The 70,226-nt window shown below is 41.2% G+C and overlaps 5 protein-coding genes and 1 non-coding gene across 10 annotated transcripts in view; 4 read left to right on the top strand and 2 right to left on the bottom strand.

The window, feature by feature from the left end:
* Positions 1-14,244: 14,244 nt before the first annotated feature.
* On the top strand, positions 14,245-33,559 carry tango2 (transport and golgi organization 2 homolog (Drosophila)). Of its 3 annotated transcripts, none has more exons than XM_030738207.1 (9): positions 14,245-14,399; positions 16,071-16,193; positions 22,433-22,521; positions 24,430-24,549; positions 24,696-24,813; positions 30,722-30,789; positions 30,972-31,122; positions 32,116-32,220; positions 32,543-33,559. In XM_030738207.1, the coding sequence occupies exons 2-9, from the start codon at positions 16,138-16,140 to the stop codon at positions 32,661-32,663; spliced, it is 828 nt and encodes a 275-aa protein (XP_030594067.1). In that variant the 5' UTR covers positions 14,245-14,399; positions 16,071-16,137; the 3' UTR covers positions 32,664-33,559. The 3 variants fall into 3 exon arrangements, with proteins under 3 accessions (XP_030594067.1, XP_030594066.1, XP_030594068.1); XM_030738206.1 differs by having other exon boundaries at positions 30,969-31,122; XM_030738208.1 differs by lacking the exon at positions 14,245-14,399 and adding an exon at positions 22,989-23,152 and having other exon boundaries at positions 16,143-16,193; positions 30,969-31,122.
* A 2,412-nt stretch (positions 33,560-35,971) lies between these two features.
* Positions 35,972-48,556, top strand: dgcr8 (DGCR8 microprocessor complex subunit). Its single transcript, XM_030737999.1, has 14 exons — positions 35,972-36,093; positions 36,417-37,380; positions 38,228-38,390; positions 42,809-42,951; positions 43,521-43,860; positions 43,943-44,140; positions 44,257-44,358; positions 44,814-44,912; positions 45,313-45,395; positions 45,587-45,687; positions 46,023-46,129; positions 46,305-46,432; positions 46,687-46,800; positions 47,053-48,556. Exons 2-14 carry the CDS (start codon positions 36,694-36,696, stop codon positions 47,134-47,136), a joined length of 2,349 nt encoding a protein of 782 aa, XP_030593859.1. The 5' UTR covers positions 35,972-36,093; positions 36,417-36,693; the 3' UTR covers positions 47,137-48,556.
* A 766-nt stretch (positions 48,557-49,322) lies between these two features.
* Positions 49,323-57,668, bottom strand: trmt2a (tRNA methyltransferase 2A). Of its 2 annotated transcripts, none has more exons than XM_030737658.1 (12): positions 57,587-57,668; positions 56,060-56,694; positions 55,842-55,950; positions 55,494-55,675; positions 55,118-55,232; positions 54,916-55,031; positions 54,703-54,814; positions 54,004-54,126; positions 50,365-50,440; positions 50,122-50,238; positions 49,943-50,039; positions 49,323-49,823 (listed from the first exon to the last, which is right to left on the bottom strand). In XM_030737658.1, the coding sequence occupies exons 2-12, from the start codon at positions 56,680-56,682 to the stop codon at positions 49,676-49,678; spliced, it is 1,818 nt and encodes a 605-aa protein (XP_030593518.1). In that variant the 5' UTR covers positions 56,683-56,694; positions 57,587-57,668; the 3' UTR covers positions 49,323-49,675. The 2 variants fall into 2 exon arrangements, with proteins under 2 accessions (XP_030593518.1, XP_030593519.1); XM_030737659.1 differs by lacking the exon at positions 57,587-57,668 and adding an exon at positions 56,812-57,278.
* A 1,398-nt stretch (positions 57,669-59,066) lies between these two features.
* Positions 59,067-64,609, top strand: ranbp1 (RAN binding protein 1). The gene is made up of 6 exons (XM_030737755.1): positions 59,067-59,222; positions 60,622-60,755; positions 60,841-60,998; positions 61,486-61,614; positions 61,704-61,772; positions 63,382-64,609. Exons 1-6 carry the CDS (start codon positions 59,208-59,210, stop codon positions 63,522-63,524), a joined length of 648 nt encoding a protein of 215 aa, XP_030593615.1. The 5' UTR covers positions 59,067-59,207; the 3' UTR covers positions 63,525-64,609.
* Positions 61,999-62,127, top strand: LOC115786385 (small nucleolar RNA SNORA77). Its single transcript, XR_004020414.1, has one exon. It is a non-coding gene; the product is annotated as a small nucleolar RNA SNORA77 (small nucleolar RNA).
* A 1,956-nt stretch (positions 64,610-66,565) lies between the features above and the next one.
* The window catches only part of zdhhc8b (zDHHC palmitoyltransferase 8b), a 66,768-nt gene continuing 63,107 nt past the window's right edge, over positions 66,566-70,226 (bottom strand). Inside the window, exons 10-12 of one of the 2 annotated variants that reach the window (XM_030738254.1) lie at positions 69,476-70,185; positions 69,119-69,442; positions 66,566-68,543 (exon numbers count right to left, since the gene is read on the bottom strand). In XM_030738254.1, coding sequence (XP_030594114.1) covers positions 68,411-68,543; positions 69,119-69,442; positions 69,476-70,185 — 1,167 coding nt within the window. In that variant the 3' untranslated portion in view covers positions 66,566-68,410. Of the gene's footprint in view, positions 68,544-69,118; positions 70,186-70,226 lie in introns of both variants that reach the window. The other variant, XM_030738253.1, reaches the window with a different exon arrangement.

Genomic DNA, 70,226 nt, shown 5'->3' with positions numbered 1-70,226 from the left:
TAATCCCACCTCTACCAAACTTTATACTTTATCACAATGCAGTCAGACAAGTACCGTTCTCCTGGCAACCACCAAACCCTGACTCATCCATCAGATTGCCAGACAGAGAAGTGTTACACCACTGCATCTGACGCTTTGCATTTCGCTTGGTGATGTAAGGCTCGGCTGCAGCTGCTCGGCCATGGAAACCCATTCCATAAAGCTCTATGCACTGTTCTTGAGCTAATCTGAAGGTCACGTGAACTTTGGAGGCCTGTAGCAATTGATTCTGCAGAAAGCTGGTGACCTCGGAGCACTATGCACCTCAGCATCTGCTGTCCCCGCTCTGTCATTTTAGGAAGTCTACCACTTTGTCTCACCAGAATCTCCTGCCTGCTTCTGTCAAGCTGGTCCACTTCTCTTGCAAGCTTCATTTGGAACATTCACCTCACCTACTCACCTGCCTGAGCACCCTCTGATGTCCTCTGCTCCTACAGAAAGACAAACCAGTGGCCTCTCCCTCAGGTAATCACCTACAGCCTTCCAAGTAAGCTCTTGCATATTTATTCACTCTCACTAACTGGACTCATGTTTTTGAAAACCTCTGTCTAGATCCCTTGGTCTCACTGTGCTCGCCTCTCTCCCAGAATCTCCTCTCCTGTGGTCAGACCTGCATTCAGCGACACCTCAGAATTCTCTCCTATTTTCATAAACCTTTTTAGTTCAATAAAGACTGTAAAAATCAATAATCCAGTCTCTGAGGTTTGCTTTTGCATATGCCAGTAATTATCGACCCACTTGGCCCATGAAACCTCTTGGGTTTCTCATGGTTGTGTACTGGTCCTATGTGCAGCTCTGCAAACTATTCTACATATTGTAGCTTTGTGCCATCACTAGGGCACAGTGTCAAACATGGGGAGCAACCGGTATGTGGGCTACTCTTGTTTGTGTTATTGTTGGTCCTTTCACTTAGCCCCTGCTACAGAGAACACAAAAGGCATAATATATAAACGGCATAATTGTGGTGAACTGCAGCTATGATGAGCTATACTTGTTATGCTGCTTTTCGGTCTTTGGTTATTTTTGGGCACCAAAATTTTGTAGCCCAAAACCAGTTCAAATGGACACAACTTCTCTACCATAAATTCCACTTCAGTCAGCTAACACCTTATCTACTCTCTTGCAAAACAGTGATTTCCACGTAACGATTCCACTGTTTGGCCTCCTGAGGGGTTCCCTTGCTGGTATCAAGTGATCTCCATCGCCATTGTGTCTCACTCACAAGCCTCCTGCCAGACCTCCGGAGGGGTTCTGCCTTGACTGCCAGTTTTCTACCAGGCCTTCAGTGGAGCTTCATCACTGCTGGTCTTGCCGGTTTGCTCATCCTCGGGGTCGTCCACATGAGTGGCTTTTCCTGTCTGCTTTGTCTGTGTGCTCTGTTAGACATACCTCCTGAGAAGCTCCACTTGCCTGCTTTTCTAGCAGTGCATCAGCATGAGTTCTCCAGTTTCATTGTGCTCCTGCCTCCAGGCCACCTCCAGAACAGTTGTTCCAGACTGTCTTGCCACGCTGCCCGGCCGATGTTCCCCTGTGCTCACACCAGGGTGTCCACAATGTCCTACATTTAGGAACTATACCTTAGTGAACAACTGCAATAAAGATTAAGGTTTAAGTACAACTGCAGACAAAGCAAATTTATTAAGTTTTTGTTATTTAGTGACAAGATATGAAGCTACATTAAAATAGATGTAATAACTAGCCATGCTGATTTTTAGAGAGTACTTCTGGAACTATTAATATTTACTCTAAAATGTCTTCATTATCTGGGGTACTGTTAATTACATTTGTTGCAGTCCTGTCACGTAAATTGCATTAATAATATGCTGACACTGTTATCTATTTTGTTTCTAACTGCTAAATACATTCAAGAATTATATGACTTTATATAATAAACAAATAGATGCATGCTTTAAAAAAAACACATCTATAACTGAAAGTGTGAAGGGCTCAGTGATTTATTAACAAGTGTCAAGGAGTTTATTTCAACTGACAACCAACACACTGTAAGAACTAACACACTGAGGTTTATGAGAAGGGATGCTGCTTTTCTGTCTTCTACTGTATATTTGGTTTCAGTGTGTGGTTTGAGCTGATCGGTGCTCCTGAGTGACAGCTTCAGTGATTACAATTAAGCAGCTCTTATCCCTGGACATAATCAAGGCAGGCCAGAATGCAGAGGGTAGATTTAATCCTCCTGTGGAACAGAGATCCAAGTTTGGGAGAGGAGCAGGGGGATGTGGCTGGTTTGCAGAGTAAGGATAGACAGAACGATGGGTAGACAGACTGATTTGGTCAGTGTCTGAATTGGCAGCCAACTGATAAACCCCACTTTAGGGAGGGAATATAAAGATGTACAGCTATTTCAATCCAGTGAGAGAGGGAGAGCAGGTGGAAAGGGGTGAGGGTTTTAGGAATATTGAAGAGAGGAATTTAATCAGCGCTCTAAGTTAATATAGTGCCTATGAAAAACAGGGAGGGCATAAGAAAGGGGACTGGATTATCAGCGAGTCAGCATGTTTGAGGACAGTCCTGTGGATAGTCCAATAACAACAACCTGAGGTCCCAACCAATTGGTTATATTCAAACAAAATCTCATTTAAAACCAATTTTTACACAAGTAACACCACGTGTCTGGTAGCAGAGAGCTGCCTGCACTCACTCCCGGCATTTAAGGACACAACACAGCATCAGTTTGAAAAAAATAAATAAAAAGATTCATACTTAAGAGTATGACTCATAATTTTAGCAACTGGGAGCAGAATGAAAATATTTTTACTGGTAAAAAGTAGAAAAACAAATTCTTGTTTGGCAGTTGGATTTTTGAAATTATTGGTGGTGGTTTGTGTTGAGCATACTAAGTAGTGGCATTTGGAGAACTGTTGTCTCTATGGCTGGTATCATTGTTTATAGTACAGATCTCGGTGACAGAGAGACTAAGGCTGTCATGATACTAGACTATCAGTGCTTATACCCAGGAAAATACTCAATGCAATACCCCATTTCTGATACCACAGGGAAAAAATTACAAAACAATACTGGTTCGTGCAAAGGTATTCAGCTGCAGCCCTGTTTAGTGCCTGTGCTTTTTGTGGCTTGGCATCATATTTTCGTTGCTGATCAAATAGAGTCAGTAAGGTTGACTGCCACTGTTTCTGTCTAGCTGCTGTTCGGCTTCTCAGCTGGGACTCTTAACAGAAACACAACACTTTTTAGACACAAATAACTGTGGTGTTCTGTTAAATTAACACTATCAATTAATGTTACAGATGGGCAGGACAGATAACACTTGCTGCCTAGCTCCAGCATTAATGTTATCATTTTATTATTAGCCATGTCCACGGCCTTAATGATAATTTAACAAATGTGGGTAATTGCTAATAGCTGAACAGCTAAGATTATGTGTGCACTGGCCAGCTTAACATTTACAATAACTGTTCAATACCGATACTAGTGATCTCACGAAATTGATCATAAAGATCGAGGTGGCAGTCTTTAAGATGCTTTTCCAAGTTTGTAACCCTTCTGGTCATGTGTTCGGCTGCTAGTGAGAGGGGAGGGGCTGTGTGTGTTGTGTCTGATAGTCATTTTTAGTATCAATTAGTATCCAAGTATCATTTTTTAAGAACCCTACTCAGTACATATGCTGTCTACAATATTAAAAAAAATTGTCACGTTTCATAATTTTAGTACCAGAAGTGTTGGGTCCTGGTGACATCCTTGAGAGAGACTGAATGCCAACCTATGTCATGTTTAGAACTGTTTTCATAATGATAACATACAATCAGTATTGAATATAACACTTATTAAGAGACACACCAACTTTCCAACATGTCTAGTTTCTATTTTCTCCAAAGTATAAAACAGAACAGTCTCTGGTGAGCGTTAACTCTCTTTCAGTACACCATGGGAAGTCTGCTAAGATGTACTGTACTGTAAGCATTGTTTCGTAATTTTATAAATTGTTGTTTAATAAATTATTCCTCATTTTAAGTCCAATTTCTTCAAATGAGCTTGTGGGGTTTTTTTAGACCATGACATTCTAAATTGACTAGTTAAGCGGAAATACAAAAAATGTATCATTGGTTTATATTAAGTAAACTTGAAAAGAAAAGTTGGTTCAATCAATTTCCTGTATGACTGGTTTCATTATTGATCTATGAACTTTTAGTTCAGCTAAAAACAGTGCAATCCCTTTAAATAATCATAACAAAAAATGCTAATGGTGTAGGTAATCCAACAGGCTGGAACTGACAAGATTGGGACTGGAAAGAACCAGCTGGCTGGTGCTGTTGGCCATATCCGACTATCATTCTCCCAACCACCCAAGGCACACAGACATAGACAAGGTGAGGAGCCTCTAAAAAGGCTTCAAAGAAATTCTGTCAGATATCACGGTGCTCCTTGACTCAGTACGACAGTCACTGCAATAAGACTCACCATATATAACTAGCCAATCTTTAAAAGCACATTAGCTGCTTAACAGCAGGAAGAACCTTATCCTATGTTTTTCACACCTTGCTAATATTAACATCTTCCCAAAGTCAAGTTATATGCCCCCGCATTACTTGAACGCTGAGCCTTCTGTGTGGTTTTCTTGAGAGATTATATTTTATTTAACTTACATCACATTTTTTACAAAAAGGTCAGAGTATTAAGCAATGAGAGGTTATATGAACCATTACCTGACTTTTGTGGAAGAAAAGGATCTGATCATATCTGGGGATTTGCTCTTTACGTTCATAATGTCACTTGACTAAAGGTCCCCGGACCTGATTTTTGCAGGTGTACTGTCTCACATCATTTAATAGAAAGCCACTAGAAGCAGAGTTATTTCAGACCAAACTCCTCCTAGAAGCAAGACCCACAACTGGCAGCCATCTTAGAATGACTCTTTGCGGCTCTTTTGAATCCCTACAAGAATACATTAGTAGAAATACCGGTCAAATGCAACAACAACAACAAAAAAATGCTTCAAAAGTTTTGCCACTTTGCATGAAAAACAAGGTTTACTAAACTATTTTTCCCCTGCAAGTTACACGCCCATTATGCATGCGCATTTTACAACATTACCGCTTCAATCCAGAGTGCTGACACAATCAATGCCTCTGCTCATCTCACGAGAGTACTGAACAAATGCCATGCCTGTTTATGTTGTGGATACAGTAAGCCAAAAATAAAATTACACTTACCTCCCTCTACTATTACTATCATGATAATGAAGAGAGAAATATGCCTGTCACTCACCACACAGCTGAAATGATTCATGTGTGCATGCTTTAGTAACTGATTGGCTGACGTTTCCCATTTGGTGTCTATTTCAGAATTCTCTGTTAGATTTCTATTCAGGATTCTTTAAATGCCACGTCTCCTCCCTCTGTAACATCTTTGTTCCCTTCAGAACAACCCGGTCTTTTCTAGACAGTCAAATTTGTTTTGCACAGATCCTGTTGAAACAAAGCTACACTTTATTACCTTTACAAAACTTCTAAATTTAATCCCCTGACAGAGGTAATCGATACAATCCTAACAGAATTCTGTAGTCACACTGTGTTGACTCAGCCCAGACAAAGACATGAGTTATAGCCTTCGCTGGATGGGTGATGTGGAGCAGGTGCCAAGTCAACAGACTAGTGCCAGGATGGGTGGCCGAGGGACTGTGGAGCTGCGAGGCCAGGGAGGTTGGAGGTGCATGTTAATCACTTCAGGAGCAGGAGGCAGTGCTCTGCAGGTGTCTGCCCCACAAAGGGCCATTCACTCCAAGTCCGGGCTGGCTTTCTTCTACCACTCGCTATTACAGACCACTTCAGTCAGCTAATAAAACACACCTCATGCACAATCCATCTCTGCAGGAGAAGTTATGAATCACAATCATCTCAGTTTCCATATGCAGCAAACACACTCAGGAATAAGCCTGTGTTCTCCTTGAAATTATTCATGTGTGCTGGGGTAGTGTCGCTGATAATTACCTCTCAGTGTGACTCAGTCAAGAAATACTGTGTACATTTTTAACATCGCTACTACTTTATGCATTAGGCACTCAAGGATGTGCATCATCTCTGCTCTATCTGAACAGACAAACAAACAATACCATTTCAATATAACTCTGCTGGTCTATAATTCCCATGCACAATCACTAATGAAATGCTACACTGACCATGAAACTATAATGAGACGGGTATAAGGATAATGTGATTAACATAGCATAGCCTCTTAATGTAGAACATGGCTGCAAATATGTTTACATTGATGAACAGGGTAATATCAATACATCATTTCTTTTCTGTTCTGCCAGTTTAACAAACACAAGATCAAAACTTCCACAAGTTTTCCCAGGAGGTTCAGGTGTTCATGTGCCTAATTAGTGATGATGTGTAATCTAGGATTGCCACAACCATCTAAATTCTTACATCAGAAAATAATTTGTGTCTGTGTGTGTGTGTGTGTGTGTGTGTGTGTGTGTGTGTGTGTGTGTGTGTGTGTGTGTGTGTGTGTGTGTGTGTGTGTGTGTGTGTGTGTGGTGTGAGGGGAGAATACTGGAAAGTAGATTTAAAAAAAAGGCATCCATGGTGCATCTCTGGATTGCATTTCACAACAGGAAAAGCCTAAGTCTAACTCGTATTGTGTTATAAATGCTGCACCCCACTTAGACCCTTTTTAGGGTGAGTTTTAAAATGTGTCCTGGCCTAAATTTAAATTAAGTGTAACTGTGCAACCTTAATGTATACTGATTGGTCCCCAGCAAGGGCGTGACAAGAAAATATGTCACCACTGCACAATGTAGTGTTTTTTCCTTGTTCTGCCCCCAATTCCATGAGTTACATATGACTTTGTCTTTGGTTACCGGAACATCTCATTTTGCTTGCTAGCCCCCACTTTAAAAAATTACTGTGCCCAGGACCATTAACCTTCTAGTGGAAGTGACTTAGGCCTCAGTCACACTGGCCTAGAGACCAGTGACCAGAATGTATATTGTATATTCCCCAACCAGTTTGCAAGTAGTTGCTGGAGGTTGCTGGCTGTTGCCATGTAATATCAGTCACATAGAGGGTGTTGCACAAAAAAAAAAAAAAAAACCCTGTGATTGCTTTTGTCACTGCAGTTTGCTGGGGTGACCAGTACCTTGCGTAGAAGACACCCACTTGTCTCCAGAAACTCACCAACTATTCACAAACTGTGCGACACAAACCAGAAACACAGAAAGTTCTTCAAAGTGTGACTGGGGCCTTACAGTGGATTTACACTTACGTGTTAATCACTGCAGCTATATCATAACCATAAACCCTTCTGAAACCCTACAACGTAACCTATGCCATATAATCCAGGTGTTAGACATGGCCTGCTGGGCACACAGGTAAAAACGATGATTTGTCTCAGATGTCTGGTTTTCATTTGATTGCCCAAGACACATTTAAAAAAACATTTTAAAAAAAGTTACAGTGGATCTGGAAATGATCAGGAGGAAAGATTAAAGTCAGCAAAACCTGCTTTACCTTTTTTTGAAGAAGACATTTTAACTCATCTTAGCAGGAGGTGAACAGGTGTACAAGTGAAACTAGTAACTAGGGTTGGCACTGTTCAATTAAGTAGCACAGAAAGCCTCTGCAGTAAACCCACACGTACGATACCAGCCCTGGAATATGTCAGCGAGTTATATGCATTCATATCACTGTAAACTGTTATGATAGTATCAGCTATCTCTCCACAAGAAAAGACAATATGGAGGGACGCTGATAAAAACACTTGATTAAATGTCAGAGTGAATCCTTTACTGAGAGGCAATGATAATTCCCTGATTTGATTTCACAATATGTTTTCCCTTTAAGAGACTACATCTCTGTTAAGAGTACTCACTGTCTTAGATGGACAAAATACAGGGAATCTCCTACTATAAAATACCCGCGCGTGTTCTATTGCAATACACTGCATTTGCTATTTCAGTGTATAGCAAAAGAAATGAATGCATGGAGACATCTTTTTCTGTTGTTTACTACACTCCTTTTGCAAGTGTTATGATGTCTTGCAATGATACAAAATATTGGCACAGAAATATTAATATCATCCATCAGAAATATCAGACTATGACTAAGCGCATATCACAAACCAACCTGCTCTGTTATGCGTGTGCCCCTATGACACAGCCAGGGAGCGAAGAAGGATAGATGGAAAGTATAACATTCAAACCATGGACTCTGATTCATACGGTGCCATGGAGAACTGAAACAAACACATGATCTGCCCAGCTTCCACATTAATGGCCAAATTGCAAAAACGCAGTAGGAATACTACGTTTTCAGGCAACGAACAACCTAATAAATTAGTGCCTTACTGCACATACTGCTTTCGAGATTAAAGCTGACCTCAGATCTTGTCAGGCTCATTAGAAAAATGTCATTTTAACCTTTATGATCTTTAAGTGCTGATTTAAAAAAAAATGCATGAAAAATTAAAAAGTTTATTTAAAAAACTTCAAGTGGTGTGAGCTCTATCAGCAGGATAAACAAGTGTTTGCCACAAAATGCAGTAACTGCATTAGTGTGTTTGTTAACTGGTGATAATGGTCAAACATTATTCCCCTCAGGAAAAATAGAATGCATGAATACAAGACAGTCAGCACACAGGGAAGTGTGTGATAACTTAAGTAGCAAAGGGAAAAAACAAAGATTTTTTTTAAACATTAGCATTCATGGGGAGTCGTCTTGTTTATCCCCAGTTATTGAGCATTTTTCAGTTTTCACCACAGTCCTAGGTGGTGTAGAGATTCTCATTCTGTCCAGAGACTGCTCTGTGTGTGTGCTTCAAATATTTTTGCTCAAAATTGGCTTCTTCCTGATTACCAATGAGTCTAAAATGTATTCTATCAAAGTGTAAATGTGCTGGCACAGAAGCATCTGAGGATATTTTACAAATATGACTGGCATGCTTTTTAAGCCAACCACAGCAACTGATGAAGTCTTTTACGAGCACAAGGTCCTAGGCACATGTAACTGTGGCTGTAAAGAAGCATTCTCTTTGTACTAACCGTGCTGCAAAGTGTATCGTGCACTGCGTGTACACTGATATGCAATTAATCAATCTTTCAGGAAGTTTCTGAATGCAGTAGTAATCTGCATATAACTATAACAAAGTCTGAAATGCATGAATGAGTCAGTGCAAAACTTTGGCAAAAATCTCAAAAGACTTAAGAGAGAAAGAAATCAGCTGGCTTTTTTTCTTTTCTGTCCCTTCCTTCTATAAATTACTGGTTTACATAGCACATACGTGCATGAGGCTAAAATTATCTTGTGTACATCGAAACATTAATTTTGATCTTCCAGGAATGGTCACACTATTTTCCACAGATACACAGGATACCTTTCCCTTATCTAGCTGCATTTACCCTAACATCAGCAATCCAGCTAAGCAGTCACATCGTTGTTATCAGCTCAATAAGTCAACCCAGGGTCTCCCAATCTAGCTACAAGCATGTTCACTTGAAGCATCTGACCAATCACAATCACAAACAGGTCTACTGGCAGCAGAGCAACTAACTTTACAAAGGAAGCTACAGAACAACACAGCTGCTGTGTGTGTGTGTGTGTGTGTGTGTGTGTGTGTGTGTGTGTGTGTGTGTGTGTGTGTGTGTGTGTGTGTGTGTGTGTGTGTGTGTGTGTGTGCGCGTACGTACGTCAGATTGTGATCTGCAGCCCCTTGAAAGCAAGTAAAGAATAGAAATAAAAACAGAATTCAAATGTAGACTTCATCTACCAGCAAATTTGACAAAAGCTCCACAAGTACAAACAGGTTCCCTGTTTCAGTATCAAATATTAATGGTTACAGAATAATAAAAATGATGAAATTGTGTGAAACCAGCAAGGAAAAATGAAGGACTAACATTGTTTCTAAGAATTTATATTTCTTACTGGTAGTTATTTAGGCCCCCCCAACTAACAATGCAAGGTCTGAGGGATCGTCCAGGAATTTTAACCCCTTAACTGGCAGCAAAAAAATCACCTGACAAAAACTACATAACACCCTCTGGTTATTATTGGCTCTGAACAACCCATTTCATAGCCTATTAATCGGCTGCGTCTGGTCCGCGGGCCGAATGAAGTGCATTTATATGGCAGGCTAGACCCGCCCATTTTGACTGACACCTCATTCGGCCAATAATGTTATGAAATGGGTTGTTCAGAGCCAATAATAACCAGAGGGCGTCACGTAGCTTTGTCAGGTGATTTGGTGCAGCCAGTTACATGATTGGCCGAATGACGTGTCAATAAAAATGGGAGGGTCTAGCCTGCCATATAAAAGGGACTACAAACGGCCCGTCACAGGGCCCTTGCCAGTTAAGGGGCTACCACTGTTTTCTGGAGATCTGACTGGTCAGTAGGCAGGGATTTCATACCTGCTAATCTTTTATCTTGAACTTAACCTGCTTCAGCACAGGTTACATCTGCATAATAAGATGCCATGGCAGTGGTTTAAACCTGAAGTTATGTCAATAGGCCCAAAATCCTACTTCATAGTGCAGACCTTTGGCCTCAGATCTCACTACTGAGTCATCACTATGGATCTGTCCGGTCTGCAACTACAACCATTTTCTGGTCCTGCTTAACTAGTCAATCCATACAGATTCCCTACACAAAACAGTGCACATATACACAGAAATACATTATGGTGGTTTAAACATTGGCTGTATATATCCACATTCCAGTTTGAAGATTCGTGATATATCTAGGTGACCACTCACACATGAACTCAAGCACTCTCGGGGTGTTAATGACACCTCAAAAGGGTTAAGAGGTGAGACTCCCCACCAGTCAATTTTATAAAAGGTTAACTGAACTTAGGAGACTCAAGGAAGTCCAGCTGCCTTCATTTAGAAATTGGATATACCTGCAGGTAGGGTTCTAACATAATTTAAATGGAAATAAGAAATATTACTATCAAACTGTCATGAAAAATCCCCATCAGGCAGTTTGTGAAATAGTCAAAAAATATAATTTTTAAGTTGTTTAATGGGCACTAATTTGCCACTATTTTGTGTTCTACGTGGGTATGAAATAATAGGATACTTAATTTGGTTTGGGAAAAGGTCATCCAAAATAAACAGCTGGGACAGCATGTACTGCTCTTTGGTCCTTGGAGCATTTCATTTTGCTTGCAAGCCCTGGCTTAATCACATTACTGTTCCTTTGTCTTTCTACTAGAAGTGACTTAGACAGTAACGAAATCAGAGTGAGATGTAAACACTGACGTGTCTCAGCTGCTCACCTGTGATCCGGTTGCCAAACACACACACTTTAAAACCAAGTGTAAACTCAGTCCTAGATGTTTTGCGTGTTGCTTCACTGACAAAGCCTACTGATCACAGTTTTGGTTTTTTTGTTGTTGATGTTTTTAAGTTTTAAGGTTATGCTTTCACTCCTGTTTGTTTGTCTGTCTTTTAGCAATATAGCTAAAAATAATTGAACCTGAACTTGATGAAACTTTGCAGAAATATTCCGGAGGAGCCCAAGAACATATGATTTCATTTTCAAGGTCAAAGGTCAAGTTCACCAAACATTTTCCAAGATGAAAAAAAAAATCCCTATCTCTCATCAGGGGCAAAAATTTTTAAATTCATACCGCAGTGAATTTTTCATGTGTCGCGATGAAATTTGGTACTCAGGTATAAACAGTTACTGTTGATTATTCATTGTCTTTTTCTATTTTTAACTAGAATAACAATAATGCAAAGTGAACTACAAACCCTACACAAAAATCACTGCGCTATTAGGGTAAATAAACTGAAACTATACCCATACTATATATGCCATTATGTGTTCATGTGGATCCCATTTTTAAATACAAATGCGAAATCGTATTTTTAAAGGTTTTAAGAGCCAATAAAATACATTTCTTTATGATCTAGTAATTTATGATGGAGTACGCCCACAATAAGTGGTATCTATTGCAGTGTATTATCAGAACATAGACAGTTTGGGGTGGGGGAGGTATTTGCTCTGCTGAGTGCCCTTATAGTTGTTTTTGTTTTGTTTGTTTGTTTGGGGGTGGGTGACAATGCGTTAAAATACAAATTAAAATACTTTTGTTTTAAAATAGTGTTGAGCGTCGCGAAAAAAATAAACAAGTAGGTGACAGGTTGCAAATTTCGATTTACCATGAGGCTGAGATGTAAGTTAATTGCACTGTTAATTGCTTTAACTGCACACCTCGAGGCCATCGGAGGCTATCGAGCGTAAACAGTCTGACCAGGATACATCAGCGTCCACTGAGAATAACTTGATGTGAGGCCTCGCTGTTTTAATGCATGCACTCAGTCTCGGGTTTGCACGGGACGTGCGTTTACGGCACTATTTTAACCCAACACCACCACCAGCACATTAGCCAGCCGCCCCATTCTCCAAATAAGGTAATTAGAGTAGAGAAACCGGAAGACTCTCCATGGTAACTCACTCACAAACAGCTCGAGCAAAACAATAGAGCAGTGAGGATGAGATGATTGACAGCTCGTGGCGGCTCGCGCTGCCCCTGACCGCATCCATGTGCTGGTCCAATGTTTACAACACGGGAGCACGCGCAGATTTACTCAATTTCACCCGCGCCTTCGATGTAATACATTTTACAGCAGCATTAAATGTTTGTTCAAACATTAACGTAATAAATAAAGCTAAAGCTTTAACCAAATATTCACCATACTCCACCCAAGCACCTGCTCGCTTCCCTGAAACACAGCCAGCGGCTTACCGTAAGCTTTCTCTGAGGTTAATTGACATTTCTGTCACAGCCGCCTCCCGCTGAGTTGTAAGAGCACCCAGGCTCAAACTTGCAAGATAATAACAGAGCTGCGTTTTGGTTACCTCAGTTTCTCCCGGTCATCCTCGTTCCCGCAGGCGGAGTGACTCCCCGGGGTGGTGAGTGGTACTCCGAGCCTCAGACGAACACCGTTATTTCGCCTGCAACTTAGCCTGGCTGCTGCAGGGAGAGCCCACTACTCTCACAGCCTGCCAAATCTCTCAAACTGTAGTTGGCTGGTTGCTGTCGGCGCGTCCGTTTACATGCAAAAAGATTGTTTTTAAAAAGAAAAAAAAAAGGAGGAACAGCAGGCCTAAACTAACAGACTGAGAAGTTACTGGATGTGCTCGAAGTGGCTGCGGTTAATAAAGAGGTAAATTAGTGAGCGCGAAGTTGTGTTGCAGGATATGAAAGGCAGAGCAGCCTTTATCCCTCTCATCCACAGCGGTGCTGGATGCTGTCGGTCACAGCCACTGTCCCCGCCCCGTGCTGATAGTAGAGGAAAATTATTAACAAATTATTCGAGCATTGATTTTATAAAAGAGCTATTACTTTTAATTCATTTACTCTTGTTATTACATTAAATTGTTCTCATATGTCAGTGTATTAAAAAAATATATATTTTGTTAAACCTTCTATTAAATTTCACAAAACTCTGAATATATCAATGATATATATATTTTATTTACTTTATTTTACTGCCGGCTCCAGCAGTAAATTATCAGTTTCGTCTTGTATTTCTCTGTAAGCTTCTCTTGTCTGTTGATACAATCATTTATTAGTACTGTGGCGTCGTGAAGTCAGCATGAATACAAAGAAGGCGCCTTGAGAATATTTTTCAAAGTAAAAGTTCTACTTATTCGGCACAATGCAGCAAACCTACGCTCATGTGTACATCCCCGAAGGAGAAGTCAACAAATAATACAACTGAATTTTTTTAGATTTTAAAACAGTTGTATAGATTGCTGTTTCTTAGTCGTCTTATAGGACTTGAATCAAGCGCCACTGAACCTTGTGCTATAGCCTGGGCATTAAAACACATGCCAGTATGGTTTTCAGTCGCGCGCTATATTGTATTGAGAGGCCTAATCAGGGTTAATAAAATAAAAGCTGCGTGCTGAGTGGTTTTCCTATGGTCCTATCCAAACCGAGTCTGTATTTTAAGTAATTAAATCAAAATAAAGTTCTGAAACCGATACTTTTACTTTGAATCTAACGTTAACTAAACCGGAAACTCGATTGATCCCTTTTGCGGTGAGTTTGGCAGGTCTTGCTTTGTAAAGCGACCAATCACTACGAACCCATGAGTGTGTGCGCTCGTTTTGAGTATCTAAAACGCAGAGGCGGGCGGGATTATTGTCAACACACGGATAATGACCCGTCACGTAAGATTTCTTAGGCCTGTGAAACGACTGAAGACACAAATCGAGGTCACTCTGTGTGAGTACTTCCTTTTAGTTGCCAACAGCGAGTGTTGAGGGGCAGTGAGTACAACTAGCTGATATAACAGCAGTAAACAGCGTAGGAGAAAAACGATTAGTCAGATATCAGCAGTATACTGTCTCGCACACAACTAAGTTTGGGTAGGTAGCTAAAGTTTGTTGGGTCTGCGTCTTCGATACGTTGTTAACTACTATTATGCTAACGTTAGCTAGTTACGCACGGGTTAAGTTATGCTGGAACAACTAACCAAGTTACTCGATTTGGTCTGTGGATATGCTGCTGAGCTACTTCGTTGGTCTTTAGCAAATATTAATGGCCTGCGACAGTGCCAGCTGCTAGGGTTAACTGTGGAAAGTTGTTAGAACCTTCCAGCTTTGTAATATCAGGTGATTAATGTGGTCGGCTTTGTGAGCCATTAACTAGTATTGTGATATATGGCTGAGTTTACTACTCTTACTCAGTTGCTACCTTTGCACTCATTACAGTTAGCAGAGTGATAATAATGAGTGTATCCCCAGTCATTCTGAATGTGGGTCATAACATGGTCACTGTAGTTTAAACAGCATATACAAATACATTGTAATTACTGAAAAAGACTCGTGAAATATGATCAGCACAATCTATAGGGACCACATATACACTAGATGCTGTAGGATCACAGACAGAGAAGAAAACCTTTAGTTTTCTCAGTCTGGAAACAACGGATTCAGAATGTTTTCGGACTAGCAAAAATTTAGGAAGTATGTTAATTAAAAAACCGGAAGTATCACATTCATCCTGTTATACTGGAGGACTGTCAGTTTGCACATATTTTCAGGTTTATACAGAGATGTTTGGGTTAAAATCACAGACTGTGGTTTAAATAGTCACTTTGGCTTGAGATCCCAGTAGCAGAGCCAGACGGTTTTTTATACAGGTGGCATGTCTTGTTAATTTTTTCCCCAGCTTTGCAAATTGCTGTAGCCTAAATAGTGTATTTTCTGGTCACTCACCTTTGTCATTCTCACACTATGAGAGTCCTTGGTTTCATCAGGTCAGAGATCTTTTTCCTCATAGTCTGATAGTCCTTTAGGTGCTTTCATGCATCTTTCACTAAGGACAAACTTCCTTCCTTCCTTCCTTCTTAAAGCTCATATCATTGGAGTGCTGCAGTGATAGGTGTCCCTTCTGAAGGTTTCTTGCATCTCCACACAGGATTTCAATGGGAATGACCACTGGGTCACTTCTACTAAAATCCCTTCTCTTCCAATTGTTTGGGCCTGGGAGCCACCTCTATCAAGAGTCCTGGTTATTCCAAGCTTCTTTCATGTAAGAAGTATAGAGACCACTGTGCTCTGTACTCTGGGAGCCTTTGATGCAGCAAAATGTTTTGTAGCCTTGGCAATGCAGCACTGTTTCTGATCTCTGCAGGCACTTTCTCTGACCTCTTGGCATGGTTTTTGCTGTAACATGCGTTGTCAACTGTGAGACCCTATATAAGCAGGTGCCTTTCCAATCAAGGTTTAGAAACATCTCAAGGGAACATCAAAATCAATCGGAGGCACCTCACATGCCATAACAAAACATCTGAATCATTATGTAAATGTGATATTTCTGTCTTCTCCATGAATCTGTTTTTGCTATATTATCACAGGGTATGGGAATTAGATTAATATTTTTTTTTAAAAAGGGGGTGGGGTGGGGTGGGGTCAGACTATTTAGGCATAAGGCTGTGACATAAAATGTGATTTTGCTTCTTTTCTGCTGTCACCAGGTGACAACAAAACTACAATTTCATCTCCTTTGCTTTTCTGTTTTCTTGTCATTGTCAGATATGGCTAAGATTTGAAGTCAGATGTGGACCAAGTGAAAGCCCTGCCATCAGTCCCCAGCACATCCATGTGTATAATTTTCTTCAAGTTTGACCCCCGGCCTGCGTCCAAAAATGCCTACAGGTAGACCAGTTAAGCCTTGCATTAAATATTTACACAATGTGTTCAGCCAGGTACGAAAAGAAATCCCCCCGCCCTCCATAAAAAGCATCCTCAATTTCTATCTTGATAACACTTAACTGTCAAAGTGTAGCTCTCTAGTTATATTTGAGTTGAAAAACTATACAAGGACTTGTTCTTAACAAACCAGAGAGCTGCCTCAAAGCACATGACCATAGGTAATAAAGCAAAACAAAAATGGTTACATCAACAAACCGTCTTGAGGAACCGCACACTCTGAGGTAGCAGAGAAGAGTTTGAAGCAGCAAGTGGAGAAACACTGTGGTTATGTTAAGCTTATCGTTAACTCTGTGTGCTATATTGTAGGGGAAAAGTGATAAAATTGGTATAGAATTTCTTTTTCATGCAGATTTATTATGTTGTATTAGATGTATTACTGTTTATGCTGGTTTTTAATATTTTGCTTAGAATAGTAATATTTTGCTTCTCAAACTCCTCAAGTAACATGCAGTTACTAAACTCTTTTTTTTTAATTTATTTTTTTTAATGTTTTTTGACATTATTGTCAAAACTTCCCAAACTTGCATGTTTCCTAAAGCTTGGAAAGTTAGAAACATCTTTCCTACCATTTGTCCTGAAAGCGCTGGCTCTTTTTGCAACCTCTGTGTGCCCTACCCAGCAGTAAATATGAACTTCTTTTGGTGAGCAGCACAGATCGGTGCAGTACAGTCAGTCAGTGTGAGTTACAGCCTGATGGTATTTGGAGCCCCAGCTTATTATAATCCCCCAGAGCTTGAGAGCAAGCTCTCTGCCAGGCCATTGTCCATCTTTGTCCTTCCCTCTGGGAGTCTGACCCCGCCTAAGGAGATCACAGCAGAGGTGTGTTATGAGTACTGACTCAGACCTGAACCTGGGGAAAGGTGAAACGTTCTGTGTCCTGATGCAATAGCATGTCTGCTATTTATAGACTCTGCTAGCTGCAGGAGTAGTTTTCTTTGGCTGCAGCGAATGTGTAAATCAAAAGGAATATGCAGCACACTAAGATAAAATTGGATTGAAGGCAGAATTAAAGTTTCATTAGGTACAATTATTAAAGCACTCGCAGCACAAAATGACAGGAATGGATCTGCGGGAGTTAAATGGGTTAATATTTAGCACAAATGACTCGCTGATTACCCGCATGCTGAGATCTCTGTATTCAGAAACGCAATTTGTAGTCTACACTGTTTTTTTTTTTTTTTTTTTTTTGCTCCAGCTGCTCAGAATGAAAGCACTGCAGCAGTCCACCAAACAGCACTGCAGTATAATTTTGACCTGTATATATAATATCACTTCTTGTTAGGCTAGTCATTTAAACATAATATAAAAGCTTCACTTGCAGTCCCTTCAGCCAAAAAATGATGGTGATGTACTAAGTATAATGGCAGCCCTCCACAGAGCTTTTGTAATGGTGGGGATGAAATTGTTTATCCCATGTCATTCACAGCTATCTGCAAGTAAATTATAATACATGTAAACAAGTTGACACTGTGACTGAACACTAACTCAAAACGAAAGCAAATGAAACAATTGATCCTCTTGTGATACGGTCACTGTATGTGATGGCAGCATGCCAGTTAGATTGAGTATGGCAGTCCACCACTCTGACCCAGCCTAGGCTTGCATTATCCCTTGATGATGATAATAAAAGTCATGTGACTTTGGTGATTTCCTTCATCTTTCTAAACCTACCACGAGGTTAACGTTTACATGCCTCAATGTAAATTTAGCAAAGGCTCAGAAAATGTTAATATAGGAATCACATATGTTTGGCTATATAAATCACTGCATTTGTTGAATAGAAAGAAATCAGAGTCAAGTGTCAGTGAGCTTTGATAGCTATTTGCTTCCCACCATGCCTCCTGTATGATGCAGCTGGCTGACTCGTGCTGTGATCCGAGACGCTTGCACAGGATTTGCCCCTCAGGATCCAAAAGCAGATGCTCTCTTCCTGTGTAGCATCATTAGTGTTAGCTTTGTTTTCAGGAGCACTGGTAGCTCATAAAGCACCACGGGAACAGGTTGTCATTAGCCGTTGATACATGAAGGTTGACCCCTATTAGGTCAATTTGGCTTATTTGTTTGCTTTTAATATGATTCACGTTCCTATCTTGAAGGAATAATAGGAAAGCCGTTAGGTTTATTGAAAGAACATACAACAGCTGTGGATTTTGATGCATTTCACTGGCCTGTGTGGCTGCTCATTGTTTGAAATCATATGACAACAGCAGCTACCTCCAAACCTCTAAAGGTGAAGTTACAAAATTGATAAAAATTGGATTGTAGTGGGTTGCAAGTAGTTTAAACACTGTATTTACTGAAAATGGCACAAAAAAAGCTTTAGCTTATGTTCTAGTTGAGTCCATACGTCTTGGTTATGTAGTATTTAGTTATCTCTTTCTGTTTCCCCAGTCGTGTCGCTGTGCCGCTGTGGTCTCTCTGCGTCACGTCTCCGTGGTTGTCTGGTTTCCCTGTTTAGTTGTGTCTCTGTGTTAGTTCCTGTTTTATTGTGATAGTCTCATGTGCTTCCTCTTGACTTTTACCTTCCCTGTCTGATTTTCCTGATTTGTCGCAGCTCTGTTCCCGGGTGTTTCCAGTCTCCCTGATTACCTGGTGTGTATGTATTGTCTGAGTCTCCCTCTGTTTTTTTGTTACCTACCTCATGGTTGTGTGTTTCCCTGCTCCTGCCCTGCAATCATGTTTACTTTGTATTCTTTATTCTGTATTCTGCCTGACTCCTGCATTTGGGTCCACACTCTGCCTGCCACACAGCCCTACATGACAATATCAAAACTTCATTATGTGTGGTATGGTATGTATTTTTATGTGGTTTTTTTTTGTTTTTTTTTTAAGTCAGTGCCAGCAACACTTTCCAAAAAAAGTTGGGACAGTTTACAGCTGTGCTTAATTGGGTTTACTTATTTACTTGTCTGTCAGGGACCGTGAACAGAAACATTCGTCTGATAGGAGAAGAGATGCTTTGTAGCAGATTTAGCTACTAGCTCATTTCCATCTGCTGTCCCTGGGGAGGCAGATGGAATAGTAAATATGACATACAAATACATATACAAGCTACTAGATATAAAAAAGGATTATATGATCAAGCAAACATACTCAGACTAACAGCCCCATACCCTGCTCCCACCACACAAAGACATTTCAGTCGTGCATGTTTGGGGGTCACATAGGTGTACAGTCATGAAGAAGAAAAGTTGTTTGAGGACTATGCAGTCTAAGTACACCCCATAATTCAGTAGCTTGTAGAACCACTTTTAGCAGCAATAACTTGAAGTAATGATTTTCTGTATGGCTTCATCAGTCTCTCATACCACTGTAGAGGCATTTTGGGCCTCTCTTCTTTATAACATTGCTTTAGTTCATTGAGGTTTGCGGACATTCACAGCTCTTTTAAGGATCCACCTCAGCATTTCAATCAAGTTGAGGTCTGGACTTTGACTGGGTCACTGCAGCATCTTGATTCTTTTGTTTTTCAGATATTCTGTTGTAGCTTGTTGCTGTGCTTGGGGCCAAGCTTTATATGTTACACAGATGGCCTCACATTTGACTCTAGAATACTTTGGTGTACAGAGGAGTTCATGGTCGACTCAATGGCTGCAAGATGCCCAGGTCCTGTGGCTGCATAACAAGCCTAAATGATCACCCCTCCACCACCCTGCTTGAGATGTATGAGATGTTTGTGCTGTCAAACATGGCACTGTGCAATACAGCCAAACAGCTCAACTTTAGTCTCTTCTATCCAAAGAACATTGTTCCAGAAGTCTTGGGATTTCTTCAGATGCAGCTTTGGAAATCTAAGCTGTGCTGCCATGCTCTTTTTAAAGAGAACAGGTTTTCTTCTGACAACCCTTCCATGCAAGCCATACTCTGAGATGTAGCTCTTGAGTTTTTTGCGATTTCTCTGAGCATTGCACGGCCTGACTTTGGGATGCAAACTGCCAAAACTTGAGCTTTTATAGAGGTGTTCACACTCGCTGATGATCAATTAATCAAGCGGAGTGGTTATCAGCAACTGACTTCTACTTACCCTCTTAAATCCTATGTAGCAGTAGGGGTGTACTTTTGTTTATCTGTTCTTAGCGATACTATACACACCTTTTTAGCTGTGGAGTTGCTAATGAAAATGACATGAAACGGAGAGGTTACCTTTTTCATCGAGGAACAGAGGAATTGTTTCCTGTGTTTCATAACGTCTGAGTGGGAAAGATGAGCTGGATTGTTGGGTAATAGCTGCTGAGTGAGGGCATACTAACCCACTACACAAATGGCAGTAGTGACCTGTGAGTAAAGGCATGTAGAAACTAATAGCTGGTGTTGCATTAGATACAGGTCACGATGCAGTGTCTTGTTAATGGCTGTGAGCATAATGGCATCATTACTCTCTGATTTACTCTGAATAATAATAAACTGTAGGTCAGAGTTTAGTGCAGTGCTTAACTGACAGGCAGACTGTGTCAGACCTAAGAGTCCCATTGAAGGGGATTTATTGTAAATCAGATCACACTCTTGTTCAGGCTATTTGCTCTTGTTTGCAACAGTAAATGTTTGTCTCGTAGCCTTGCTTCGGCAATAAAAAACAAATTTTAAATGGAATAAAACATCTGCAGAGGTTATGTGCGTGTGGCAGATATAGCCAGCTTTGCAAAATGACTTTGAGATAAGATGATTTACCTGTAAAATGTTATTTCAAATTGTTTTAACCACTAATATTTTGCTTATCGCCACATTAAGTAGCTCTCTGACAGTGGTGGCCTTATCAACGCTTAAAATAAGCTATTTGATATTTACAGAGTGGAATATTTGTACCCTTGACTCTTTGTTTATATGGCTGTGCCAGTACTCAGATAATCTCATGCATATTTCTCCATAATCCAGCTTGGCCTATTTGAAATGTGTGGAAACTTTGAGCTCTTCACAGTGAAGTATGAACTAATTATAATATTTACAAAACAATAAAGTGAATATTGCCCCCAGTCAGTAGGATTAACAGTAAATATGTTTGCTTTTCCTGCTAATATTCTCTTTGACTGAGTGGGGGTAGCATGAGTTTAACTTATTACCATGTTACTAATAACTTAATATTATGATAAAAGTAAAATATGTCACGTTAGTCTTTTTTTTCAGTTGTTTCAGGTTGTTTTTAATTGTGTCAAAAACGAATGAAAGCAGGGAAATGAAACCAAAGACAATGGGGTCAGTCCATTTAAAAAAATTAAATAAATGAGTTCCTCCCACCTGACCCCTCAGAATCAGCTGTCTTTTTTGTACATTTAGCATATCTAATGAAAACTGTCCAAGTTAAAGGGCCTCAGAGTACACAGGGATTGATGCAAATTTACTTTTTCATTTCAAATGCGCAAGAATTTGGCTTCAGATTGTGACACTTGACTTGGTTGCAAAATATCTGTACTTAAGAAATCCTTCAACTCCACCCCATGTACTTCAAGGTCCTGTAAGTAGTATTAAGGTAAATTTTTGCATGGCTTAATTAAACATACCTGTTTTAGATGATCCAGTCATATCCCAAACCCCATGCTATATTGTGGAAAATATGTGTAATTGATATTACATGTAAAGCACGTGCGTGTAAGACAGGCAGTTGGACCGAGGTGCTGTATTACACCTACACTGCTACTACATTAGCGTCTCTAAACTTGGCTCATCAGCTCTTTCACCTCGTGTCTGTTCAGAATGGTTGCCTGTATTTCCTGACTATATTGGCTCGTTCTTTTTTCCTGTTACATTCTTTTTGATCCTCTCTGCTTCGGTCATCTTCAAAGGAACACCACGTCTTTGTAGCCTTGACCCTTTGTATCCTCTTCTCTGGCTCCTGCTCAATCAATTTAGAAAATGAGATGCTCAACTTGAATGCTTCTGGATGCATCTGAGGTCTTTACTGTGCTGTAAACCTGAAAGTTGCACTGTTGCAGTCTGACAGCTTTTTTTTTATTGACTGTGTGTCTAAATCACAAGGCTTACTATGCTCTTCATTGTAGACACTGTATGTATGTACTGTGACTAGTGGTCTGTGATGACTGATTACACTCCATTTACAAATCACAGTCAAGGGCTTACAGGACAACAGGGAACACAGTAGCATGTGTTGGTACCTTCATGTCAAGAACAAGTGAAGTAGACATACCAAATAATCCACAATAAATAATGGATCTTTTTTATGTCCTCAGGCTAATTTTGGCTGCAAACAGAGATGAGTTGTACAACAGGCCATCCAAAGCTGCAGACTTCTGGGGGCCCAACAATGAGATCCTCAGTGGTAAGCCTTTCCAAGTACATTTAAGAGCAGCAGTCAAGCTTAGCACCCAGCAGTTCACCACCCAGCAATTTTCCTTAAAAACATGAATTAGTGAACAACTTTTTCATGTTTTATGTAAGTGTATCTGTTAGAATTTCAAATATAACTCACTTATGTTGATTAATATATGGAAGGAGGGTTGGTTTTTTTTTTTTAGTACTGCTACTACACTTTAAAATCCATCACAGAACATCCCCACCCACAGTAAACTACATTTAATTGACTGATCTCCAGTGCACATTATGGCTAAGCAGAGAAAATCACTCTTTTGTTTTTCTGCTGAGGGAGGAAATGCAGTGATATCCTTGTTGTTTGTCAGTCTCCTCTCCCCTCTGTAATAGAGGGGTCAGAACTCCACTAGTGGGTTTTTAATTGATGGCTGTTTTTATGCAGTGTGACAGGAATAAATGGCTCTGCCTTATCTGCAGGGCTGGGGGACAGATCGGGTGGGCGTGGGGAGTAGCAGCAGGGCCCTGAAGGAGACGCAGCATGACGAGAAGGGAAGTAAGCTATTGCTCCCAGTGGAATCCAGCTAGCTTTCCATCCACCCTCAGAGGAATTAGAGCATTGGGCTCTCTAGGTCACTGTCAGTGTAAGTGGACCTGTCTTTATTGATCACCAGGAAGTGCAGCAAATTTGCAGGGCCCGGCATTCTTTGTGTCAAGTGAGGAAGAGGGATGTGGAAAGAAAACATTAATTTACTGAAGGACTGAATTAATTTAATTGCTGCCATCGCTCAATGGGATTTCATTCCAACTGGACGACATCTTAAGGGTTATATATGTTTTATGCTTTTAATATATGATTTTGATGTCAGTGACACTGAAAATAGTTTTTCTGTGTATGCGTATCTTAATGTAGGTTAGGTTTCTTACTGCCTTTCATGCTTGAGGAAGTGACATTTTGCCTTAATCTTTGCAGGCTTTGGGTGAACAAGACCTATTGTTGTATAAACATGCTGTTGATGGAGAAAGAGGTTACTTATGAGATTAAGGTCACTGTTCATTAATACTTAATTCACATGTTCATAAAGTGGAACTATTATGTTCATTTCCAGCTCCAGCTTTCTATTCTTGGACTCTCCTTGGGTAGCATTGCATGATGTCACGTTCAAACCTTTCCTTATTTGGCTTATACTGGCCCCTCAGTTAATCTGATGTATTAAACAAGCTGTCCCTTTAAGCCCCCCACCCCACCCCAAACCTGCTTTTTTTCTGATTGGCAGCTTCTTTCAAACAGAAGGTTTACACAGCAGATGGGTGGGGCTCAGAGCTGTGTGCCTAAGATGGCCATATTTAGGATATTCCTACTTTCTGACATCATTAATGATCATCGATGATTGGTGATGTCTTAATGACATAATTAAGATCCAAGAGTAGAAAAAACTGTCTGAAACACGAGTCACTATGTCCACACACATCATTATTTGAAACTCTGTAACAGTATATACAGTATACGACTTCAAATACGTATAAGCATAATAGGACCACTTTAAATAATATTTAATAATATGTTTAATTTAATAATGGAATATTTAAAAATATAGAAACTGCAAATTTCTATTAATAATTTATTATTCTATTTTAAAAACTGATTTATCGCTGTTTTTTTTTCTAAAATGTTGAATTCTTTGCTTTCACATTTTGCATTTTGCATGTTCAGCTTAACTTCCTGAATTTCTTTGGTTTGACTAAAACTAGCACTTAGACTTTTAAATTATTTACTATAACTATCAGTTAAACAGCGATGCCATGTGATTAGTGACAAATGATCTAAGTTGTTTCTAGAGTTAATCATTCATTACTCATCGTTTGTTCTCCTTAACGGAGACTTTTTAAAAAAACATTTTAATGCTTTTGTGTTTACCAGGCCTGGACCTGGAATGTGGCAAGGAAGGGGGGTCATGGCTGGGGATCAGTAAGAGAGGCAAGCTGGCCGCCATCACCAACTTCATGGAGGGACGTCCTAACCCTGATGCACAAGGAAGAGGTAAGCAGCCATGGAAACTTTCCAAATATGATCATAAATCTGGTTCTAAGGAATAAATATATAAACTATGTACGTATTTATTAGGTTTTCTTATTATTGGGTGCATAATTAAAGAAACATTTCTTTTTACTTTTTCTGATTTGCAGGATTTCTAGTGTCAAACTATTTAACGGATAAGGATCAGGATAGCTACTCCTACCTGAAGAAGGTGTCAACGGAAGGCCACCTGTACAATGGGTTTAACCTCGTCACAGCAGAGTTCAGGTGAGTAAAAGGTGTAGTGAAATCTACCTGTGTATGCTCCGTCCACTGATAAAGCTGATTCAAATATGTATGTCGGTGTTTACACAGAGATTTGAGTGAATGAATACAAGATGAAAAAAAGAAGAAAAAAATATGTAAAATAGCCACATAAGCTGTATTATGTAAAAACAAGTTTTTCATCATTTTGTGCCTTCTTATACTCTACACACTCAAGAAGTCTTTTTTTTTTTTAGAAACCGGGCTTTAACTCTCTTCCTCTGAATTTTGGCCTTACCTTGGAAAGAAAACCACAAAAGCAACATCTTCATCTCTGGAGTGCCAGGCAGGCAGAACAGAAAAGATACTGAGCTACGAACGAGCCGGCATTAAAATTCCAAAGGAACACCTGTTCATATTTCAGGGTTATAAACAAAGAAACTCTAGACAGCATAAAAAATAACGAAGGCTTTTTCTTTTCTTTTTTTTTCCTCCCCTTATGTGCTTCACAAGCCTGGCTTGATTGAATTTGGTGAAGAACAGGGAGAGAAAAAAAAAAGAGAAAACAGGCTCAGTACAGACTCCAATAGCTGTCAGGGTGTCGGCCCATGTAGACAGTTGCAGTGCAGTGAAGCCACACCGTTGTCTTAGGGAGGTGGAGCATAGCATAGGTGAAGTTAAAGCAATATTACCCCCAAATGACAACAATGTGTTTCCTATGAAGTGTTGATGCTGTGCTGGTGATGATAGGAGAGCTAGTCCTGCCAGTAGCACAGCCAGCTCTCCTGCTGATAGCATTACAGCTGCACCTGCCCCCCACCCCAAAAAAAGGGGAGGGGGGCACAACACACTGCTAAAAAGTTGTACCTCTGTTGGAGAAAAGTGATTTTTTTCTTTTAAACTTGCAATTTGTGGTGGCGCTTATAACTGTATAGGACTTATAGGAGGTAACTATTGAACTGACCCATTATTAAAATAGCATAACACTGGTAACACACACTGGCACCACAATGCACTGGATACAGAATATAATTCCTGCATTTTCCCTTTGCAGGGGTCTTTCTTTTGCAGTTAGCCATATAACTTGATGTATTTTAGATGATTGCAGAATACTGAGTATCACTATATCTCAGTGCCATCAAGGTATTGGCAGCGTATCATGAAAGCATCATATCATGAGCTACTATGTGATTTCCACCCTGCTGAGCTTATAAAATTGGCCAAGCACAACAGGGGTTAGATTTATGCTGTTACTAGAATGATCATGGTTTGTCTAACATAAGGCTGTCTCAAATAGATTTAGTTTGTTGAAATTAAAAACACTTTTGTTTATATTACAATTAGCATCCAGCATAACTGTTCTCCCAGAAAGTACTTCAGTGTGACGTGGCCTGACACTTTGGACGGCACCCTGGTTCATTTTAAGTGTAGTTAGCTGAATTTTTTTTTTTTTTTTTGGGCCTCTTGTGCTATAAATTTTCACACCCTTCTTTAATATTTTGGGTCTAAAGGAACAGACTAACTAATCCTTGCAGACTTTGTGGCTCAAAATGGTAAGAAAGCCACAGATGTTGAGAATATAGTCATGTGGAATTCCAAACAAACGTGCATTTTTAAAAGAAAATATCAAAATAACTACTTGGAGCTTTATTTCTGAAGTTTTGGTATTATCTGTGCTGTTGAAAGTGTTTTGATTTTCCTCCTTTTTTTTTTTTTTAGCCTAGGGGAAAACATATAATATTATCTAGACTGCTTAGCTGCTATTTTTGATCAGATCAGAATATGCAGATGTGCCTGTTACAACCGGGGGCAGCAGTTGCACATGTACAACTCTGGAGGAATTCTTCTTTTCATTACATAAAAGATACCACTACACATTCAAGAGAGAGCAGCAGACTAAAGACACTGCATGTTTATGATGTGATAATGCTTCATGTCTGCTTTGACTGGGCTAAAAACTGCCAGCAGAGCCTTATTATGTCAAAATATGCCATGCCCCCCCTCCCCTCCCCAGATGACTGTCTGCAGATAGAGATGATAACCAGTGACAAAAAGCAAGCTTCAACTTTTTTAGTAAGCACCATTATTACCAGCCTGTTTGTTTTCTACTGCAGTGTGTCCGGCTGCCCTGAAGAAAATAAGGCATTTGGTTTCTTTCCGAATCAATAACTGCATCTGGTGGATAGAGAGTAGCTTTACATTACAATTAGAGGTTTTGGGTTTCATCTGGAAGCAGAGACATGATTTATGATGAGATGGCTGGTGGCAGCGGGGTCGAGATGTGCCACCATCTTTGTCTATCTCTTCACCCTCATTGTCATGCATATGAGAGAAAGATTGTACACTTAACGTGCAAATTATGTGATAATTTATATGTTGCTCCTTGTTAATTGAGAAGCCTCACCGGGTAATATTCTTTAACCATGTTGGATTGTGCATAAGTAATTTGGTCAGCGGCAGCCTTGCATTTAAAGAAGAGTCTACTGGGCCTTCCAGTTGTGGAGCTATGGCCATATATATATATTTAAATTTTAATCTGGCTCAGATATTCTCAGCTTGATGCTCTCGAGGCTCCATATCCAACACTTCATCTGACTTGTCTTTAGCTTTGGTTTTTGATCCCACTTTAAGTCGCTCTTGCTTTAAAGTCAATGCCCAGAGATTATCCATTTTAATGAATATCTGCTCTGATGTTTGCCTGCAAAGAAATGCCTGCCTAATGCACTTTCAGTTTGGCTGTTTTATAAAAACAACTTTAGAAAGTGGTTCGATCTTATTGCCTCAAACCATGTGTTGTAATTCTTGGCAGAAACTTGTTGAGGCTGAAAAAGAAACACAGCGGGGCAGCAGATACGCGCATTCCACAGTATTAGGGGCGGATGAACTCTCAACATTTTAAAGAAACTGCACTGTGAGAATTTGTTTTTCTTCTCTCCAAAGTGCTTGTAACATCACCTTTGGGGAAATCATACTGTGTTTCAGAAGAACAGAACATGAGATTCTCCTGAGTGGATTATAGTAAATAGCACCGCATGATTCACAGAGGGAAACCAGATGTCTAAAAATTGTCACAGAAATTTAAATAAATGTTCATTTTGAGTCTTAGAGTGGATGTATAAACAGCTTTTTTTTTTTTTTTGTATCAGACAGAAGGTCTGGATTAGAATACATCATGAGACCAATATAAATATTTGAACCAAGTTTCATGGCAGTCAGTACAATAGTTGTGAAGATGTTTTACTGAGAACCACAGCTGTCATGTACCTCTTTGCAACCAACACAGTGCCATCACACTAACTAGAACTAGTTCAAGGCACCATGCTGGCAATGTCGGGCCCAAAGTTGGAATCACTGATGCCAGGGGCTGGGGGAGGTGTAGGAAGACATTTACAGATGATTGGCAGATAAATCCCAAAGATTCTGTCCGCCATGACTTTTTTCCTTCACTAGCATATACTCTATCACCTTAATAGACACGGTCACATGATCCAATAAACAGTCTTGTTGCCTCTGATTCAAATCCAACATTATTTTCTCCCAGAAGGGGCATTTGCTTTCCAAGGGACACCTGAACTTGCCATGTCACATCATTTGAGAAACGATGCTCTAGAGCAGTGGTTCCCAAAGACAAGAGTGCTTCAGCCCACTTAAAAACCAGAAAATCCCATGCCCCATGCAACTACAGTACAGCTAGTGATGCTCTGCAGCCTCAATATAGATGACTTGTCATTAGAGCATCTCTCAGCCTGCATACTGATTACCTCTCTGACTGAGATCTGAAAAAGCCTGTTTTTGACTCTTCTCTCTTTGTTCTCTCTCTGCCCAATGGTCCCGACGTCCCGCCGTTCCCTCATCTCAGCCCCAAATCAGCCCGCTGCACACCTGATGGGATTTTCAATATTTTAGCCAGTTTCAAACAGCACATTTAGAACTATCTCTCTACAAATCTTCCACCTGCTGCCACCATGGTCGATTTGATGCATATCACACGCAAAGTGTGTAGAAAGACCCAGGCCTTTGAGGTATTGTTGAGTTCAGACTTCAGTACTGAGATAAAATAATAGTTCAGACATTTTGTTTTTGCGCAGCAGCCAAATAAAGGCTTCTCCCTCAGGTTACAGTGCCATCTGGTTCTCATTGACTGGCTACTGTGTACATGCTTGGATGAGTGGTGACTGCGTTCACCTTGAATGAACATTGGCCAGTACTGCTGTGTTTATAGCTGTTGGTTCAAGAAACAATGCTCAGATCTTTTTCTTTTTTTTTTAATCAGAGAGAATAATGTCAGCTACAAAACACACGCACACACACAAAATGATAAAAGGTTAAAATACAGTGTCAGACCTTCTCTTACATCATTATGTTTATGTAACTGGGCTGACATAATAGGTAAGGATCTTCATTACCTTCATCATATTAAACTGAGGTATTAGAGAATTTTATCAAGTCATGATGAGGTCTGTCTTTGAGAAGAAAATGAAAAGTCTATCCTCAAATCTTCGCTCACGTGTAGGAGGAACATACAGTATGAACAGTTTCAGTTGTGTGATTTTTGAGCACAGTGTCATCAAAAATGGACATTTAGAGATTGGAAAAATAAACCCTGTTCGGATAGATCTTGATTTCTACTGAGGCTCACAGTGTGAAGGGTCAGAATTTGGTGTCAGAAAGAAAAAAATTAAAAATAACTCTGAACCCACCTGTCAGCATGTCAGGTCTCTGGGAGGGGGTGGGGGGGTGGGGTTCTTAAACGTTTTCCTGGCATGTCCCACATTTTAAGCACTTTTTTTTTTAATCAATTATTAACAATAAAAAGGACCTAAATTGAGAAGTTAATGTCAGTCTGTTAGCATCAGCAAGCTCCTGTTTATTTTTCCCCTGGGGAAAATAATTCATTGAGCTTTGTTGGACTCCATAAAAGCCAAAAGCTTCAGAGAAATGAAGCTGAGAAAAATGTAATCAAATCAATTCAAATATTTAGCGTTTTTGCTGAGAAACCAAGTGGGCTTATTTGATTGTTAGAATAGTTGCAAGATAATATTCTTTTAATTTACTTATTTGTTAACAGACACATCTGAACGCAGACATGAAATCTTTGGTAAATATTTTCTGCTTGTGTGTGCTAGTGGGACTGACCAACGGCTGTCTGATATGATTTTTGGCTTTTAAAGCTATTTAGTAAACGTAGTTACAGAGTAAAAGCCCAGCAGCATATTCTGCCCTTGTCTTGCCAGCTCTCGACTGGGAAACTTTCCAAGTTAGATGTTGAAACAGTGTTGCACCACATTTGAGATTGACTGATGCCACTGGTATGGCTGTCATAAAACTGACATCAAAAAAATGAATTCCACTGCTGGTTCAAAGGCTTCGGTCATAATTTATTATTCACTCTCCTGTACCAAAGCCATGACAGATGCCCTTGATGTCGGATAGATTTTTTAGACTGAATAAATTCCCTCTAACTGAGGACTTTGCAAGGAGATCTAACACCGTAACTAAATGGCTTTTGTGGTAGTCAAGGGTGTTTGCAGCATTAATTTGTGCTTTGAAGCCTTAATTTCACCCAGTTGTTCCGTCTGGATAACATTTGAAATGTTCAAGTGCGGTATTATATTATATTATATTTTAATGTAATAGTATGCTCCAATTTGAATTGCCTCCACCAATAAAACAGCCTTCTTAAGTCCTATTTTCCAGAGAAAACACGTCATTACAGAGTACTATATGGTGCACTTTTGTTATTCTCTTTCACTCTCAGCACTCATTTTCCCTGAGAGGCGCCCCTTTGAACTTTATCTTTGCTCTATTTCTGTTTATTTCAAAGGCATGGAAGTCTTCTGACTCCTGACACAGCAGTCATAATTAGACATAAACAAGTTTGATTATCACAAAATGCAATGTCTAATTTTCCGTCTTACTGTGTCCTCTCTAGAGCTAAACAAGACATTGTGTGTTACTATGGAAACAGAGGCAGCCCTGAACCCATCCATCTAAATCCAGGTCTGTGTTTTTAGTATGGTTGCTGTAGAAACCTTTCATACCGCTCGTCCTGGCCCGTGGCCTGCTCATGTCACTCTGACATTTCTACAGTAATATTGCTCTCAGATCGAAGAACGCACCAGAAGGACACCAGCAGAGCTTCCTAATGTATATATTTGTCTGTATTTGTCCCCCGTCAGCAGGAATCTACGGCTTGAGTAATTCACTACTGGATACTCCGTGGAAGAAACTGTTGCAAGGCAAGCAACACTTCAGCAGTGTCATCAGTGACCAGACGCTCTCCTGTGATGGACTGGTGCAAGAGCTGCTCCGCGTCCTTAATAATGAGGAACTGTGAGTGGATAATACCCACTTAAATCTCCCCTAACTGCAGATTGGTGCACCATAACAATACAGTCCATTTTAAATTGTGTGTATATACGAGATGCCGTTGAAAAAGCCTGGTACTCCACCCATAAATATCAAAAACCACACCCGATTTAAATTGGTTTGATTTCCCCTTGCTCTCCTGCATCCTTTCCTTGTGCATCTTTGGATGGATTCCAGCAGCGCTGCGATTTGTAGATCACTCTGTGGAAACTTCTCAATTTGATTCTGTTAATTTCCACAATGTATATGCGTGTTTCAGCTTACGTTTTATTTAAAGCACATGCTTAGTTTTAGTTTTTGTTTTATTATTACGCTGTTGGTTACAGTTTTTCATTTTACGATAAATGGGGGTAATTTTGGCCCACTCCTCTTTACAGAAACCTTAGCAGAAAAACAGCCCCAGAGCATAATGCTTCCACCTCCCTGCTTGACTGTGGGGATGGTGTTCTTTGGGTCATACTTAGTGTTTCTCTTTCTGTCAGCCACTGTTCATTTCTTTGTAAGTGATCAAACTTACAAATTCAGCAGGGGATCAAATAAGTTGGATATTATTATTTATATTACTATTTTAGTTAACTAAAAGGTTTTCATACCCAGTTTTAGTTTTTAATTTAGTTTAATATACTTTAACATCCTTGCACAGCCTTGAAGACGGCAAATGAATGTCCTATTTCATTAAGGGTTGCTATGAGGAGATCCAGCACATATAGTAGTTAGAATGGGACTTCCAGGGAGCGATCGACAGTCTGTGCATCAGGTATAATGTGAGTTAAGAGACACCCATGCACTTAAAACTAACTAATGGGTGGATTTTATGGATTGCTCATGGATTTGCTTCAGCAATGACAAATAATAAAAAATAATGGTGCATGTACAGTTATATCCTGAAAAGTGATATGCTTTCTAAAACTGTCTGTCTGGACTTTTTGTTTGTTTTGGGTTTTTTTTTTTTATCAGGAACACACCTGATCCAATTCAGGAGACTCAGGGTGATGGTTACAGCAAGTACATGATCCAGGCTCTGTCGGCCGTATGTGTTCGCTCCCCTTATTATGGAACAAGGTCAGTGTCTTCCACCCACACCACATATCATTCCTCTATTCTTTGTGTGTTCACCTGTGGTGACTGACACTGCGGTGCTAGACAGCTGGATCACAGAACAGTGAACTCTGTGTAATCAATCCTCCACAACAATGAAACAGTGGATTATTGGCCAAAAGCTCAGAGGGTTAAACTTTCCTAAAGCCATCAAAACATTTAGCAGGGTAGTGGCAAACAGTGCCTGAAAAGTGACTTCTCATCACCTCTGTCATTCATATTAAATATTAATTTTAGAATTTTTGTGTTTTTTTTTTTCCTCTCTATACTCTCTATACCCATTCAGGACCAATACGATAATCCTGATAGATGCAGAAGGGAACGTGACCTTCACAGAGCGCACCATGCTTAACTGCGACACGAGCAAGTGGAGCACCAGTTCTTTCCAGTTCAAACTGCAGGAGTGAAGACGCAATGGAGGAAACCTACTCTGTGCCTTTCTGCATCACCTTTCCTTCCACCACCTCTTGCCCTGCCGCCTCCTTCAGTCGAACCTCGCCACACCAGTCATGTGAACGTGAAGACTCATCAGCACTTTTTTAATTCAGCTAGTCACTAGCTGCCTCATTAACATCACTGAAATATATTTCTTACTTTCGATTTAAGTTAAAGATGTATGCTAATTTAAAAAGATTGCCAAAGGACATTTATAGTTTTGTAGAGGAAAATATTTTACCTACATGTTACAAAACGTCTAAAAAATTACAGAGTGCTTGTAATCTGGTAACAAGATTGGTGTGATGCCATTTTCTCTCATGAACTCTAGACATTGTTGGCCTTTCTTACATGTAGCAAACAGCAACAGAAGATCTGTGTCAGGCACATTCTGAATACTACTAAATCAATTTAATGTGCAGCACGACTGATTCTGACATGAGTGTTCTTGAATGCAGCTCCCCTGGATAATGTGTTGAAAAGCTCAGCTGCAGTGCATCAAAACATGCTCTTTGGGGTCTGATTAAACCTTCCATCCATGATATACATTTTATGCACAATTTCCAGGGTGTGGGTTAAAATAGCATCCTATGAAAAACCATAGGGTCACACTTTTCTTTTCTTTTCTTTTCTTTTTTTTTAGAGAAGGTGATTTAAGTTCACATGACTCATCATGAGGGTTATTGGCTACTTTGTAAGTTTGTGATTACCCTGTCATTGGTGTTAAGGGAATTATGCATCAGTCCTGCACAGCATCATGTGGTTTCAATGCACTGTTGCACTGAATGCACTGGATTTCTGACTTCTTCCATTGTGGAATATTGCATTTTACAACAGCTTGACAATAAATAGTTTATCCAAACACTCACATTTGGATTGTTACATTACACAACTGTATGCAACTGTTTTCAAACACTGACCCCTGCTGTCTGGGTGGAATATTGCACCCTTCGGGATGTACACGATACTCAAAATATTTCTAGATTTTTCTCTTTTTTTTGTTTTTTTTAACCAGCAGAGACAACACATACATCTCCACATCAAGGTCCAGTTCCATTAACTGTTAGAGGAGAGAGCCCTGGATGTCAGTGAAAGACGTTTAGTGGCTCACAATGACACAAGGACAACATGCTTATTTTGATATTGGTTTATAGCAGCACAGTATTTATAGCCAGAGGTGTGTAAGTCATATACAAGCGGCACAACATATATAAGACAAATAACCCTAAAGCTTCTATCTTAAAGAGTAATTAAAAAAATCTTTATTCACCTGTGAAATTCATTTGTGGGAATGTTTCCATCCCTCCTTTTTTATAAACTGTATGTAAAGGTCTTTATAGTTCTCTTTATACAGTCTGGCATTGGGCCATGTTTATAACACAATCACCACTGAGACTTAGCACTACCTGCTGAGTGCCTGAGGCAGTAAGGGTTCACTTGACATTTCCTCAAAAAAACCAAAGCATGTTTCATAATATTTTGCATCACTGATCAAACATATCTCAATTTGTTGATTAATAAATGAGCTGTGTACTGTAGTATATGCTTGATTGCTCTGATTTCATGTTAACTGTTTAATCTGACATTCATTTTGGTTGATCTTTCTGTTTTGTTTACCTTTTTTTATTTAATACTCGCAGGCTTCCCCCAGTAACCAAGGTGTGTGCAAAGGGATTCAATATCACACACTAGCAGGAGGTTCAAAAATATGAACCAGATCACTGGATGGCTGCATAATATGTGAAAAACATGAAGAAAAAAACTACATATAAGTGGGGATGGACTGTATGTAAAGTATTTCTTGCTTGGATGATGAAGTAAAATGCTAGTTTTGGTTGCTCTCAGGAGCTCAGTGAATTCCAGCGTGGTACTGTGATAGGATGCCATCTGTACAACAAGTCCAGTTGAGAAATTTCCTCGCTACTAAATATTCCACAATCAGCTGTTAATAGTATAACAAAGTGGAAGCGATTGAGAACAGCAGTATCTCAGCCATGAAGTAGAAGGCCATGTAAAATAGCAAAGTGGGGACAGAGGTGCACAGTGTGCAGAGGTCACCAAATTTCTGCAGAGTCCATCACTACAGACCTCCAAACTTCATGTTTGCTTCCAATTAGTTCAAGAACAGTGTGTAGAGAGCTTCATGGAATGGGTTTCCATGGCTGAGCAGCTGCATCCGAGCCTTACATCACCAGTGCAGTGCAAAGCGTCAGATGCAGTGGTGCCACTGGACTCTAGAGCAGTGGAGATGTGTTCTCTGGAGTTATTAATCACGCTTCCCTGTCTGGCAATCCAATGGATGAGTCTTGGTTTTGTGGTTGCCAGGAGAACGGTACAGTCTGACTGCACTGAGCCAAGTGTAAAGTTTGGTGGAGGTGGGATTATGGTGTGGGGTTATTTTTCAGGGGTTGGGCTCAGCCCCTTAGTTCCAGTGAAAGGAACTCTTCATGCTTCAGCATACAAAGACATTTTGGACAATTTCATGCTCCCAACTTTGTGGGAACAGTTTGGGGATGGCCCCTTCCTGTTCCAACATGACTGCACAACAGTGCACAAAGCAAGGTCCATAAAGATATGGATGAGTGATCTCAACATGATAGAACAACTTTTGGATGAATTGGAGCAGAGACTGAAAGCCAGGGCTTCTCATCCAACATCAGTGTCTGACCTCATAAATGCCCTTCTGGAACAATGGTCAAAAATTCCCATGAGTACTCCTAAACCTTGTGGAAAGGCTTCCCAGAAGAGCTGAAGCTGTTATAGCTCCAAAGGGGGCTGACATCATAATAAACCCTGTGGATTAAGAACGGTATGTTACTCAAGTTCATGTTTGTGTGAAGGCAGATGAGCAAATACTTTGGGTAATATACTGTTATGAGGAGGCATATCTAAAGATATGCCAGGCTGGTCATTATTTGTTTTAACCCGATGGTTCGTTTAATGTAAAAGTTTTCTAAATATATTTATTCACCCTGAAAGGAATGAGACATTTGGGAGACTTGTTATACTCAGTATAGGTTTCACTGGACCGACCCACTTGAGATTGCATTAAGCCATGAACTGTAACTACTTTGGCACCGCTTCTGGACGTTTCAACAGTGGAGTAGCCCTGAAACTCAAAGCAGACACGCGTTGGTATTGGGCGATTGCCTTGTTGCTGATAGGCCACGATACGTGACGCTGTTGTGTTGATTGGTCGAATCATGGCTGTTGACGTAGTAGAAAGGACGCAGTGAGTGGCTAACTAAGCATCCGGTCATGAAAAAGCCGGTAGAAGAAGGCGGGGCGTGTGTTAGGTAGCGGCGGCTAGGATTTTCTTCAAGATGGCGGCGCGACGAGAATTAAAATAATTTAGAAAGGTAGTCAGTTACCCGAGAGGAGACACCTGTGTCGTATTTATCAGTGAGTACGCCTGTATTTCAGTAACTGGCTATTTTATGACCTGCTGGCCTTTTCTTGTATGCGCGGGGGGTTGCCACTTGGCTCATTAGCATGATGCTAGCCTTAGCAGGGGCCCACTGTGCAGCTGCGGGCTGAGCAGATGCGCTAAAAGAGGGGTTGTTCTGCATTTGATTATTTTACATAAATATTTAATCCGCTTCAAAACCAAAAGACCTTAATTTGCCGCAGCTTCGTAGGTGTATTTTACACGTTACGTTTCGTATTTTATCAGTAATAAAGTTGTTATCTGACATCTATTCTCACTGGTCCTTTTTTTTTCCTAGCTTCCACAAGATCGCAGTGGAGGATGATCAGTGCCTAGATCCCATATTAAGCTGAATGCATTGTGATTTCCAATAATTGAGACAGTGATTCTGAAAGCTGTCTACATTAATGAAAAGAACAATGTAGTCAGCTTAGCATATTCACCTCTGGTACGTGGTCTATACAGGGATGTGCTTCTGCATGCAATCTGTGTTTAGATAAGAAGATAGCCTCTCACCAAGTCAAGAATTTGAAATTGAATTTTCATTCTATATAAGTTAGCTTAATTTCAAGGAAATGGAAATAGATGATGTTCAACCCCCTCTCCCCTTGGAGCCACCTGATGATTTTGGCCTAGATGAGGGCAGAGCACCTCCACCACCTCCCCTGCAAACGTCCAGTGACGCAGAGGTAATGGACGTTAGCTCTGGTGGTGATGGATACACATACACCCCAGGGGACGGGGAAACCAAGACACAGCAGCCCCTCAGTAGGGGCTCACTGACTTTCTGTAGCCACCTCTCAGATGAGGCCAATCCCACCCCGCCGTGCCCCAGAACAGCCCGCCACGCTCCCCCGGTCACCAAGTTTCTGCCAGACCTCAAGCTGCTCAGAGATGTTAAGATTAGTGTGAGCTTCACTGAAAGCAGCAGTAGCAAAGAGAGGAAGGTTTTATACACAGGTGAGAGGCAGGAGGCAGGAAGTGAGGATACTTTAGAAAGACTCAATGGTGAGTTTCATGACATGGCTAGTGAGCAAGAGGTAGCGGAGGGTAGCTGTGGAGCAGCAAATGCTACAGGCAGAAAGTCAGAGGAGGCAGAGGTAGATCTAGAAAATAAGGTGGAGTTTGCTGTCCTGGATGAGTTGGATGACCTCTACGAGAACTTCCTGGAGCCTGACGATGGAGAACAAGGCGGCTTTAAGTCTGATGTCATAGTTCAGCAGGAGCAGGCATATGACGAGGTCACGGCTTACTCTTATGAGGTATGACTGCACTTTTATCTGGAGTGTCCCCTTTTATTGACAGCTACGCACTCAGTTTGTCTTTCACCGTGAAATAGAAATAATAGAGGTCTAATGCAGCCCACAAACAGTACAGTCACAAGTACAGTTTTATTTCACATTGCATCACTTCTCTGCAGCTTTTATTTCTAAAACCAGGACCAAATGTTCACTTAAGCAGTGTAAATTTAAATACATGTTCGATAACTAATTTGTTTTGTTTTGTTTTTTAATCACTGAAAATGTGAAGTATGAAGCTGGAAGAGGTCAGTGTTTTTTAATTTTTGCCATCAATAGCTGACTTTGCATTTGAACCAGAAGTAATCCTGATTTAATTTGTAGCAGGGAGAGTTAATGTATCACTTTGTGAGGCAACTGGATTCTGGCATGATCATTGGAGAATCCATTTTTTTTAGGCTTTAAGCTCACCGTGTGTTGGGGTTGGACCAGCAGGCACTTTACAAGGGAATAGTGGTCAATGAAATCACAGCTATGGTTGCTTTTTAAAGTGCCTGCCCTTTTCCTGTTTCCAGGATGGATGTTTTTTTTTTTTTTTTTTAAATAAGCCACCTGGTGCATCAGGTTAATTAATAGAAGGGAAATAGAATCGCTTTCTAAACTCTTTTTTTTTTTTTTTATGCCCCATATTGCAGCCATAATTTTTTTTTTTAACCTATATTTCTCTCATTTTTGTTGTTGTTGTTTGTTTGTGTTTGTTTTTTATAATGGCCTCACATTAGTTCAAGTTTCTTCTCAGACAAGGATTTCAGTACTCTCTAGAACTGCTCAAAAGTCGTTATCTGCTGGCCTTAACCGTTCACTCTTCCAGGAGGAGTTTGACAATGATGTCGACGCTCTGTTGGAAGAGGGCATGCCGGTCCCAAAGAAGATGCGCCCGGCAGAGGATAAATATGGTGGGGACAGTGATCATCAGTCAGATGGTGAAGGAGGTGTTCAACCCATGATGACCAAAATTAAGACTGTCCTGAAGAGTGAGTTTTGGGGGTCTGTAATCTGCAATACAGTGTCGTATTCTGACTAGTATGTGCCGCATATTTGTTGCATTAGTTACATGTGGTTTTTAAATGAACCAGTATAAATTGTGGGAAAGTATTATTTTTTTTTTGTGTTGTATTGCACATTTTTGTGTGTAATGTATATAAATAACAATACAGGCTCTCCTTGGGGACACTGGTTGGCAGATGTGTTTTGCACAATCAGAGTGGACAACAAAGCAGTCCCCTGAAAGGATCACACAATCAAACAGCACGTGGTGATTGCCATCTTTGATGAACACACGGTGGTGTTATCACGCTACGTACTGACCTACTAAACACCTACTCTGGTTTGGAATCTTGTAAGGCAAAGCAAAAATGTTCCACATTTCTAAAAGTTCACTTTCAGAAAGCATTGTTTGAAGTTTGTACTTTAAACTTTAGGATTGTGTTACACTTTTTTCTTCTACCAAACATAAAAGTTGGTGTGTAAAATCTCACCGCTAGATGTCAGTAGATTGCAGAGTGCAGTCAACTGAGTTCTGTTTTCTTAGCCCTTCCATAATCCTAGCTACAGTGGGTGCTGTAGGACAAATACTTCTGGCCTCTGTTCGTCTGTCATGAGTGTAGGCTGTCAGTCTGCTGTTTAGCTCAGCTGTCAATATGTGTCTACGTCTGTTTACGCTGGAGGAGGGGGTAAAACTTTGAAAGGAGTCTGATACGAGTTGATGAGTCAGTGAAGTTCACTTCTGACACATGACAGAGGTCTTGGGGACATCCTGAACCCTTCTCTCTGCAAGTGCTGCGGTTTTGCTACTGATAGCCGCTGTCAGTGAAACTTTCTCTGAAGTGGATCTAACATTGTTGGACTCAGACACTTAGCAAATAAAAATCTCATACGATGTGAGAATGTAATAAAACTGTTTATCAGAGGGAAAGTGTGTTTAGATTTTGTTTTTTGTTTTTTTTTTTTTATAAAGGACACTTGAGCGTAACATTAGCTGCATAATGTTAGCTTATAACCAGCTGTTATTTAGCCGGCTTGTTGTCAGTTGTCCGGAGAGGGGAGGGGCACGTTTAATCTGCTGACAAAAAGTAATTTTGATAATATCAAGAATAAATAAGCATATTTATGCACATTTTCATGCGTTAGAGCTTTGACTTCAGGTGATGAGGCTTGAGGTGTGCGGGAAGAGGATGGCATGTTATTAAGATGCCGGTTTCATTGACTCTTTCCTTTGTATTTTTGCTTCTTTGTTGAAGGGGACCTTCTCAGGTTACAAAACGTAGGTATGATCCTTCATATCTGGAGTCTGAAGGTGCAGGCACGGATTTAAATGTCCCTCCACAGCACACAAATGCCTACGAGTTGTCTTCTCCTTTGCCTTTGGCATACTATGGCTGTGGCTGCTCTCTAGCCACAGACAAAACTAAATTATTCAGAACTGTGATGTCCATCTTGGCCACTATTCAAGAGGGTGGGGCAACGTGGCAGCTTCCATAAACCTGCACCCGCTCCTATGTATTTTTAATGGATTGAATGTATGAGAATTCATCAATTTGTTTGAAGATGTAATTACACACTAATTTTCATTTTTGGCCACAGCGGCTTTTTTTTTTTTTTTGGCTCCGACTCGAACCCGCATCGCAATGCAGCATATACATGTGGTCGCCCACGCCACCCCTGAGCCACGTTTTTTTTTTTTTTTTTTTTCCTTGTTAAATAACCTCAAAAGTGACTGACTGCACCTTCTTTAAAATAAAATTTGTTTCTAATATTAATTTTCAGTCTGATTGTAACGTAATGAATACACTTCACTGATTCACTGATTTAGGCCTGTTATGAATGGGTTTTGATTTTTAAGAATTGATGGTAATGAATAGCAAATAGTCTCTTTGCCTTCCTCTCGTACACACGAGCTAAACATAACAGCTGCGTTAAAAGCAGTGTCTTTCTCACAGGGTACAAACTCCCATAGATTTTTAACCAGGTGCTTATTTACAACAAGTTGACCTGAATTGTGATGATTGCTGCTGAGAATGAGAGGGATATCACGCACCTAAGCTGAGACTAAATATTTTTCCACCTTTTTAAAAAGGGGGGGGATTCAAATTGCAAAGTAATGAGAGAACTATTTCCACACTAAAAAAAAGAAAAAGCACACCCTCTAATTGCCTTGAACACAGAAAAAGAACTTTAGCGTGTGTGTGTGTTTGTTTGTTTGTGTGTGTGTTGCCAGAAGTATTCACTCATCTGCCTTCACATACACATGAACTTGAGTGACATACCATTCTTAATCCATAAGGTTTAATATGATGTCGGCCCACCTTTGCAGCTATAACCGCTTCAACTCTTATGGAAAGGCTTTCCGCAAGGTTTAGGAGTGTTTATGGGAATTCTTGACCATTTTTCCAGAAGCGCATTTATGAGGTCAGACACTGATATTGGATGAGAAGGCCTGGATCACAGTCTCTGCTCTAATTCATCCCAAAAGTGTTCTTTCAGGTTGAGGTCAGGACTCAGTCCAGTCAAGTTCTTCCAGACCAAGCTCAATCATCCATGTCTTTATGGACCTACTTTGTGCACTGGTGCACAGTCATGTTGGAACAGGAAGGGGCCATCTCCAGACTGTTGGGAGCATGAAATTGTCCAAAATGTCTTTGTATGCTGAAGCTAACTCCTGAAAAACGACACCATAATCCCCCCTCCACCAAACTTTACACTTGACTCAATGCAGTCAGACAAGTAACGTTCTGGTGGCATCCGCTAAACCCAGACTCATCCATTGGATTGCTAAATGAAGCGTGATTCATCACTCCAGAGAACACATCTCCACTGTTCTAGAGTCCAGTGGCAGCGTGCTTTACACCACTGCGTCTGATGCTTTGCATTGCATTTGGTGATGCAAGGCTTGGATGCAGCTGCTCAGCCATGGAAACCCATTCCAGGAAGTTCTCTACACACTGTTCTAGAACTAATCTGAAGCAAACGTGAAGTTTGGAGGTCTGTAGCGACTGACTTTTCAGAAATTTGGCCACCATTGTGCACTATGCACCTCAGCATCTGCTCACCCCACTCTGAGTGGCCTACCACTTCATGGCTGAGTTGCTGTCATTCCCAATCACTTCCTCTTATAAATATCACTAACAGCAGGCTGTGTACTTTTTGGTCATTTGTTTTTCCATTTTTAAAAACAGATATTGAAAAATTAAAATACTCCAAATAATCATACTCCAAATCCATATAATGTAAAATTAATTATATATTTTTTCCCTTTGAAATCAAAACATAAATCCACAAAGAATAGGAAGAAGAAAAACGGCCTGTCTTTTTATTTTTCTCAAACCGGAAGTTTTAACACAGTCATCAAGGAAACTCAAGGCATGCATTTGATGCTTGCTCATTAGTTTATGGTTTTCAGAGCTGTTCGGATGGCTTTGGAACCACATTCTGAAACAACTGTAGACATGGTGACCGTCTTCTATGGCAGTCTCTGCGGTCATTTCACATGGCTGTGGAGAAGAAAGGGGGTTCTCCCTGAGGAGATTTTGCACGGAAAATGAGTGGATTCTGATGCACATCTGCAGGTGGAGGTGTCAGAAGCCTGAGAGATAAGCGTTTGCTGTTCTGAAAAAGAACACACTGCTCCATCCTGCAGTAATTTTATGGTGGTCGATGGGAACACAAAAATAAATAAATAAAAGAGACGGGCCGTTTTTCCATTTCTATTCTTTGCAAATTTGTTTTGATTTCAAAGGGGGAACAAAAAGAAATTTAATTTGTTTTACATTACATGGATTTAGAGTATGAAATGAAAATTTTAAAAAAAAGATCAGTTTTTCTTTTTTTTTTATTTTTAATAACAGTTTTGAAAACGAATGACCAGAAACACACGGACCCTGAGTCAACTCTGCAGGGGTGCCAAGAACCAGGATTTCTTTTTAAGTTGGGTATTGGAACTTATTACCCTACCATTCCAAATAAATAGTAGTTACACATATAAAATGGCTTGTTTTTCAAAAATGAATTAAATGAATAACCCGCCACATGCTATGACTTAGTACTATTTTACCTTTTCAGCTGATCATCCATCTACTTATGTCCACTATTCAGTATAGGTGAAATCCCTGCTTGGTTTATATAAACAAGGTTAACTATGATTCAGTGTTTTGTGTGAGCCACCCTACAATTGGCAAATGCCATTTAGTGTCACATGAATCAGGTGCAACGCAGAACTGTTCTGTCAGCCCCCCCACCCCACCCCCTGCAAAACTGGTGTGTACACAGTGAATAAACACTCAAATATTTGGGTACACCCCTAGAAATATCATTTTAGTATTCCTAATGAGCTTCACCGCATAGTGTGTGTACCATGTAGTACCTGCCTTTACATTTACATTTTCTCATGTTCTAGGTCGGGGACGTCCACCCACAGAGCCTCTCCCTGATGGATGGATAATGACATTCCATAACTCGGGCATTCCAGTCTACCTACACAGAGAAACCAGAGTGGTCACCTGGTCCAGACCGTACTTCCTTGGCACTGGAAGCATTAGGGTAAAATGCAGCAAAAGTTTCATTTCTATTTCTTTTCATCATAGTGATGGAATAAAATTTAACTTTGCTTATAATAAATGTCTGCCTGTGTCAACTCTGAGCAGTTTGGTGATAGATTTTACTTCTGCTGCTGGTTTGGACTAGAGTAGTCTGCCACCAAAAGCCTAAATTCTGTTCTGGATCTCATCTGTTTGCTCCTGTTTTATCAGAATTAATTAGCAGTGTAAAGGTAACCCTTTGATGGCAAATTTAAGAAGTTGCAACTGCTGTCATTTCTGTTGTTATACATGCCTCAGTATACTAATTTAAAGGGGTTGGCGCTTGTGTAAAAAAGCATGCCAATACCGACAGAGTGTTTGAGGGAAAACGGCTCCAATGTTTTGCCTAAAGGACTCTATAACCACATTCTGTTTTTCCTCAAAAATATATTGGCAAAGGATGGTCTGCATCTTGAACATTTTACAGCTATGTAAACATCACTTTTGAAGATTTGATATTTTTTAAGCTCATGGAAGCTTTCCAGTTAATTTCAAAATGAGATCTGTCAATCTTACATGTTGTTCATACAGAAACATGACCCACCTGTAAGCAGCATCCCCTGCCTACACTACAAGAAAATGAAGGAACAGGAGGAAAGGGAGCTGAATGGGGAAGTAATGCCTAATGCAGAGGAGTCTGCTGTCAAGCCTGCTGAGGAGGCCAATGGTGGAGAGCAAGCAGGCAAGTCAGATGGTACAGCAGGGGAGCAGGAAGCCACACCGTCCTCCAGTCTCCCTTGTGGTGGTCAGGATGGAGAAGGTACCACTGACATCAGCATCCAGAGTAAAGAGTCTCTGCCCTGTGATTCTGCTCAAGGAGCCTTAGGGCAGGTCAAGGCCAAAGTGGAGGTGTGCAAGGATGAGTCCATAGGTAAACAGCTTGTCACAGCACACACACAGTGATTTTTGCTGCAGTAGAACATGTCGTCTGACTTCTTGAAACTTCCTTACAGAACTTGAAGAATTTCGCCTGTATCTGGAGAAATGCTTTGACTTTGAACAAGTCACTGTCAAGAAGTTTCGCACCTGGGCTGAACGAAGACAGTTCAACAGAGACATGAAGAGGAAGCAAGCAGAGTCAGAAAGACCTATCCTGCCTGCCAACCAGAAGCTCATCACACTGTCAGTCCAGGATGCTCCCACTAAGAAAGGTGACGGTACCTTCGATTTACACTGTGTAGATTTCATACAGTTCAGAACTAGATATTAAATTTGTCCTGCTGAAGGTATTGTGAGTTGATGCAATGAAATATTTTGGTTTCTACAGAATTTGTCATCAATCCTAATGGAAAATCTGAAGTTTGCATCTTACATGAATATATGCAGCGTATCCTCAAAGTTCGTCCTGTTTACAACTTTTTTGATTGTGGTAAGTTCTTCTTTAAGTGTCCAAAGGTAATTTGGTAATTTACAGGGGTCTACTACGAAGCAGGATTAATAGGCTGCTGAGATATGTTGAGACTAAATCGCCATGATGGCTTACGCTGGTATCTTGTGTGGAGTAGTCAAATCTGGAGCAAAAAGACTGGATTAACTCATAAAATTGATATTAATCATTATGATAGCCATTATCTCTGATTTGGTTTTATTTGACTTCCTTTGCCAGCTGATGCAAAGGAAGTCAAATTTGCTTCATAGTACACTCCTCTGTTACTTTTTCCACTTATTTTCTATCAGAATGTTTAAAGAGGAGAAAACAAAACCAAAAAATGAATTTGCATCATGTCTTGCTTATAAACTAGTATGTAATTATTTTTTTTAAGTGGTTATTTTTGCTGTTGAGCTTTTCAGTAAATTCATTTTGATTTGAAATTCTACCCTCAGAGAATCCAAGCGAACCCTTTGGAGCATCAGTCATTATAGATGGAGTCACGTACGGCACAGGAACTGCAAGCAGTAAAAAACTGGCCAAGAATAAAGCTGGTAATTCTTTTTATTTACAGTAATGGGCATTTGATCATTAGGTTGATGTTGGTCACAGCCTGCCTGTATGTACTCAGAATAGGACTGTCCATGGATTCAAAATAATGGGTGTTAGAAGATGTCTTTTGGAAGTGGTATAAATTTTAAGATGATCAGTTTAAGGACTCGTTCCTGAGGTTTATGAACACACATACAATAACAGACATCATGTTAGAGTTGGATGGTGCTGAATGGCTTGCTCATATCTGCTTTGTGAGAGAAAACTCAACAGAAAAATGTCAAGTGGTTATTGTAGCTCCAAAGCAGTCTTTGTTGTGCCTCCCCACAGCGGAGTGAGATAACTGTAGTACACTGCAGTACATGTATTAATCAGCTGTAAAATCTCACTGGTTCTTTGCAGCTCGAGCAACACTGGAAATCCTCATACCTGACTTTGTGAAGCAGACCTCGGAGGAGAAACCCATTGAGGGCGACGAACTGGAGGTACTTTTCTTTCTTCTGTTTTCGACATTTATTTTCTGTTTTATTTTTTTAATTACTTGAAGTAAAGCAACCTAAAGCCCAACTCTGACGGCAAGGGTTTTGTGTGATATTTCACTTTACATGTAAAATGCATCATTTTAGAATTAAAGATGACACAACAGTGGTGGCATTCAGTGTGTTCTCTCCTGCAGTATTTTAATCATATCAGTATAGAAGATTCAAGAGTATATGAGCTGACCAACAAAGCAGGACTACTATCGCCATATCAGATTCTTCATGAGTGCCTTAAAAGGTAAAGTAGATTTGAGCATCATAGCTTTTGTGATTGAATGTTAAAGCGGTGTCTGTCTGTCTGCCTCTGTATGTCACCTGCTGGACATATTATGCTCATGACTACCTCCATAATCTTTATCAAACTAGCTCTGCATGATTAACTTTTCAACACGATCCTTCTTTATTGATTACCAGGCCTTAGTGCAGCCCTCCAGTTCAACCTTTGTCTGAAACAAGCTGTTAAAGCTCCTCCTTAGCATCTTTCCTCTGATTGGCTGCGTTTTACATCCAAGTGCCCCATGTTCCAGGGTTTCAAGTATTTATGTGAAACTAAATGTTTGTTCCTTACTGCAGAAACCACGGAATGGGGGACACCAGCATTAAATTTGAGGTGATCCCAGGGAAGAACCAGAAGAGTGAATATGTGATGACGTGTGGGAAACATACTGTGCGTGGCTGGTGTAAGTAGACTCTAATCCCTGTGTTCCTACATGGTGAGACCATAGCTGGGTGTTTCTAAACAAGTTCAAAGCAGCTGTTAAAACTGCTTTGTAAGTAAAGTGCTTTTTTTTTTTTTTAAACTAACAAGTAGCTTTCAATGATGGGTGATTTTACATTTGCCTTCTTTGTATCTAGGCAAGAACAAGAGGGTCGGCAAACAGCTAGCATCTCAGAAGATCTTGCAGATGCTTCACCCCCATGTCAAGAACTGGGGCTCACTGCTGCGCATGTACGGCAGAGAGAGCAATAAGATGGTCAAGAAGGTAAGGACTGACAGCGGCACCTGCTGTGACGAGTATCGCTCACATTTTAGTGAAACGACGAATGAGCTGCTGTCATTGGTGTTGGGGTTTTAAACCTATGTTGCGCTAGCTTGCAGTCCACTTTTCTGCACATCTTGGAATGTTCATGCCACGTGTTGATCAGCTGAACTGCGCAGTACGATTAAGTCTGTGTAAAGTGGCCTGTGCTATGTTCTCTTGTTCATCTCATGCACACACGATGATCTCACTTTCAGGAGAGCTCCGATAAGAGTGTCATCGAGCTCCAGCAGTACGCCAAAAAGAATAAGCCAAACCTTCATATCTTGAACAAACTGCAAGAAGAAATGATGAAACTGGCCACACAGAGGGTAAGAATGTTTTGTTTTGGGTTTTTTTGTGAATTTTTATTTTAGTTATTTAATTTTCTTTCTTAAAAAAAAAAAAAAAAAAAAAAGCTGAACATTATCCTGGCTTCCTTTTATTCAAAAATAAAAAAATAAGGACTAGTGTAACTTCCAGTCTCATCTTAACCAGATGACATGTACACTATCCAGATTCTTATATTTAATAATTGTTTTTGTTGTCTTTTATGTTGTGGTTGCATCATTTTTCTCTACCAGGAGGAAACGAGGAAGAAGCCCAAGATGACCATAATGGAATCTGCCCAGCCGGGGAGTGAACCCCTCTGCACTGTCGACGTTTAAATCTCAAATCACTGAACCACAGCACTGAAAGCCAGTCACTGTCAGACATCACACACACCACATCCACCACTTAATTATGCATCACTGAGATCTAATGGCAATATAGTAAAGGATTGACTAGGCTCATTATTGCTTGCTTCCTTCACTTCTGTTTGATTGGTTCAGCTGGTAGAGGTAAGCGTAGGACTGAACGGATTGTAGAGCGAATATCGTCTACCTCTCTTGATGTATCCTTATTACAGCAGTAGGAGACCCCCCCCCCCCCAGTGTTCAGAGAAGTGACCATGACTTGATTAGATGAACCACATCAAAACAGAAATGCATGCTTCTTAAAGTGCAAAAACCACTGCACAGTTTTATTTTGAAGTGTTGTTTTCACCAGTCATGATTGCATAGTACCAGCAGCTGATAGATTTTTTTTTTTTTTTTTTTTTTTTTTTTTTTTTTTTGTGCTTAAAGTATTTGAAAGGGACTACTAATATTTGTTTATGCCGTTCATTTAATCGGGGAAACAGCGTTCCTCTTTTATTTGGTAGTTTAATGGTAGGTGTTATGGATATGTTGGGTGAAGAATACAACTGTGTGCTGTTTTTTCTCCTCATAATGGACAGATGCTGTCTTGGTTTTGCATGTTGAGAACATGCAGTGTGAAGTGCTCACTGGTCAGAACTGTTATGCACTTGTGTCCTTGTCAGATGTTTTTGTTAACTGATGCTTTTGTTCTTGGAATAACTCCGTTTGAGATATTTGGGCCGACTTCTTGGTTGTGGAGGGTCTTGTTGCCTTTTTCCATTTGTTTCAGTAAAAGAAATAAGCTAGAGCCCAACTGATGTTAGATTTTTGTGGCTGATACCAGTGCATATTATTATATGGAATAAGAAACTTCCTATAGTGATGTCGGCCGATAATAACAAAAATGTCTACATTTATAAAATACCACGGTATTAAAAAGGGACAATGGTAGGACTCCTTTAATTATAAGTAATGAATTTCACAAACTACTAACTCAGCTGTGACGCTGGAGGTACTCTGTTGGAGAAACTGTGACACTATTTCTGAACAATCCTAAGCTACTTTTGAATTATGTTCAATATAAAAGATACCGGACAGCACACGTGCCCTTACAGATATGAGATTAGGCCAAATCCGGTATTGGTTGGGTTCTATAAGAGCTTCCTGCTACATGGTGACACTGCAGTAAACCCCAAGCACAGGGACAGAGTACTGTAATATGCTGAGGATCATTTCATTTCTGCTTTTAGTTCTCACTTGGCTCTTTATTCATATGCTATTGCCATGAACACTGGCTAACCACTCAGCACATTTCAGTTGCTTTTCATTTGTGTCCTTATTTAAAAAGGAAAAAAAAAAAAATATCTTGTTGGCTACATGTTGCCTTAGTTAATCCATTTCATGAAGGGCTCAAGAGTATAAATGGTACATTGGACCTAAAACACCCTTCAGCAGGAAGTGGAAAGACCAATCCCTATTTACTTGATAAAGCATTTGTTTAGGCAATGAGTGTTTTCAATTGAAGACAGCCTATGGAACGTATAGTTAAAACAAAGATGCCTGCAGCTCATGCAGATTTGTAGGATTCATCTGAATGGATTGTGTAGTCTGTGTACATTTGCCACAATACTTTTTTTTTTTTTTTTTTTTAATTTTTAAAGGCAGCCTTGTAAAACTTAGTTGGCACTGATGTGAACAACAGCGATAAAGTCATTCAGTCCATCAAGCTGATGAAACTGTGTATACCAAAGCTTATAGTCTTATGCATTTTATAGAAAACTTAATGTTGCTGTGAACTGTAGAGACGGTGATTTTTCTCTAACAGGAAAATGCATAGACCCATCACTTGCTGGAACAAAATGGAAACTGCTGTGCATTCTCTCTGAAGTATTTGGCCTGCGCTTTTTCTACAAGAGGACACATCTGTTTGCACAAGGCTCTTGTGATAGTGTAGAATGTGCTTTCTCTTTGTGTTTTCATGCCAAGCCCATCAGTGTCAGAAGAGGAAGGGGTGGGGGTGGGTGGGGAGGGAAATGATGCTTTCATGTGTTGCTGTTGAGTTGTACCAATGACTTGTTTGAAGTGTTGCTGCCTAGATTAAGATGTATTGCAACCAGAGCTCCATGACTTCAGTGATATTTGTTATGCAAAATAAAAATGTCTTGACTAATAACTAGAAGAGCTTTTGTTTATTCAGTGACTGAAGGATCAAAACTAAACAGGAAGTTAACTGAGGTGGTGCTTTATTAAGCTTTTTAATCATGGTAGCCACTTCTGGCTTGTAACAACAGAAAACCGTGTTAGTTTGAAATGAAGGTCACAGCTAACAAAAGTTCATGCCAAAGGACATTGCAATTATCACTCAGTACTGTGAAATTAGGATTTAGCTAGATGGTAACTTGTGTTACTGTTTGGTGCTTTACAAATAGGTAAATGACAAATGTTGCTCTTAAAATGTTAGAGTACCGCGGATACATTTAGCAGAGGAAGCCCAATTAAACAAACTGCACGGGACCCATTTCTCCAACTAAAAAGCTGCATCTTCACTGTAGTCCACCCGCTCGAGCAGCAGAAGCATCTCGAAATGCATGGTCTGAGGGAACAGATCCACAGTCATGGATCGTACTGGACGGAATGGAGCTCCGTGAACTCTGTTTGATGGAGCTCTGCACAGACTGAAGACGACAATTCCAAAGTTGGAGTCAGTTTAAGTTTTTTTTTTTTTTTTTTTTTAATCATAGCTGGGATGCAAAAAAAAATTTTTTTGGCTTTTTTCTATTATAAAATCACTTACTCAATGAAGTTGGTCATTGCTGCCTTGGCATTGCACGACACATAAACCAGCCTCTTTAAATGCTCTGCTCTCCTGATGGCGAGTACCACCTTGGAGTCTGTAATCAAGAAAACCTCTCTTAATACAACCATCTTAAACTGAGTACATCTTACCTTTTGCTCGCTGTATCGTGTACTCACGTAGGCCTGCTCTCGGTGGATCCACGATGGCTGTGATGTTGGGTGAAACGAGTGCATTGAGGATGCTGGGGAAGACATCCTCGGCTTTTCCACAGTGAAACTCAACATTACTAAGACCTTAAAGTACAAAATAAAAGAAGGGAGGGAGGGATACAGTACTCATACAGTTACAAAAGTTAATCACGTCAATCCCAAAACTAATCCACAGTAATGACCCATATGTGAGGATTTCCAGGGACTTACCGTTGAGCTTTGCATTAACTTTGGCATCCTCCACTGCTTCCTGGCACATCTCGATCCCAATCACCTTTTTTACTCTCTGGGGAAAAAAAGTGGGAGGGAAAAAACCCTGTCAGGAGTCCATATTGAAGAAGAAGAAGAAGAAACAGCCTTTATTGTCCCACAGAGGGGAAATTTGGGTGTAACAGCAGCCGCAGTTATTATAAATATAAATAAAGATATAATAATTCACACTATTAAGAAAAGAATATATATAAAATCAACAAACAATATTAACCTAATACTACTAATAATAATAACACTATATACAATGTACATGATGTGCCTGTGTGTTGAACCTTAACAGGCCGGACTATTTACAGTATATTATATATTATCCTACATTGTGTAGGCTATTGTGGTTTTTGTTGGGAGCAGTGATGGTTATACAGTCTTACAGCTGCTGGGAGGAAGGATCTGCGGTAACGCTCCTTTGTGCATTTAGGATGCAGCAGTCTGTCACTGAAGGAGCTCTCCAGCTCAGCAACAGTTTCATGCATGGGATGGGAGACCTTGTCCATCAGTGATGTTATTTTGGTCAGAGTCCTTCTGTCTCCCACCACCTGCACTGAGTCGAGAGGACATCCTAGGACAGAGCTGGCTTTCCTGATGAGCTTGTCTATCCTCTTCCTCTCAGCTGTAGACAAGCTGCTGCTCCAACATACTGCTGCATAGAAGATGGCTGATGCCACCACAGAGTCATAGAAGGTCTTCAGGAGTGTCCCCTGCACTCCAAAAGACCTCAGCCTTCTCAGCAGGTAGAGTCTGCTCTGACCCTTCCTGTAGAGCGCATCAGTGTTATGAGTCCAGTCCAGTTTATTGTTTAGGTGAACACCCAGGTACTTATAAGAGTCCACTATCTCAATGTCCACTCCCTGGATGTTCACCGGTGTCCGTGTGGTGGGTCTGCGCCTGCGGAAATCCACCACCAGCTCCTTGGTTTTAGCGGCGTTGATCAGGAGGTGGTTCCGCTGGCACCAGTCCACAAAGTCCTGAGTCCACTGTCTGTACTCTGAGTCATCCTCACCTGTGATGAGGCCAACTATGGCAGAGTCGTCAGAGAACTTCTGCAGATGGCAGCGTGGGGAGTTGATGGAGAAGTCTGCAGTGTAGAGGGTGAAGAGGAACGGTGCCAGCACAGTTCCCTGTGGGGCCCCCGTACTGCAGACCAGCCTGTCAGAGACACAGCCCTGTGTCCTCACGTACTGTGGGCGGTCAGTGAGGTAGTCCAGTATCCACTCGGAGATGTGGTGGTCCACTCCTGACAGTTCCAGCTTGTCTCTCAGAAGTCCTGGCTGGATGGTGTTAAAAGCACTGGAGAAATCAAAGAACATGATCCTCACAGTGCTTCCAGGCTTCTCCAGGTGGGTCAGAGCTCGGTGCAGGAGGTAGATGATGGCGTCATCCACCCCGATGCCAGGCCGGTAGGCGAACTGCAGCGGGTCCAACGAAGACGACACCATGAGGCGTAGATGGTTGAGGACCAGCCTCTCGAGGGTCTTCATTAGATGCGATGTCAGGGCTACCGGCCTGTAGCTGCTAAGATCCTTTGGATGTTTGGTCTTTGGTACCGGTACTACACAGGAGGTCTTCCACAGTTGTGGTACTTTCCCCAGCTTCAAGCTCAGGTTGAACATGTATCCCATGATGCCACACAGCTGATCTGCGCAGCACCTCAGGAGCCTGGAGCTGATGCCGTCTGGACCAGCAGCCTTTCGCACCTTGATTTTACGTAGCTCCTTCCTCACATGATGAGTTGAGAGGGACAAGATGGAGGTGGGGGATGGGGGTTGTGAGATGGAGTCCTCAGAAGTGAAGGGGGTGGGTGATGGCTGAGAGCTGAGAGGTGTGAGGTCCCAAGAAGAAGAAAGGTTGGCAGTCATTAAAGATGGTGGGGCTGACAGCAGGGGGGACTGGGCTGGGGGAGGGGTGGGTGGCTGGTCAAACCTGTTAAAGAACTGGTTCAGGTTGTTAACCCACTCTAAGTCTCCCACAACCCTAGGGCTTGGTTTGTGGCCTGAAATTGAGTTCAAACTCCTCCAAACCCCACTGATGTTGCTCTGCTGTAGCTGGTCCTCCATCTTCTTCCTGTAGATGTTTTTTCCATCCCTGATTTTCCTTCTCAGATCCTTCTGCACGGCTCTCAGCTCCTCCTTATTTCCTGATCTAAAGGCTCTCTTCTTCTCCTCCAGGAGAGCCTTTATTTCAGAGGTGATCCAGGGTTTGTTGTTTGAAAAACACCGTACCCTCCTGGTGGGCACAGTGTTTTCCACGCAGAAATTGATGTAATCAGTGATGCAGTCCGTGATGCTGTCGATGTCCTCCCCATGAGGGGCACAAAGCTCTTCCCACACAGTGGAGCTAAAGCAGTCTCTCAGAGCTTCTTCAGTCTCCTCAGACCATTTCTTCACTGTGTGTGTCACAACTGGTTCTCTGTGTACCAAGGGTTTGTACACAGGCTGGAGATGAACCAGGTTGTGATCTGAGCCCCCCAGGGGAGGCAGAGGTGATGAGCTGTATGCCTCCTTGATGTTGGCATACAGTAGATCCAGTGTGTTGGTATTCCTGGTGTGGCAGGTGACATACTGGGTGAAGGTGGGGAGAGTGGAGGACAGGGAGACGTGGTTAAAGTCCCCTGAGATCAGAAAGAGGGCCTGTGGGTGCTGTGTTTGGAGTCTGCTGGTAGTAGCATGGAGGACATCGCAGGCTGCAGCAGCGTTAGCAGAGGGCGGCACATACACAGTTATCACAATAACATGTGAAAACTCCCGAGGAAGATAGTGCGGTCTCATACCAACAGCGAGCAGTTCAATGTCCTTACTGCAGAGCGTCTCTTTGATGGTTAGATGTCTGGAGTTGCACCATCTATCGTTCACAAACACAGCCAGACCCCCGCCCCTCGTCTTACCACTCTCCTTGGTTCGGGGTCCGGGGTTAGCTCGGTTAGCCATGTCTCCGTCAGGCACATGAGGCTGCTCTCCCGGTAGCTCCTTTGATGTCGCGTTAGCGCCGCCAGCTCGTCCACTTTGTTGGGAAGAGATCTCACGTTTCCCATGATGATGGACGGGATGACGGGCCTGTACCTTCTCCCCTGGCAACGACGACCTATGCCCGCACGTCTCCCGCGTCTCTTCCTTCTCAGTTCGCGGGGAATATCGAGTCGTTCAGCAGGAGTAGGCACAGCGGAGCACCCGATGGAGATCAGCTGGTCCCGAGAGTAAACAATAGGAGCGTGGCCACTCTCGCAGTCTCCAAACATAAACACCATAAAAAGGGTAAATAAAAACAAAGTTTTCCAGAAAAAAGTCTGCTCCATCATGAGGAAAAAGAGCAGAAGATACAGAAACACAAAAACACATCTAATACTAAACAAAATGAGAAAAAACACGGAATTAGTGCGGAGCTGCTGAAACTGGCTGCCTGCTCGCGCGGCGCCGGAAGTGAAAAAAGGAACAGCTCAGATTTAGAGAACTTTGTTATTCCACCATGTGTTCTGGTTCTTTGTATGGCAAAATGCTGCATGAATAAAGAGAAAATGCACACAATACCAACATGTCTGCTTTATCACAAATGTACATATGGTTAATACAAAAATTTTTTTACCTTAGCCAGAGAGATGCCAATGGTTCCTGTCCCACAGCACACATCCAGTACTGTGCTGTCCTGATCCAGCTGGGCCCATTCCCCCACAGCAGAGTAGAGCACCTCTGCAGCTCCTGTATTCACCTAGCACACAGAAACAGAGAATGCTAATGGAGGCCAAAAACCTGCTGGAAAAGCTGGAAAAAAAAAAAAACTGGCACCATCATCTCCTGCACCTAAGTGTCTTAGCTACAGAGTAATGAGAGAAATTTATAAAATTCACAGTCACTCATGTGCTGCCATTAACAGTAGGAGAATATCTCCCACAATCTCCTGGAAAAAGATAATATGGACGCTTTGTGTGAAGGATATTCTTAAGTTAACCCCTGTATTTTTAACGATTTCCAAATTTAAAAAGGCGGAGTGCAGTGATCTGTCTTGCATTTGCTGCCGTTTGTTTTGGCTCTGCGATGGCCCTCAAAGCCTAGCTGCTTGTTGACAGTGCAGAGTTGTACCGTTTCTCCTCATCTGGAGATCTAACACAGTGAGACCATGCCTACATAACGTGTTCACTTGCCCTCACAGAAGGGTGATGGTCCATGATAACTCTATCCATATTTTACACTATTCATCGGCATCTCCTGAACAATTCTTTCTGCAAAGAGGCCACACCCGGTATCACCATGATTTCTAGAACATCCAGCTTTTGCTCTTCCTTACCTGGAAGAATGAATGAGGAGAAATCCTGAATTTTAAACCCAGCATTTCTTCCTGAATGCAGGTCTCTCCAGCCACCAGCTCACAGGGGAGATCCTCTGGGTTTGGAGATTTCCTTCACAGCCCAAAAATAAATAAATAAATAAAAAATGCAAGAAGACACAATATTATTCAGATGGCATCCAGTCATTAAATTCATATATGTTATGACTTCACCTTTGGCCCTCTCTAACAAAGTACAGAGAGGTCACTCCGCTGTCTTTCCCCTCTCCTTCTGTGAAGTACTCCTTCATGGAAGTCTTTAAAGCACTGAGTTCCTTTTCCTCGAGTTTCTAAGAGTCATTGAAGAAATAAAACAACTTAAAAAGGAAGAACTTTAACAATATGGGGTACTGGTTTAGTGTCAATATTTCATCACCTGTGGATTGAAGAACACCATGGCCATGGCTTGTTTGGTCCTCGTAGTACGTACAGTCAGCTGCTTCCAGTGTCCTTCATATGTCTCAGGGCTGTACACAGAGTATGGAGTTGTCCTGTTTGCAAAATCACAGCAAGAATGAGCACATAGCCACTTTTTGAAATAATTTGGGCAGCTTATATTTTTGGTTAGAATACGACTTATTTGTACCATCTTTCGCAAACACACATCTTCACATGTATGTTGTAAATTTGAGCCTTTATTTAACTTAAAAAAAATTAGTTTGAACTAATTTTTCTAAGCCTCTTTAGGTCACCAAATTAAGCTATTTCGCTATCATCTCCCCTTGTAGATTCTCATAAGCACATAATACCACCTGATGAACTTCTGAAACTCGCTGACGACCTTCTTGGCCTCAGCCGGCACGTGGCACGTATCAGCCGGCCCCACCACAGCACAGGAGCCTCCTTTGTATTTCCCCAGGCGGAAACCGATGGTTTTATCCTCGCCATCTGCACCCACCGATATGAGGAACTCACACTTGTTTCTGTACTCTGTCTGCCATGATCAGAAACAGGGTCAGATTTAAAGACGTGAAAAAAGCTGAGAGATTGTAAAATAGAAACTTTATTCTGTTTTATTTTGCATTTTTTGTGTTTTTATCTTGTGGTTTCATCCTGTTTTTCCCACTGCTGCACAAATAAAGCGACTGGTTTAACGATACCTGTGTAGGAGACGGTCGAATGGCTTCCAGAGGACAGCACATGTTGTTGTATTTCCCCTTCTGTGCAAACAGCCATGGCACCATGGCTTTGTTGGTGCTGCCGATCTCTCTGAAAGGAAGCATAAAGGTTTAACTTACTGAAAAGCAGAATATCACCTATAAATAAGACCAGGTGTGCTGGTAAACACGGCACCAAATCTGTATTATATTCCACCTACTTGGCCAACTTCTGCAGAACCGCCACCACCTCCTGCTCCTTCCTCCTCAGCTGCTCTTCATAAGGCACGTTCCACAGAGGAGTCACCACATTGGCTATCTGGACACTGAGCGCCTCCTCTTCCTCATCCCCCTCTGTTCGTTTGGATGGGGGGTGCCCTCCTGCACTTCCCCCCTCCTCCGTCTTCCTCTTCCTCAGGATGGGGTCTGCCTTGGGTTTGGCCAGCTTGACACTCAGCACCTGGCCCTTCCACTGCATGCCGTGCACCATCTTCATGGCTTTGTCACGCTCCTCCTCATTCTTAAAGGTGACGAAAGCAAACGTCTGCCTGCCGAACAGCTTGATTTTGTGCGGGTTAAGGCCGTGTTTGGCCAGGAACTTCTTCAGGTCATTGAAGCCTACGAACTTGGGCAGATTCCTGATCTCCACTTTGTAGATCTCGGATGTGAACAGGTCTTCTTTGATGTAGCGGTACATGCCAGGGTCAGGAGCTGCCTCGCCCTCCTCTTCAGCTTGAGCATCAGGCTTGGCAGCATCATCTTGGGAATCACGGGAGAGGTCAACGGGCTTCTCCTCCAACGAGGGTGGAGTGACGGCCACTGGGCTGCTACTGACCTCTGCCATCACTGCTGATTCCTAAAGCACCAAACAACAAGTAGACCTGTTAGGAGCATTCATGGAGTTAAAACACGGTTTAGGAGAATGTGTAACTTTCAAATAACGCTTATGTTTACAACGTAATGTAGTAGGTACCTGCAAATCTGCAAGGAGCACCAGTGGCACGGCAAGAATTTTGACCAGAGATTGCTGAGAGCTTGCACCATTTTATCAGTGAATATGTTTTTAACTATTATGCTTCCAAAATTTACTGCATCAATGTCTGAGTATATACAAACATTACAAATTAAAATTAAAATTAGGGTTTATCGTATGCAGGTGTTATCCAACATCTGTTTCCATGGAAATGCGAATTTCACTACAAATCCCAATAGTTTTCATCAGCTTTGATGAGCTCAAATCATTTGCTATGAACAAAACAACAACAACAACAAAAAACGGGGCCAAAGTTTTGTATTATTCTGATGGCTAATGAAAAAACTACATATGAGGACCCCGCCTTAATTGTGCACTTCTGTAATGCAAAGTCTGGACCATAAAAGTCACTCTCATTAGAATTGCCATATCTCAGTCAATTTGTTGAATTTTTCAATAATTCAAAAGGCTTAGTGCTTCTGAGTCTCAGAGGCTTCCATTAAACCAAAAAAAGAAAAGAAAAATCTGATGAACTGAGGATTTTTATTAATGGTGCATATGTAAAACAGTACGTTTATTCTAAATCCAGAGTACATGTATGCACTGCTTTAAAGTAATGAAGTTCTGGTTTTATGGCAAACTGAAAGACTTCGTATTAGCTCGAGGAGGAAGTTGCGCTCTGTGTTGTTTAGAGGAAACGACATTAGCATTTTTAATACTTTAACGCTTTTTGCGGTGTGCTCTTTATCACCAACGTGTAACGACAATCTCTTACCGTCCCGTGTCTCTCTGTATTTACTTTCAGCACCGCTTCTGTCTAAGAAGCGCCGCCATATTGGTTCAACCACGTGTAGCTCAACCTATGAACTTTGTTAAAGGGACAGGCGTCATTTCGGGGCGCGCGGGAGTTTCTGTTTTTCGTACCTTGGCTACTTTCATATGGTTACTTTGTGCTTGATTACACTTGTATACAATGTTCTTCCTTTTTGTCTGGACAAGGAAATGTGGCTGGCAGGTCAAATACACAACACGTAAGGTAATACCATAATAGTGTAGCTCAAAACTACCGCGCAATTTCACAGAAAATGTCTATTTAAAAGAGTCTGTTCATATTTAGATTGCATAAATTTGGCTTTAACCCCCGGCAAGTGTTCTACAACAGTTTTATGCCACTGATATCTCAAAATGCCTCCCTTTGGCTCTATTGTCTCTTTATTGTCATGTAATTAATGTCTGGATTACAGATTATTGTTTAGTTCACCTGCTGTTCACAACAAGAAAGGAACATCCAAAAGATGATTGATCCATTCCACTTTTAGTATTTCAACCCCAACTATGTGCATTAAAAACTATTGTGTACATCTATAGTAATGTTATGAACATAACTATAGATGTACACAACAGATTATCAGCTTAGTCCCACAGAGGTTTCCGCAAATACTGTTTGTGAATACTAAACACATTAGAAACTGGGGTCATCTTCTTTCAGTTGTTTCCTTTAGGGGTTGTCACAACTGATCACCTGCCTCCATCTCACCCTGTCCCTAGCATCCTCCTCTGTCACACCAACCCCCTCTGTGTGTCCTCCTTCACTAGAACATGCAGTATGGCCTTTCTGAGTTCCTCCTGCCCGACAGCTCCATCTTCAACATGCTTTGTCCAGTATATCCAGTATCCCTCCTCTACACATGCCCAAACCATCTCAGCCTTGCCTCTCTAACTTTGTCTCCAAAATGCTCAGCTCGAGCTGTCCCTCTGATATACTCAGTCCTGTAATCTTGTCCATGCTGGTCATTCCCAACAAAAATCTCAGCATCTTCAGCGCTGTCTCCTGTCTTTTTGTCTGAGCCACCGTCTCCAATCCATACATCACAGCAGGTCTTACTACCAGCTTGTAAACCTTCCTTTTCCTGCTGTCCTTCTGTCACCACTCACCTCTGACACTCTGTCTCCAACCACACCATCCTGCCTGAACTCTGCCTGGAGCCTATCCCTATGATAGCTGGGAACTGTGCACACAAGATTAAAAAAATATATAATCTTATGGAACCTGTTGAGATCCATATAGTATAAATATTTGCATGTATTACAGCTGTAGGCGACTTAGTAAATATTATGGCTAATATTTATTAAATGACGTTACATTTTTTGACACAGTACAAGCTGTCACGTTTTTCTATTACAATAATATCGCAGAAAGTAAATACGCGAAAAGATTTTGTGCAGAGGGATCTCCCTGCGCGTGCGTGCCGTCACAGCGTGAGTGCGGCCGTACGTAGAGACCTCGGCGCGCGAAAGCTGTAGCAGGAAGTGAGAGAAGCTAAAGGAGAACGGCGGCCAGTTTGGGATTTGAATCTCTCAGTTTACTCCCATAATCTGCAAACATCTACAATAATATGGCAGACCCAAAGGTGAGGTCTATCGCTCCAGTTCATCTAATGCTCCATGGTTGCTCGGAAATAGGAATTTCCTGACAAACGTTTTTCGTGTATTTTAATTTGTCAAAGTTTGGAAAGGAAGCCGTGAGCCAGAAATGTCGACAATCATTTTGTCTTTAGTGATGCTACGAAAAGCAAATTCATATATTTTCGGTGCTGTAAAAGGTCACGAGAAGCCAGCAGACTCTTAATAATGCACATCGTAACCGCTGTAAAATTTTCCACTCTTTAACACTTCCGTTACAGCTCACGGCTGCGTGCTAACAAGTGTGGAGCCAGTGAGCGTGTTAACATTGGCCTCATACTGTGACCGTTAGCACAGGGAGGTGATGTACGCGGGAATGTCGGTGCTTTTACAACACAGTCACAACCGTCGGTGCTTTAAAATGGCTATTTTTTCAGTTTGTATACACCACACTAACTCAGGACAACGAGGTTAGCTAGGTTGCTTGCCTTTGTCTGTCGAGCACAACGCTTGCTAACATTAGTTAGCTAATGTTAGCTCTAATAGCAGGGCGCCGTTTGTGGACAGTTAACGGTAACGGTGTTGCATTATTGAATATACTGAAAATCACTCTCAAGTTAATGGAAAATAAAAATACAGCAGTCGTGCTCCATGTATCAAAAAAGAAAAAAGAAAAACGCCCGAAGAGTAGCTCCAGGCTAGCCGGCTAGTGAAAGGCCTCAATCTGAAAGCAGCTAGGCAAGTTCACAATGAGTTGTCTCAGAAAAAATAAAGTTGTACAAGTATTTGATGACAGCGAGAAAGTAAAATGCATCTGCAACTTTAGCAGAGTTTTAAAGTATCCGAGCTAGTAACCATATCAAATAAAATATACCACTGTTGCTTTATATTTAATAAGTTAAGTGGTGTGAGAGTAGGGTTATCTGTTAGCCGAGACTTTAGCGGTACATTGGATTAGTGCTATCTTGCTATGCGGCTAGTTGGTGAATGCTGCAGACAAAGCTAGAGGCAGGTGAGAGAGAAGTGTCCGTCTAATATCCGTTAATTGATGGTTGTCCTATCTCAGGCTGAGTTTAGCACTTTTCCACTCGCACACATAATTTTAGTGGATGGCGCCTTTGTCCTCATTCACGGTTTAATGTTAAACGCATTTGTTGTTGGCTATATTGTTTTGGAGAACCTTTGGATAAGTGGATGCATGGATGTGCAGCAGTAGTAAAAAGCTACATTGGTTAACACTGAACTGCGTTTAACTCTATTGAAGCGTTCATCCCCTGTGGGTCATTATTGAGTTTGAAGAATGACACTGACCAAAACCTCATGTATAATTACTACAGTGTACTTTATGTTAAACTTTAGAAAAAAGCAAAGTTCTCTGGAGTTAATTTAATGTACTTTTCCTCTTAGGACCAGGAAGACCACGACACCACTGCAGATGGTGCAGAAGACTCTAATCATGATCCCCACTTTGAGCCCATTGTGTCTCTTCCTGAGCAGGATGTGAAAACATTAGAAGAGGATGAGGAGGAGCTCTTTAAAATGTATGTTGCTTACCATGTGGCTGTACTAATGGAGACATATTAATAAGTGGTTTCCTAATACTGAGGTGTCCTGCTGTTTTCACAGGCGGGCCAAACTATATCGTTTTGCCTCCGAGAACGACCCACCAGAGTGGAAAGAGAGAGGAACTGGAGATGTCAAGCTGCTGAAACACAAAGAGAAGGGCACAATCCGCCTCCTGATGAGGAGAGATCGAACTTTAAAGATCTGTGCCAATCATCACAGTGAGTCAAGATGATAAAGCTGCTGTCATTGCTATTTATGTCATGACAACAATTGGCCGTATGTAACCCGAATAACATTTCTGAGTTGCAGTATAGGTGGAGTGGTGAGAAAATGTTATTTAAAGCCTACCTGCATATGCTAACTTGTGTGTCCAAGTACGTTTGGCTTGTCTTTATTTTCTGATGTATGTGTAAGTATACAGACCACAGCCACAGAGTCGCCACGTGATCCTTTCCCATCCCTACAATGTTTATATGTGTCAGATCCCTGGTATTAGTGGCAACAACAGAACTGTAGATGAGAGAACTGGGGGGGGGGGGGGGGGGGTTATTTGAAACAGTCCAAACTATGATGTTCTTTGTTTGGCCTGAGATACATCAGCATTGTACTCACCCCTCCACTCCTGAGTAGAGGTGCACCTGATATGAAAAGTCCCTTTAGTGACCATGCTCATTTGTACCCTTCATGTATTCTTGTGAACTTCAGTTATACCAACGATGGAGCTGAAGCCCAATGCTGGCAGTGACAGAGCATGGGTGTGGAACACATTAGCGGATTATGCAGATGAATGCCCCAAACCTGAACTTCTGGCAATACGCTTTTTAAATGCAGAAAGTAAGTATTTATTCATCCAATCCAATATTGCACATTAATTCTCCCCGACTTCTTTAACTTGGATTTTACATTAAATGTTCTGTTTACAGATGCTCAGAAGTTCAAGGTGAAGTTTGACGAGTGCAAGGAGGAAGTCAGAAAACATCTAGAGCAAACAGGTACATGGAGCCTAAATGTTTTGGGATTTTTCCTAATCAAACGTGAATTTTTTTGAGATGCAAGTTAAGTAAAACAGCTTTCTCAACACAAACTAGTTCAAAATGTAGATCACTTCAGCATTAGATAGGAGTTATCATTAATTTTACATGGGAACATGTCATTAACCAGTATTTTTAGAACCCATTTTTCTAAGGTTAAAGTAATTTGTATTGACAGGTGTTGCATGCAGACACACTCTGTTCTCTGCTGCCCACTTCAGCTGGGGACTTTTTCTGTCTGCTATATGAACATGCAGAATGTAACACTTTACTGGTTTTCTAAAAGGCTGGTATCGGTATGTTCTGCTACATTACGCCTCAGCTTTCACACACCCATGCTGTCCATGTCATTGACATACCGTCACGTAACTATGATGGTATGTTGAGATGCAGAGCCAGTCTCTTCCCGCATGGCATGAATAAGATATTGAAATTATTTTTTTCATGAAAATAATCTCTTATTACAGATCTGATAGCGGCAAAAGCTTAACAACCCCTTGATCAGTTTTGTATGCATTCCAAATCATTAATTTAATTCTTCTTTGACTGTAGAACTGTGTGTGCACTGAAGGTCGTTGTCTTTCTTTGTGACCCCCTTTCTCTTGAGATTCAGCTCAGGTTCAGGTTTTCTTTGTTATTTGCTGGTTAAACATAAAAATAGATTAATTCCTGGCTCAAATGCAGCCAAATGGGTTCAATCTGTGATACTGCCACCATCATGCCTTATATCGGATGAGCTTCTGAAGTTGGAATGCACTTTTTTTTTTTTTTATTTAAATCAAGAATTTCTATTTTGTTTTAATCCATCCACAAAACTTTGTTAAAACAGGCTTTTGGTTCATCTTCATGATCTTTAGCAAACTGCTGATGGGCAGAATTCTTTCTCAAGTATTAGTGGCTCTTCTCCCTGCACATCGTTGTGAATGGGTTCTCCTGATGGTAGGCTCATGAACATTAACCAGTGTGTGAGAGCTGTTGCTTTGTTATACCTGGCTCTTGGAGTGATATTGCTGGTTGAACACTCCTGTGGAAGATAACAGTGGTCATGAATTGCCTTCATTTGTACACAGTCTTACTGGATTGGTGGAGTTTTGTAACCATTTCACCCCGATGAGCATCAACAGCTCTCTTTCTGAGGTCCCCTAAGATCTCCTTTTTTGTGCCTTGATAAATTTCTACAAACATTTGGAGCCCACTCACACCTGATCAGCATTCCAGTGACTGTAAGCATCTGAGGTTCACATGCTTGTGCCTCTTACAGATATGCAGTATTGGACCATCTTCCTCAGTAAACACATAAATGACCAAGTCTACATTTGTTTATTGGATTATCCTTGTTTATTTTGATAATTTGTGTGAAAATCTAATGAGGTTGTGGGTAATCTTTATACAACACATGAAAAATTAAAAGCTGCCAGGGTTCCAGTCAGAAAAAACTCACTAGTGAAATTCTCAGCCCGGCATAGTGCCGGGCGATCAAGCGCTGGCTAGACCCCTGGCTGCAGAATGCAGCTGAGTGTAAGATGCATTGCTTTTTAGTTAACGGCACCTTTCCCCGTTTTTGCCACAGGCAACACCGATAGTGCAAACAAGGTGGCAGAGAAGCTGGAGGAACTCTCTGTGAAAGACAAAACATCAGAGGAAAAGAAGGAAGAGGAGAAAAAGGAGACTAAGAAGGATGAGAAGGAGGTGGTGAAAGATGAGAAGAATTGAGACCAAGAACTTGCTTTTGCTGATCTTCAATTTATCGGTTTTTCCTCTTTTTCTACAATAGACTCTAAATGAACTGAATTTGGACACTTGCATAATATTATTAGGTTTTCTTTTTATTTGTTTTGCCTCAAGATCACAAGTCCTTGATGCCAATGGGGGAAAAAATACACGATAGCAATTTTCTGGAAAAAAAAACAAAACAAAGAAGTCCTTTCCCACCCCTCCTTTGCACCATGGAATGCCACGCTTTCCATCCTTGTCATCTACACTTCAATGTTACTTCTGACAAACTGTGAAGAGGCTTGTGATAGTGATGATTCCCACATTGGGGTATTTTTTTTTTTTTTTTGGTTTGTTTGTTTTTGATATTCTGATAAAGAGTTTGTTTGTAGAGGGAGAGGATAATGTAGCCTGCTCCTCGGCAGTGCGGGGTCATTGACCAGGTATTACAGAGGTGCATTTTAAGTACAAAATCCCATGTTTGCATCTCAGTGCACCGCCTTGCCCTGTCCACTGCTAATGCTTCCACTGTTAGAGACAACAAGGTGAAGACTTCGGTGGATGCCTTTTGCAGAAATAGTTCCTTCTTTGATCAGTTCCATTTGGAACTGATTGGAAGAGGAATCCACTCCAGAAAGTTGAGGGGCATCAGATGAGTGGTGCAGTGTGCACTGATGGCTGACCGATAGGAGATGAGATGCACTTAGCTAAGTTTTTGGGTTTTTTTTGTTTTTTGTTTTTTTTCCTGACAAACATCAAGTCCAAAGTAAACAGTCCATCGGTTTGGTGCAGCTATGCTCTGACTTAAGTTCCTCACTAGTAAATCAAGTTTGTATTGTTTAGATCATAACATTCCCAGACTTTAAAGCATGTAGAGTATATGTAACAGAGTGTGCCCTATTTGATCTGTGTGCTCACCTCCCTCTCCTTTTCTTTCCACTAATTGAGTTCTTAACCTTGCCTCTAAAGTGCATCTAAGTGCCAGTGCATCTGTAAATATGAGTATGGATGAAATGTTGCTTTTCATTTGCACACAAATGATTTGAAATGTTTCTTCCAACTTCAAATAAAAGCTGTCAGACATGTTTGCATTCATATTCTCATTAGCAAGAATGGATCTGATTCAAAGAGTCGGAAACTTTATTTATTCTGTGCAGGTCATTGGGAAATATTTCCTCTTCACAAAAATAACGCATGTACAGTTACAGTATATTCTTCATTTGAATACATATTGAACTTTCTATACGAGTTTCAGAAAACAAGTCAGCTGACTGTCAGGAATGGCCCCTGACCTGCAGTGATGTCCATCCCAGAAAAAGAACATCGGACTAATGGCAGTCATCTTAAAGAGGAATGACATCGATTAGCTCTTTCGATATGTGGTCAAACAGGGGTCTGGGAGTCATGATCGATCAGCTTTTTCAGGAAACTCAGCAGCTATTGGTCTAGTCTAGTGTTTTAAGATGTTCCACTTTGCCATTTTACTGACAGAATTTCCAAAGAAACTAGCCCTGTATACCACAGCCTTACAACAGAAACTATTTTTATCGTTTCACAAACGCAGGAGTTGAACAGACAGCCTCGTGTTACTTTGCTGTATTGTCTTCATGGTAAGGCAGCTGGGTGAGACCTTTAATGGGAGACAACTCTTGCCGGAAGGTTCAAGAAAGTTTACCCAGTCAGAGATCCTCACAGGTGTCACTTGCTGCTCAGTACAAAAACACTAAAGGTATTCCACTGTCAAGTGATTCAGCCATAGTTCGCTTTCTATGAAAACAGTGTTTCTTCCCAGAAGGCAACAATGGCTTATTGTTAATGCAACCAAATATAACATTTACATTCCAGTAACATCTGGCATGGTGTCATTGTCCACTTAGTTTTCATCAGCTATTTTTCTTATTAAAAGTTATACTTTTTTTGGATTGAGACACAAAAAGGTAACAGCTGTACCAGACAGCTACTGCAAATGAATGAATTTGGCATTTTCACTTTTTGTGATGTCACTGCGACCATATCACATGACCTATTTGTTGTCTCTTAGAAGCAAATGGGGGTGTGTAGCCACTTTTGGCACTTAAATATCAAGGCAGCTTTTATGCAAAGCCCAATCCTTGACTTCATCATTTAGGCAGTTCATAGTGGATTACATGTTGTCATAACTTCTGTTTATAACACTGCCGTATAGAACAAGTTCTGTCTACTTATGGATTTACCTATTTTTCACAATCTCATCCATTTATTGAACTTATAATTTAAGAATTCCATTTGAAACAATTCCATATAAAAGGATATATAAAAGGATTCTTTAATAAAAAGGAAAACTACAAAATATTAAAATGTGACCAATTACCTTTTTGTTTTTAACTAAATGAGACTGACTTGTTTAATTTAATCTTCTTGTTTGTATGATTATAGCACACAGCTTATGACATTTTTTTTCCTTTTGACAGAAAAGTTAATTTGGTTTTGAAAGGCTGGATTCATTCTGTACTCTGTGACAAACACTGGGATGAGGTATTCTGGTCTTTCAGAGCACACTATACACAATATTGCCAAAAATATTCGCTCACCCATCCAAATCATTGTGTCCTCTGGAGTGACAAATCACGCTTCTCCATCTGCCAATTTGATGGATGATTCTGGGTTTGGTGGTTGCCAAGGGAACAGTACTTGTCTGACTGCAGGGGATTATGGTGTGGGGGTGTTTTTCAGGAGTTGGGCTCGGCCCCGTAGTTCCAGTGATAGGAACTCTTAATGCTTCTGCATACCAAGACATTTTGGACAATTTCATGCTCCCAACTTTGTGGGAACAGTTTGGGGTTGGCCCGTTCCTGTTCCAACATGACTGCACACCAGTGCACAAAGCAAGAACTATAAAGACATGGATGAGTGAATTTGGTGTGGAAGAACTTGAGTGCCCCGCACAGAGTCTTGACAGAACACCTTTGGGATGAATTAGAATGGAGACTGTGAGCCAGGCCTTCTCATCCAGTGTCAATGTTTGACCTCACAAATGTGCTTCTGGAAGAATGGTCAAAAATTCCCATAAACACACTCCTAAACCTTGTGGAAAGCCTTCCCAGAAGAGCTGAAGCTGTTATAGTTGCAAACGATGGGCCGACATCATAATAAACCCTATGGATTAAGAACGGGTTCAAGTTCATATGTATGTGAATACAAGCGAATACTTTTGGCAATATAGTGTTTCACCCCAGCTCTTTTGTAATGACTCATTTTGAAATCGCCTCAGAAAACAAACAAGCCACGATTACATACTGAATCCTCTTTATGGGAGTAAGGGGGCAGGGCTGTGTTATTTACTAGCCCTAAAAATCTGCACACCACAGGCAGGAGGTGGAGACATTCATAATATAATCACGTCTGCTCACATGTCTGGCTGTGTGAGTACTTGAGAAAATTATTTTTAGGAGAAAAAAAAAAGTTTTTTTTTCATTTAAAGCAAGACTTTCTCAGGCAATTTGGAATGCAACCACAAAAAACTAAACTAAACTAAAAGTTAGGTGCTCTGTAGAACAGTGGGTGTTCCTCAACTCCTGACCATGGACTTTAATGATGGATGTAGTCTCTGAGTCTGTAAGTGAAGCCAGTGCAGAAGTGCCTTAAACCTGCATTCTTTCTAATAGCCACCAGGGGGAAACCATTCTGGGTAGGCAAAAAAAGTCACTGATGGACTTCTATAAGAAAAGTGACCCTATGTCTCGGTTTATTACCTCAGTAAATATTTCCAAATGAGTTTATGGTATCAGTAAATAGATTCGATCTTTATTTAATATACCATGGTGTTAATTTTGTAAAACATGGTCCCATTTGCAATAAATTAGACTATCAAGCAGGGCATGCATTGGGGTGCTCAGTTGCCTCTGGTTTCACCTCTCACTTTTTCAGCACTGAGTTGTACTAAAAAGTACTAGTTGGACACTAGCTGTTCAGTTTTTGTAGTAAGTACACTCTCTTTTAAACCTGATTTTCACCAGCTAAAAACTAGCATCCAGTTGATGCCACAGTGTATAACAGATGCAATTTGCTAACCAAGGAAGCTAGTGTTAACGGATCAGCTGCACCCTGTTCCAAATTTGGTTAAAAAAAAAAATCCTAAACTCACTGTTTCAAAACAGGAATAACCAAACCAATGGGTGATGTCACTGTGGTTAAACACATCTTTTATATACAGTCTATGCTCAATCCAATAACCATGTCACAGCTGAGGAACACCCACTCCTGTTCTGCAGAGATCTCTCCCTGTCAAATATCTCAGTTTCTCTTGTGTTGTTTTTTTACTGCACTCGCACATAACTTCTCCACATAAACCTCCATCACATCTCCGCCAGAGATGGCATGAACAGTACAAGTTAATGTGAAGCACCTTATCTTTTTGAGGTCAGCTGACTCGGAAAAAGAGTCTTCTTGCAGAAGTCCACAGTAAGTCAGTGTTTAACCGATCTGTAGTGTTTCTGTTCACCCCTCTCAGCGTTTGCTGGAGCAAAGTTTGTGTGTGACATTTGGAACAACAAACGCTTCATAAACACAGATGAGAGACAACAGTAATAACATCGATGATCTCGTTGGACGGTCCACTCTTACGACCACAATGATGGACTACAAAATATTAACGGCAAACACTCTGCACACGTACGGTACAGCTTTCAGCGTTATCAACTGACAACCCACCCCTCTGGCACAAACACACATGGGCATATAGCTAAACAGACCCTCAAAAAAAAGCAGAGATCCTCTGACTGGACAGTAAATTCAAAACAGGGGGTACTGTGTGCCCCCGACTGCCTGCTATCTTCTTAAAATAACAGAAGAGAATCTCTTTGTAGCAGAGTGTCCGCTGTCGGTCATGCTGGATGCGGTGTCTCTGCTCACACTGATATCTCATATGTGGTGCCTCCTACACCTGTCACCTTTTTGACGTTACTGTGGCGACTGGGGCTGAGGGCGGCACCCTGGGCACTCGGGTGGCAGTCCATCTGCCCATTAACTTTCATGGCCTCTCTGAGTGGAAAGAGAAGAACAAGAAATGATTCAACACGAAGAGCCAGAGAGACTGAACACAGATCGAACAATAAGGGATGTGAAAACATGCAGATCAGTTGTCTGGAACGACACCAGTTTCATACGTCAAAGTCAAAAACAAGACAGCAACATGGATGATTACTTGAGTGTTTACTTGTTAATGAAGCGAAAGGCTTGGAAATGTTAGATGAGTCAGTGGAAAGCATGCAAAAAGAAAAAGTCATGAGTAGTCACACAATTTTATTCATCAGAATCTTTTTCAAATAATACAAAAATTATATTTTACTAGAAAGGCAAACATACAAATCAAAACAGAATGTGTACGACTTCACACCAGACAGAACTTATGAGTAAATGAACAGTTGGACAAACAAAATACACAATACAACTGCTACATGTGTGCCTCAGTTAGCAGTACCCTAATGCCCATGTATTGCTGGTTGTGTCCAGCAGAGGGAGCAGCGTTTCCAGTGAGAATACATTCAATGCACTCCAGTCCCCACTGGCTCAGCACAATGCATGCAGTACCACAGGGGTAACATTAGGATTCATACCTTGAGCCCCCCAGACGAGGTGACTCTGTCCTCTCATGTGCACTGATGTAGGAGAGTTTCTGATGGGAATAGGAAGGGGAACGGGGCATGGCAGGGGAATGGGGCTGGTGGGCCGGGGAACGATAGGGACCCTCTGGGCCTGTGGCCCTGCTCTGGCTGCTGTTGATGCTGCTTTGATCTGTGTGCAGGGAGGTGGATGAAGTCCTAGGCGCGCGGCCCAGTGTAGAGCCAGCATGACGTAGCACTGGGGTTCTTTGACCATAGCTCACCAGTCCAACCCCCATTAGGTTGTCTCTGGAGCCTCCATAGGCTGGGGGTGTTGGGCCTCTTGACCCGGGGCCACGAGGCCCATCTGGGTAGCCAGCATTGGTGGGGAGGCCATAGCCCCCATCAAACACGCCAGAGTCCTGGGCATAGATGTGGGTCTGGGAGCGCCCGCGATGTATCTGCCGTTTCTCCCTCTCCTCCTTCTCTTTTCGCTCCTGGATGGATGCCATGATAGTCTGGGAGAGGTTGTCATAGCGTACCGGGGATGGATCCCTGTCCCTCAGGTGAGGTGAGTGTCTGCCCACCACTCTAGGGGGTATCACTGGGCTGTAGGTAGGGGGGACCTGTTGTCTCTGTATATCAGGTTCCCGGATGTGGCACATTTTGGTGGGCAGGTAGGGTGAGTGGAACCCCACAGAGGGTACACCATGGTGGGCCATGCACTCACTGGCAGTAGCTGGGGAGATGCTGGGATTCAGCAGGCTGTCATAGGATAGACTACCGTTACGGTTGGAGAGATTATTTGGAGAGAAAACACTCTTGTAGGGGGTGGAAGTGACTGTCCGGGGCTGCAGGGCTGGGAGTTGGCCCTTCTCCGGTCGGCCATGACCCTGCTTCAGGCTGAGAGAGCGGGAGTTGATGGGATCAGAATCCAGCTGGAGGGGAGATGACTGGAAAGTGCGGTGGAGGGGAGCATTGGCATATTCGGGGAGGTCCAGGTTCGGCTCAGATCGGTAGTCATGACCACGGACGCCTTCTTCCAAGATGGCTGAAGGCTTCCGGTCATCAGACATGACAATCTGAAGGGGAAATAACATCTGAGTCCTTTTGCTTTGGTGCT

The sequence above is a fragment of the Archocentrus centrarchus genome, chromosome 9, assembly GCF_007364275.1.
Source record: "Archocentrus centrarchus isolate MPI-CPG fArcCen1 chromosome 9, fArcCen1, whole genome shotgun sequence".
In the NCBI taxonomy this organism is placed as follows: Eukaryota; Metazoa; Chordata; class Actinopteri; order Cichliformes; family Cichlidae; genus Archocentrus; species Archocentrus centrarchus.
Note: the sequence above shows the minus strand (reverse complement) of the source record. Positions and strands in the feature narration are given on the sequence as shown.

Coding starts and splice junctions, on each gene's coding strand:
- tango2 (XM_030738206.1), top strand. CDS start 16,138: ATGTGTATAATTTTCTTCAAGTTTGACCCCCGGCCTGCGTCCAAAAAT. Junction 30,790..30,968: donor ACCCATCCATCTAAATCCAG/GTCTGTGTTTTT, acceptor GTCCCCCGTCAG/CAGGAATCTACGGCTTGAGT. Junction 31,123..32,115: donor GTCCTTAATAATGAGGAACT/GTGAGTGGATAA, acceptor TTTTTTTATCAG/GAACACACCTGATCCAATTC.
- dgcr8 (XM_030737999.1), top strand. CDS start 36,694: ATGGAAATAGATGATGTTCAACCCCCTCTCCCCTTGGAGCCACCTGAT. Junction 46,130..46,304: donor ACATACTGTGCGTGGCTGGT/GTAAGTAGACTC, acceptor CTTTGTATCTAG/GCAAGAACAAGAGGGTCGGC. Junction 46,801..47,052: donor TGAAACTGGCCACACAGAGG/GTAAGAATGTTT, acceptor TTTCTCTACCAG/GAGGAAACGAGGAAGAAGCC.
- trmt2a (XM_030737658.1), bottom strand. CDS start 56,682: ATGGCAGAGGTCAGTAGCAGCCCAGTGGCCGTCACTCCACCCTCGTTG. Junction 54,815..54,915: donor TTTGTTAGAGAGGGCCAAAG/GTGAAGTCATAA, acceptor TGGGCTGTGAAG/GAAATCTCCAAACCCAGAGG. Junction 54,127..54,702: donor CTCCTCATTCATTCTTCCAG/GTAAGGAAGAGC, acceptor TCTGTGTGCTAG/GTGAATACAGGAGCTGCAGA.
- ranbp1 (XM_030737755.1), top strand. Junction 60,999..61,485: donor GATCTGTGCCAATCATCACA/GTGAGTCAAGAT, acceptor TGTGAACTTCAG/TTATACCAACGATGGAGCTG. Junction 61,773..63,381: donor AAAACATCTAGAGCAAACAG/GTACATGGAGCC, acceptor TTTTTGCCACAG/GCAACACCGATAGTGCAAAC.